This window comes from Mastacembelus armatus, chromosome 10 (assembly GCF_900324485.2).
Source record: "Mastacembelus armatus chromosome 10, fMasArm1.2, whole genome shotgun sequence".
Lineage (NCBI taxonomy): Eukaryota > Metazoa > Chordata > Actinopteri > Synbranchiformes > Mastacembelidae > Mastacembelus > Mastacembelus armatus.
Genome location: NC_046642.1, coordinates 11,079,318 through 11,151,406, shown reverse-complemented (window position 1 = coordinate 11,151,406; position 72,089 = coordinate 11,079,318). Strand labels below are relative to the sequence as shown.

Genomic DNA, 72,089 nt, shown 5'->3' with positions numbered 1-72,089 from the left:
AACATTAATAATACCAGTAAATAAAATATACATGTATATTGTGAAAATGGAATGCTTTAGTTTTAAAATGCTCTACATAATCATGTGTCCAGGGGGAGAGTTTATGGTGAATCTTAAAAGCTCTATTATAAAGCTTGGCTCTAACACACAGTGGAGTGAAAGTTTATTAAAGAGTTTAGAGTTGATATTATAATAGTAAATTACAGGTAATCTGAGTATGATCCTATGCTATTACTTAATCCTCTAGTGAAATGAATCTACCAATCATGAAAATGATACTAAATACACATTAACTTTTCCATTAGTAAGCAAGAATAATATGACTGCAATAACTTGTGAGGCTTCTTGCATAGATAATAATAGACTCAGTAGAGAAGAAGTCTCCTCAGCTCCACCTCTTCCATTATATTTTCCTACCAGCTCACCTTATTACGCAATCATTGTTTTGTTTTTTCTTTTATTCTAAACCTAACCTTCATCCCATCATCCTGACTGAGCAGATCACAGAGATGTGAGAAAATGTTGGTTAGTTTCCATGTTTCCATAGCCATTAAACTGCTTGCCAGTAAACCTCTGGTGGGTGTAGCCATTCTGCCCGGGGTATCCGATGACCCATCCCTCAGGACAGGAAGTCAGACGTCATCTTTGCCAGTATGCCAGCATAAGCAGGAAAAGGCTTGGGCATGGATTTGGATACAACTCCTTCCTGAGTCATGGGCATATTGTGTGCACAGCAGCAAGCACTAACACAAACTGAGGACTCACACAAACATATACAGTATACACACACAATTACACATACGTGCATGCAGCAGTATGGTGCTACATCTCTGTTCAATGGAAATATGACTCACTGTACCTGCTCATATCACCAAGGCCTAGCTGGAAGAAACTGTGCATTACTAAATTAGAAGTCATTTTAGTTTCTGCAAATCTGCACTAATCTAAGACTAAAGTCTTCATTTTACACTGGCAAATACTTTGATTCATCAGCTGTGTGTTATCGATGCTAAATAAACATGATAAAGTATGTGCTCATTCTACTGCCTGGATTTTGTCTTTCATAGCTTTGGTTTGTGTACTGTGATAAATTAATTATGCACTGTCAGTTGGGACCAAAGTAATAAGCGTGTGTGAACAGTAGCTGCCTGATGTTTGTAATGCAATCAATTAATCTGGACTATTCTGGGAAGTGAGAGGGCAGGGCTCATTTATTGTTTCCTGTCCAAAAGAACTAGATGTTCTATATCGTGTATGGTACTACATTCTCTGCTTTATGCATAGACAATACTCTTGGGTTTTATTAGTAATTATCACAATCTAAAATCTGTATGTAGAATGTATTAATATTTATATCATGAATGTTGCACGGAAGCAGCATAGTTTTATCTGTTCAGCATTTTCCTAGAAATGTTTTGTGGTTCTCTGACCCATTCTATTGGTGCTTTATGTGAGAGATCTATATTTACAGAGTGAAGTCCAGAGACAGACTGAAAGAGAATGACAGCAAGAGATAAATCAGTTAGTGCTTAGGTGTTGCAACCATAACCATTAGTTAGTTTTACCTTCTCAAGCTACACTTTTGAAAGAGTTATATAACAGATGATCTCATAGCCAATTGAAGAAAACATTTGGCATTATCTCACAAGGTGTTGCTGCCCTGGGGCTGTAATATTTCCAGAAAATTAGATTTTGATGAATTCTCATTGACAATAATAACTGTGCTTTTCACAGTCATTACACATGTCACATTGCTTAATGTCTTTAAATGCTCCTCAGTTACTGCATATTACCTGCTTATTTAGTTTGCTGGAGTATTATTTTAGGGATTTACCTGAAGTTCAAAGCAAATATTCCGCTTTATAAGCTCAGATCAGTCATGTAACAGGGTCAGATGCAATGAGGCGGAAAGATTAAAAGTCTACACATCTTCATTTTTGAGTAAACAAGAGTTAACCAAAGCAATTTGTTGTTGTTTTGTACTTCCTGATATTTATGACTAGCAACAATATGGACCACAACACCAAACATGAACAAATAAAACAACATTTTAAAGAAAGTGTAACTAAATGAATCAACATTTATTTTTTTTAGATTGTGAGGAATATGTCAATAATGAAGAGATATTTCATAAATTCTTATAAATCAACTCCTAATTTTATGTATTGTATATACTGTATATGTACATTCTTTGTAAGCCTTTATTCCCTTCTGCTTGAAAGCTAAATAAAAGAACCAGACAGAGGGAGAACCTATTTTGATTGGATGCAATTAACAGGCCCAGTCTTGCTTCCAGCTATTAATCTTGGCAGAAATTGTTGCTGCAGGAAACAGACCTCACCCTCTTGGTAAATATCTTTTTTTTTTTTTTTTTTGTTGAATGTTCTCTAATAACATCTCAGGTTCCATACCTCAACCTTAGCCATAGCCAAACCTTAGCCATATTGCCAAAGAGGAGCGAAACAGAACACTGTATCAGCAGCGACGTGTCAGATGAGTTCAAACAATAGCTGTAGCAACACCAGCACAGTCACACTCACATTCCAGAAGCAAGTCAGTCCTTACGAGGAAAATCAATCATCTGGTGTGTGCATGTGCACGTGTGTGTTTGCGTGTGTAATTGTGTGTTGATATGCTTGTACTCACAGTCTAACCTGTCAGTGTAACGTTCCAGATGGCTGATAGACATGACTTTCTGCTCACCTGCAGACTGCAGTGCTTGTGTAGGAACACGTGCATGGGGAAAACACACACACACACACACACACACACACACACACACACACACACACACACACACACACACAATTGTACTTCAAACTTTGGGTTGACAGAATGCATCCCCTACATCTACAACCAAATGTCTAGTCACAACCTTAATTTTAACCTGTAGATGGTAAATTAGTAAGAATCCTCTGAGTTTTGATAAAAGAGCTACTTTTTAAATACATTGAAGCTGTTGGTGTTTTTATTTATAGTTTTATTTGTTATTTATGAGTTTTTATAGTTGAAGAAGATGGTGTTTTTGCAACCTTGCTAAATAAAATAAGGGGCATTGACATGAATCTACTGACTTTCTGAGCCTGTGCACTAAAATGCCATAGAGGATAATTTGCTTTAATTTTGACCCTCATCTACCCTTAACCCTAAAACCAAATGTTATCCTTCAGACAGATCTGAAAAATGAGGGCTGGCCAAAATGTCGTTATGTCCTTCTAAAATTACTTTACAGTATGTGCACAAGCCCAAAAGATGCATACCCAAATTAAACTAGCTGTTGCACTTAGATTTTAAGCATTATATTGATGTCCTTGGTATCACTGAAAAAGACACACCTAGTTTATTGTGAAAAGGTCAAAATCTGGCTAAGTCATAGTGTGCTAAACTTACACAAACTTGGTGAACAATTTTGGACTTGTCCTTGCCTAATTTGTTTGTGTTTTTGACTGGAAAGCTCTAAATGTAGGTTGTTCTGGTGAGTCTAGTGACAAAATGGATTGAGTGTGACACTCGTGGACCAATACAGGACCAAACTGTGTGACAAAGGAGGTAAAAATGAACTTTCTGCATTGTTTTTTGTAATACTATGTCTAAGATATTATTGTGCCATTTGGAGGCATTAGCATTAGCGTTAGCAGTTCCTGCGTTAGCTGTGTAGCAATCACAGTTTTAAATAAAGGTTATTGTCAAAAAACACCACCATGCGGACATAAATAAAGATGTCGAGAGTCAGGTATTCGTCGATCTAATTCAGCTAAGATTTATTTTCAAATCCCAATGTGGACAGTACGATTTTACTGTCATTAGAAGTTCTTCTACCCCCTGGGTGCGTCAGTCGTGACCTCTATTGGTTTTCGTATTGATTGACTGTCTAAAACGTGACAGACATGGAAATGGAATTAAAACTTTTTAATAAGGACTGAAAAGTTAAGGACGATGGTTTTACGGCTTTTTCTCAAAGATAATACGTCTTTTGTACTAAAGACTTGGAAGCAGTTTGTTTCCTGGACTTTACGAAAACACTGAGACGCATCACTTGTTGGATCTGTACACTTCAGCTAAGGTAAGAATTACTGTTTTGCTGTGTTTGTACTCTTGTTAAACATTAAGGACCTGTTGTCGCTGTGATAATTCAACCCTTAATGGGTTTATACCCCTTGAATAGTGAGGTTTGCTGCTTTCAATTGATAAGTAGTTTGCCAGACTTTATTAAAATTAGGCCGATGATCTTTGAAAATACGTTTGGAAATACAGTTTCCAGGCGAGAGATGGGCCATGGGAGGTTCATCCAGTACCCTGGCTAGAGTTCTCTTTGTCTGACTAATTAAACATTAAACTTGGCAAACCCCCAAATGAAGACTTTTCATTTGGATATTATGGTACAGTACTTCACCAAAGATATTGGGTTTGAGTCTGAGTTTTCATTTGCTTCAAAGTCATTCTGTTTTTTGTTTTTTGTTTTTTTCTTTTTCCTTATGTGATGTGGCTGTGTGGGTGTTTTTCGCAGCTCTGTGCCTGGTTCTCTGCCAGTGACCGTACTTTGAACCAGCAGCAGCTGGGGTGTGAGCACAGCCAAAGATAGATGGCTAGCAGAAGCAGACAAGGAAACACCAGCCTCTTTCTCTCTCTCTCTCTCTCTCTCTCTCTCTCTCTCTCTCTCTCTCTCTCTCTCTCTCTCTCTGTTTTTGTCTCCCACCCATCTGCCTTCATTGGATTCTCTTACCACGTCACTCTGGGGAAACTCTTCTACAAAATAATAACGATGGCAATAATGATAATAATAAGAAGAAGAAGTAAACACCCTCCTCCTTTCAGTAGGTTTTTCATGCCCAGACATACAAACCTGTGATGCCACTCTGCCAAACATACTTGGCCACACACTCATGACCTAATTTTTTTAGTTTTTAACCACCAGCCATTAACTTCCCTCTAAAACATCCATTTTGTGGTTGTAGTTTTCTGGAGGCACTCCGCTTAAATTTCCAAAGAGCTGTTCTTTTCAGCTGAGAGGGTGGCCTCTGTGTATACTGTTGATGTTGGAAATGTTTGGTTATTGTCTGTCCCACTTCTTTCTTCTTCCAAGCCTCCTCTCTCTGTTGCTTTGCTTTTCGCATTCAATATTTTAATTATTGCACTGCTTCTTCTTGTCAGTTCCACAGCTCACATGCGCTATAATTACATTCATCTAATCAGTAATTTTGGGGTATAAATAGAAATGGTAGTGATAATAATCCTTTACAATACAAAGAGATAAATATAATGTGGTAAGATGACCGATGCATTCACACAATATTTAAACCTACTTTTGTTGTGTAGAATGTGGTTGTTGTTGTTTCTACCAGGTTCTTGTTCTAATAATAGCTTTTACTTCTACCCAAAAATAAAATGGTTGCTAATGGATTACAGATTTCCTCTTTTCTCACTCCCTCACTGCCTGTTTGGGCTTTAGACTTTACTGAGTCAGGCAGGGGGAGGGGTTGTAGATATATACAGCTGCATTTGCCATTTATTTAAAGAGAAGTAGAAGTACTACAGACATTATTTACCAAAGAACGTTAATCTGAGATATTAGAGGCTTTCTGTTGAACTAAGTATAGACAGGCTGTGTTAAAAGAACAGAGGCCTTGCCAGTGGATCAAAGTCCTATTGATCCAAGTGATAAAGGATGGAAAGGGTGTACTGCTTTGATATTCACAGGGCTTTTTTTTCACTTCTTGTTATGAATCTTTATGGCTCACTTTCAGAGAGCCCACTTATTGTTAATTCTACTCTTGAAATCTTTGACTAGCATGATTCAACATACCTAACATACCATCAACTCATTTGAAATTTGATTTATAGTTATGCATGTGGAGATCTATGGCAACATTTCATGTCTGTGTCAATACCCTTTCCCCCAGAGTTAGAAAATGAACACACAAACTGCTACAAATTTGAATATTCAGTCTCTGCTCTATTCGTGCCCTGCCAAACACTGTATGCTCCTTACTGTATATCAAGAAATAATGAAAATTCCAGCTGAATCTGCTAAATCTGGTTTCTAAAAACATGGAGTTTTGTATTTTGTGTTTGCATTAAGGGGGATCTGTAAATGGTAGTGTTTAAACACCCAATTTCCTGTTACATGCTAAAGCCAGAAAGCTTAGCAGAAGGATTTTCATCTTTAAGAGTACAAATTGGGGTTACAGTGTGATAGCTCAAAGGCCTCTTTAATTGAATTGTGTGTATGTGTGTGTGTATATACCTAACTAACTTAAAAAGATAAAAGTACAAGTTTTAGTTTGACCAAAAGCTATGGGAGTAAGGACATTTTGGAAAAGTGAAGACAAGTTGACTGGCCCCCACTTTCTCACAGGGTCTTGTGTTTTAGGATTAGGGTTAAACATAAAGTACAAATATATATATATATATATGTGTGTGTGTGTGTCTGTGTGTACAGCAGTGTGAGGGCCAGTTTGAGTATTATACAATGGGAAGGGGAAGAGTGAAGACATTTTTACTAGTCCACATTCTCACATCCCTGTTTGAGGGTTATCCCTTTATTTTAGGGTTATAGTTAGGGTTAGGCATTTAATTGTGAGGCTTAAATGTTAGATTAAGGGTCCAGGTAATACATTATGTCAATGATCTGTCACAAAAATGGAAGTACAAGTTTGTGTTTGTGTGTGTTGTTTATGAGAATGTACTATATGCCTGAACATACAATGTGACAGTGTGTAGATAATGATAGCAGATAATCTAAATGGGGCATTTAATAATAATAATAATAATAATACATTTTATTTCATGGCGCCTTTCAAACTCTCAAGGTCACCTTACAGATAGAAAAAGGAAGCATACAGCATGAAATACATAGAGTGCATTAAAACAACAATAAAATCAACAATGCATTAACAGAGGGCCAGAAAGTAAAGGCAAAAGTGCGGAGCATCCAGGAAGTGGTCGATGTACAGCAAAAGCAAATTGAAACACAGAAACCCAGATGACAGAACAACAAATATGAAACAATATGAGACAATATGAAATAGGGGGAGGGTGGTAGAACATCACGGGCTGCTTTGAGAAGTTAAGACAGTTAGGTGGAAAACGCTATACGGAACAGATACGTTTTGAGTGATGATTTAAAAGTTGATAAGTCCGGAGACGACCGGATGCGATGAGGGAGAATGTTCCAAAGGCGGGGCGCAGTGTGGCTGAAGAATCTAGCGCCCATGGTGGCCAGGCGCACTGTAGGGGTGCAGAGGAGAGTGGAACTGGAGGAACGGAGAGTACGAGGCGGAGAATAGATGTGAAGTAGATCAGTGATGTATGGTGGGGCAATAGAGTGGAGGGCTTTGTAGGTGAGAAGGAGGATTTTATAGTTTATACGGAAGGACACAGGGAGCCAGTGAAGTTGTTTAAGGACAGGGGTAATATGATGTGAGAATGGAGTTCTGGTGATGATTCGGGCAGCAGAGTTCTGGACAAGTTGAAGTTTATGAAGTGATTTGAGAGGTAGACCAGTGAGGAGTGAGTTACAGTAATCCAAACGAGAGGTGACAAAGGCATTAACGAGTATGGCCGTGCTATCAATGGTGAGTGAAGAACGGATGCGGTTTATGTTACGGAGATGGGAGTAGGCCGACCGGGTAGTGGTATTGATATGCTGAGTGAAGGAGAGAGTACCGTCTAGGATGATTTAATACACTAACACTTACTCAAATTTGACAATAAATTCAAAGCTATGACGAGACTTTAGACTGATAACTTCATTTACCACAGAAACAAAGAAATGCATTTAACTGTGGCCTACATGTGAGTGAAACAAAAACAGTGCAGATTTGTAAGGGTAATCAGGACCACAGGCTGTGGTGAGAGGTTAAAAATATTGCAACCATATGACCTCCAAATACTACACAGTGCTCTTCCTGTATGAGTTGACTTTAGACACTAATGTCACATACGACTTAATTTTCAGTAGAATTTTTTTTTTATTAGAAAAATACCTGTTGACCTGTGTATTTAAGGTGTGTGTGTGTACTGTCATGAACATAATGTACCCCCTCCTGTAAAATGAGGGAGGCACTCCTGGCAGAGGATATGAGTTAATGTGTTTTTTTTTTTCATGCCTTGGAACATCCACACCAATGCTGGAAAAAAAGCAACCCTATTTATATAGTGAAGCATTCATTCATGACTTTGTTAATGGGATTGGGACTGATCCAGGTCTTGTTTTGGCTGCTAGCAACCATCTGTCAAGAGCCTGACATTTTACCTGCCAGGTTGTCATGTCAAACAGGGACTCTGGAACCATGGACTTGCTTCATAGAGAGAGACACTGGTCATCCTGTTAAATGAAGCCAGAAGGGAGAAATATCATTTGGAAAATAAAGCACTTGGTCATATTTCACTGCCTGACTGGACAGGAACCAATAAGTCAGCCAGCCACAAGGGGAAAATAAATAGCACTGTTATTTTTCTTTTTGTCAGTGACATAAAAACTGAATGAAAATGTTTGTGTTGAATTAAATGTGGAGTTACAATGCACCTGATATTCTACTAATTATACTTTAAACTAGTCACAAACTTATGTAATGCGTTGCTGCCCTTCTATATTTGCTCACAGTGGTTTTAATGAATCCTTTCAGTCCAATTTCAAGCGGGTGGATTTACAGGGTGTTGAGTTTGACCCACATTTTTTGCCATGGTTTGTCTATTAAACGCCCTTGCAGGTATAGTAGGTGACTTGAGTCCAACCTGTTGATCTGGTGCTACTTCTAACATCTTTGTCCAATTAATTCTGGGTGCTACAGTTATCAGACCTCTTTAGGTTGACTATGCTTTTGTGCAACTAGAGCACCAGAAGGCTCATGCTAAGAATACAGTCATTTCCCATATTAAAAAGCAGAGTTATATAGGTCTGCCTACAAACTGAATGATGGAAATTAGAGCCCTAAAATAGAAGCAATTGAATCTGAGAAGTGGCTGACTAAGATAGTGGGAAGAAGTTGATGTTGAGGCCAGGAAGGAGCAATATTGTCTCAATGAGGTCATTGCTGGAAAAAGAAATTATGGGGCCCCCAACCCTCTTGGTATACTAATAATAGGTGTTTCATCCCCGCCCTGAAAGAAAACAAACATTTTAGTGATTTGGTTGTCTTGCTGGGAGAGCACTAGTTTGGTTAGGCTTTAAAACCAAATATGGAGATAAATTTCTCTTATGGGCAGAGTAAGAAAGTTAAAAGCTTAAAAACAAAAACAGTTTAGCATTTAACATGCACACAGCATGTTTAGGCTAACAGCCTCTCATGCCTTCATCTCCAGTGATGATGAAAAGGGTCATTTTAGTCGTGCAGGGTGGAGCTGTGAGCAGATGAATGAAACTCTTGTACCACCAAGTCTGCATGAACAGCATCATTGACAACAACTTGTGTTGATTTTAACACCAAATATAGTAGTAGTCCACAACGTAATGTGTCCGCTTTAGAAACTGCAGTTTGAGGTTACCACTATGACGTCAGCGTGGCATGACATCTTTACCAGCCAATCATCTTGTACAGACATTTTTTTTCTACCCAGTATGGCCAATGGTGAAAGCAAGGAAGGGCTGTGAAAATGATGATGTCACTGTGCTACTGTGTACTGTTTCAGCAGCATCAACGGTTAAAGGAGGAACTTTATCTCCTTAGCAACCAGGCACATTTCCTGCAAAATACAATACAACAAAAAATACAATAAAACAAACCTATTCAATGTCAATATGCATTAAAGATACAAATATTAAAATACTGATACACAGTACAGCATTCATTTGTAACAGAAATTTGCACACATATAATTGAAAATCAAATTATGAGATTATTGTTTGGACCTTCTCTCTCTCTCGCTCGCTCTCTCTCTCGCTCACTCTCTCTCTCTGTTTTAAATTTTTTATTTTTTTTAAGAGGGGCCATCTGGTTTCCTTGCAGTTGTACTCCAGAAAGTCACACAGTGTTCCTAAGTACCGCTTCGCTTCACTTCCTCTTTTCACATCATTGTTTCTAATCACTGACTGTTGTCATAGCAACCATGTTACAACAATGCCAAATACAAAAAAAAAACACTAATAATGGTGCACTAGTGAGGAAATATCCAAACTTTCTAAATGCTGTTGACGCAGACAAGTGAAATAACCCCAGTCAAATGGAACAGATGAATTTGTTTTTCAAAGTAGCTTCTTTTCGTTTGTGTCTCTTAAAGAAACAAAGGGCAGTTTGCACTTTTTATAGGTCAGACAGCCCTCGTAGTTTTAAGGGTGAAGAGGAAGGGAGGGGCAAGGAGGATCTTAGGTGGAAAGGCTGTCTGGGTCTAAGTCTCTTCCTGATGGTGACTCAGACTTGGTGGAGTGAGAGGGAGGCGCGGGGGGTTGTCCCCAGTTTAGCATCTATGTTGTTCTTTTTCCTCTAATATGTTAATGCTGATCTCTCCTGCCATTCTTTGACCATGTCATCATTATTCTTTCTATTTCTATTTTCTGTTCCTACCCTTTGTCTCTTCCTCCTGGTTTTACTCAGAGGTGGGAGCCAAGAGGGCTCTGTCCTTATATGGCGTTGTGAGGGGTCTAGTGGGACTAGACCTGCTGTTGACATTCACCACTGTGCCCTGGCTCTTCTAGGGATGCAGACATGGGAGAAGGTAAACAGGAAGCAGATAAAAAAGGTGCTGAGCTTCCAGGGTTGACATCATCTTCTGTTTTCCCACTCTTTCCTAAGGTTAAAGAGTTTGGAAATGTTTTGTCTGTTTCAGCAGTCTGGAGGAAGAGGCTAGTTAAACATAAGGTCGTCCTGCTCAGCAGAATTTTCAGTGATCTTATCTTTGTTTTTCTCTCTCTCTGTTACTTTTTGCAGCACATGAAATGGGCATCAATCTTTTGTGGCAGTTTTCTCTTACCATCACTAGAGTGTGTTCAACATGATATACCAGATGAGACAATGCTTTAATTATATAAGTCATTACTTGTTGTTTCACAAATGTAGTTCTTCAGAAGATTTGTCTAAATTTCACATTAGTTTAATAATCCGTTTACAGTCTTTGTAAATCCAAAGTCTCTAAAATCTCCCAAATTTCCAGGACCTTGTAGGCTTTTTACTCTGAATTGAATGTTACCATTTTTGTCCAGTTTAGTTTTGCAAAGTTGCGTTCTTTTTCATTAGTGGTTAAGGGGGAAAATGGCCTGAATCATTTCAGGATACCATTCCCAGAGCTTGAAGCTGCATGTGTAAAATGAGTTTTTCTCATTTTGTTGTTGTTTCTGTTTGAGAAGCCCTCAAAGACTCCAAGCACTGAAAATAAAAAGATGGAATGTAATGTTTTATCATATAATCTTTAAATACAGTCAACCACCCGTACATTGCAAGTTTCTGTTTAGATGATTGGCTTTACTTCCACACTGGTGATTTTTTTTAATTAATTGTAAGAAGAAAATGACTTGTATTTTACTGTACAATAACAAAGATTAATCAAACATTCAGGCAAGTGTTCATGACCAAACCTTTGTCCGTAGAACCTGACACAAGTGCTTCTCATGTAATGAAGATTGCCAGGCATCCCAGATGTAAAGACTCCCTGGAAAATCTGTTAATTCCCCATAATTATCTTTTATCTGTTCCCCAAGGTAGCATGGTGTGCTAAGTAGGCAGGATAAAAGGAAGTCCTAATCTATTGCAATAAATAGAAAAGGATATGGAAGGCACTGACAGTTGTGATGACAACATGTCAGACAGCTGAAAAGGGTAACCTTCGGTTTAAGATATCCCACAACAGGATGGCATAAATTCCTGGTAGATTACTTTGTAATTTGAACTGAATATTTCTTATGGTTACCCAGCAATTGTACCTCTGTGAGTGTTGTAGCATCTGATAAGCCCTCAAAAATCATGGATCTATTTAGAGGTTGCTGCTCTTCACTGTTTGATTTAAGTCTGTATAAACATTAGTAACTGAGTAGGTAATGTTACATGTATGTTACGTTACATGTATGTTATGTTCAGGATGTGCCATTTTGGATCAACTTTGCTATGGCATGTGGCAGATTGTAGATATATAGATTATATATTAAAGTGCATCATATATGTATATGTATGTATATGTAAAAGCAATCCAGATGTACCATAGGTAAAACATAAGGGAAACCTATAAGTTAACTACATTTACAGAAATGTATTAGTGTGAGTATTTTAGAAACACCACACTAGAAACCCTGGGAGTGAAAAGAAGGAATCATCCAGGAACATACTGGAAAAGCAACCAGGATAAGAGGGAAGATGGGTGGGGTAGCTGAAGTTGTGGGAGAGAGATAAGTGGAAGAATGAAAGCTCAGAGAATTTAGTCTCAGGATGTAGAACAGATATGATAAGAAGATGCTCCAGTCTTGTTTCACAGTAACAGAGGATTTCTTGGAGGGTGTGTGTTTATATTAGTTCTTAGAAACAATGACACCTCCTTACATTTGCATTGTAAACTCATACCACCCTGGGCACACACAGTTGCCATGGAGCAGCATGGTGTTGTTGTTGGTACTAGTAACCAAGAATGGCGGGAGAATACAATATGACTCATACAGAGAGTGGCTCGCCTATCCTTCCCTGCCTACATAGTATCGACAGACAATAAAGATAAAGAAATGATGCATCATTATTTACATTATTTTCACAATTTCTATAGTTACCACAGTAACATATGCGTAAGTACATTTTGGGGTTTCTTCTTATGATGCAAGCGTGCTGTAGGATTTCATTAAGCTAAGGATATTACCTAATCCCACATAATTTATACTGTATTTTACATGTGCAAATACTGAACAAATAAACAGTCTTACACAATATTCTGAACCTCAGTGTTTTAAAAACTCAGTGATTTGTGAAAATAAAACTTTAATAATAATATAAGAAAATATATTTATCATAGACCAACAAGACATAATACCCCTGTAAATGTCAGCCACCAGCGCCAACAGAGCAAACAATGCCAGATGGCACTGACAACACAGTACCAGTGTGGGCAGCAACCTGCACCGAGGACACTTAAAGCGAAACGAGACGTGACCAGAAAACAGGCTCTTAAACACATAGGTCAACTTGTCACAGTGTGTTACTGCTGCTGCAAAGCTGTATCCACAAGACTTCAACACACATTGCTTAGTTGTCTCAGGATGAGTCCACTTTTCTTTTTGGAGTCTGTCCTCATTGTGATTACTAAGATCTAGTCTGGGTGTCACCATGTACCACATAGAGGTGAAGGCCATATGGTGTATGGTCACACCTATGACACTGATGCAATCGCAGCCTTCTGTTGTACTACAGTATGGCCACATTATCTGTCACTAACATTGCTCCACGTCAAGAAAGCTCATTAAGGTATTTGTAGGTTGTGGCTTGCTGAGCCAATGTAGGGCAATGTGCTATCTTACATAACCTCCTGTCAAGTGAAAAAATAATACAGTGTTCATGTTGTCAGGGCTCGTGTTGTCTAGTAAACCGCGACTGGAAAGAAATGTTTCATTTTGTCTTGCAGACCGCAAAAGCAGACAGTTTGTATGATGTTCAATTTTCCTCGAGTATTTACCCGCCAAGACAGTTACACAACATTATAATTGCTGCGTGAATGTTTCACATTGGATTTCATTTAAATTTTGGAACTGTCTATTTACTAGATTATATTTTAGATCACCTAACATTGGCTTAAATGTGTAAATGCGTGCAGTCCTCCTCCCTATTACAAATACTGTGGATATGAATGTTAATAATGAAGAAGCAGAAAAAAACCCAATAGGTTTTATCTTGGATGACAGGCCAAGCAGACATGCATATGATCTGTCTTAGTGACTCCCTGCGATGAAGCAAGTTGCCATTCCGCTTGTCTGATTACCTAATTATCCATTCATTCCTTTTGAACTAAAAGGACTGAAACTGCAACAGAGCTTTTACAAACCCTGTATTTTTCTCAAGGCGACCACAGTAATCCTGTATTTAGTGCTAGACGTTACCCTTGTGTGTTTACATTCCCATCTGTTTGCAGTCAGACATGCCACACACAGGGAAAGACTTGCTCAAGGCCATGCACTTTGACAAGTCTGTTGGAGATCTAATGGTATGCCAAGCAGCAGTCATGCATTTTCATGCTCATCTTATTGAGCAGGTGCATTTTGTTTAGTTATAAAAACCTTGTCTGCAACCTAATCAGGTGGCCTGATCCCATACTGCTAACTTATACATGGTTACACAAGAAGGAAGAAGATAGTTTACAGTTGTTTACGCTGATAACTTCTTATCAAAGGCTAGAAACTGGCAACATAAAGGTCAACAGATAAAAGGAAAGTTCCTGACACAATTAACCTTTGGTCTAAAAGGGAAATGTTACATAAAATGTTATTTTATTTTTAAAAACAAAGCATGAATAAGTGAGAGATCTGAACAGTGATTCTTAATATTTACATGGTCACTTATACAGCAATTTGATTAAAATCATTAAACTAAATACTTGCTTTGCAACCAAAGGCTAGGACAGGTGCTGCTGTGTGTGACTGGCCTACATGAGTATGTGCAAGCAAATATGCATACCTATGTGTTTTTATCAGTGTGTATGTTTGTCCTTATGTTTGCATACGTATGTCTTTGTGTGTGTATTTGTATGTGTGAGCTTTATGTAAGATCCCATGTGAACCTGTGAGTTATATTAGGAACAACATGTAAATAGTTTCCAGTCATGCAGTGAATTGCCATTCGGTGCTCCTCTATATGTCTGAGTGTACAGTAATTATGTGTTTCTGCTATCTGTATTTTGAGAGGGTGCACGGTATAGTATTTGAGTAGATGGACTGCATTACACCCGGTTCATGTTTCACATTAACCCAACTCTTCATATTGCTCAAGCTCCTGCTTTACGTGTAGAAATGAGCTCATTGCTTTTTCTGTTTGTCACCAGCCTCTTATCTGTCAAGCAAAACATCCCCAGAGAGAACTTGAAGTAGACCTGTGGTTTATTCCACTCTGCATGCCTGTTAGCACTTGCTAAGGATGACAGAAAATAGGCCCCAGTTGTTGATGAAAAGACACTCCGGGAAAACAAATATCACCCTGGGATGACCAGCACTAACAAATATATCCCAGTGCTTAGATCCTTTTTTTTCGTCTGTATTTAGCATCATTGCATAGCAATAAAATATAATGCATACTGGGAATGGGCTAGTTTAAGAGGTTGAGCCCTCATTTCCTTTCAATTCTCATGTCTCCCTGTGACCAACTGTGTTTGTGTGCCTCACATCTCCATGGTAACGGTGGTAGAGGGAAACCCATAATCACCAGAAGAAAAAAAAAATCTGAGTAAGAAATTCCTGTACTGCTCATGACAGCAAACCATAAATGTCCAGGAATAGGAGTTGTTAAACCCCAAGGCTTGACTTGTTTTCTCATAATACTGAATCACAGAGTGAGGAGAGAGCAAGTCAAAGTGTTGAGCCACTGTGTTTACTAGTGACAGTTGGACATGATTCGATCAAACACTTTTTTTCCCCAGGCTTTGAATAGACAGAAATAAAAAAGAGAGGGAAGTGGGTCACACCCTGGTCAGCTGTGGAAATCCAACTCAGCACAGATGTGTGTCACCAGGAGTCCTGGCACAGCTTCTTTCAAAAGAAAAGCTGGACAAACTTGATACACACTCAGTGCCTGGTGGCTGTTGTCCAAAGTGTGTCAGCAGGGCCTGCACCGGTGGCCAGAAACAAAGTGATTGCATTATGTAGCAAACAGGCTCAAAACAGCAGGGAGGTGAGCTCAACTGTGCTATACGTCTTAATAATTGTAGGCAGAAAAGAAGCAAAAATACTGACAAAAAGTTATGACAGCTATGCACTGTAGATTTTACTGTACAAGCTGGTTTTATGGCACCATACTGTGTTTTCTTCAGAGTTTAAAGAATAGTCTGTTCCAGGACAATTACAATCAATAAGATTTTGCTGAATTTAATATACAACTCATTTATCCTGCACAACTACACATCTAGTAAACAATATGATATAAATCCAGTCTACTGTAGGTACACACAGAGTGTAGAGAAAAATCGTTATGTAAGTCCCTCAGTGCTTCAGTGTCTAGTGTCCAATAAAACATAAAGAAGCCGATCTGTGGTTAAATATCCTTTAACCACAGATCGGCTTCTTGGGCCATTTTGTTACACACTGTATATTGAAATTCTGCAACATTTTATTTATTGTAATTTTCATGCTGTTCTGTCTGGTATTTTGCTGCTGCATACATAAAAATTCAACTTGAGCTCACTGATACAAGATAATGGATTATCTCTATTACTGCAGTAAACATATGAAAAATAAAACCTGGCTCAAATTGTGTTTATGACAAGGTGTCCGTTATGCAATAACTACAGATGCAGTGGATTTATTTAATCTACTATAATGCTAAAGTGTAGTTGTATATAGACAAGGATAACATTTGCAGCTGTTTAAATAGCCAGTGTGGCCTAGATGAATTTATGGAGACATCTCCCTCAGAGTACCATAGCCACAGAGTACACATACCAAGCTGCAAAGTCTGCAGGGGAAAACAGATGCAACAGTTCATGATGCAAAAATGTAGCATCATTTTACTTGTGTAAGCTTACATGAACTATCTAGAGCAAAAACAATCCAATCCACAAATAATAATACACTGAGAATGTGAGTATATTTATTACACTGTTGATAATCTATCACTTGATGTACATGAAGCAAAAACCACTGAGTTTGACATTTGTTTTACACAAATGTTTTCTTTTTTAGACTTATTATGGGAAACTGCGGCAGGCAACAGTAGCAAAAATGCCAATTTGTCATATTTGCCACTCCATAAATGCGATTAAAAATTAATAAATTCACACAAAGCAGTGAGAGCTATAACCAGAGAAAACCAGGTCATGCAACATTATATCATCATTGTGCCAGTGAATATAATGATCAAAGATTGGGATGTTGGTAAATATGCAGTGTGCAATTTATTGTACCTGTGTTACAGTACATGCTTTGGGTGAATCTAAAGGCCTTAAATTTCAAAAAATTAACTTGTCACTCTTGTGTTGGGCCACCAACATCCAAAACACTAGTGAGGTTTAAACGTAACCTAAAGCATTTTCTAAATTACAGATCATTACCTTTCTGAAAAGAACATTAAACCTTGTGAGATCGACACACCAAAGCCGCGGAGTAAGTTTTGGGTATTCATTTCTGCAGAGAATTATGGGATTTCCCTCAGCACCAGGTCACCCGATGTTACATAAGAATGGTAGCCATGTGAACTCATTGTGGTCTGGAACGATGGCACGCAGCTCAATCCAAGTGCTTTGAAAAGATTTTCTTTTGAAAAAATATGAACCAAAGATAACAAGCTGTCCTGCTGCTGCATACGTATGAAAAGATCAGCAGAGCCACCAAGGCAAGGTGTCTTCTTTCTTTCTTTATAGCTGTTGATTTTCTCTTCCCATTCTGACCCCTGAAACCCCCTGATGGGAAAATAAGAGACAGCACAGCAAGACCTCTGAATTTTATATTGTGTTTATTTCTGTTTCAATTGTATTAATTTAAGAAAATCTCTAAAGTGCTACATGAGGTCATTAAAAACTTACTTTGCTTACTTTGAGTTAAATTAAATTCTGATTACAATTTTCACACAAACCTAGATCTATCTGGATCTGGCAGCCATCTTTGTGCTAAGCAGGTTAATCTTATCCACAGCTAGTAGTGATGCAAGGTGTTCCTTCACTGGTTGAACACAAACCCAAACACCACCAGCCTCTGACAAGCACCCAGTGTGGACCCCAGTCCACAAGACTTGTTCATTTGACTAATCCTCACAGCTTCACGGCTAGAAATAGAAACTTTTATACAACTGAATGAGGTTGTATCTGTACTAAGCCACATTCTAACATAAATTATACTTACCTGAAGTGTGAAAATAGGAAAGACTAATTTTGTCACTTGAGATGAAATTTTAAAATCTACCTCGGTTTTATATGCTTAAGCTGCTATAATCACATGATTTTAAAAATGTACACAGAGGAAATGTTTTCTGCTTGCTACTGTAAGCTCACTGCAAACATCCGTAATCGTTTCCATTAAATATCAGTGTAAGCACAAATATCAGTATAAGCTACAATGTTTCAATCTAGCATCAGCAGCTTCAGCAACAGGCCATAGATGCTGCTGAATATTATTCATTTTCCCACACTTTCTCTGACTTATTGGGATTCCTACAGCATCCCTACAACTAAATCTTATTTGTTGGTATTGGGACCAAAGCAGATGCTTTTCTTCATCAGTTTGTTGCCATTTTGTTTGTTTGTTTGCTAAGACAAAGCTACATTTCAGGCATATTCAGGCAGTGACTCAGCTTACGCAATGGGATCCTTTAGTCAGCATCTGACATTATGAGACAACTAGCAGTACCTCCCAATGATGCAGTTGAAGCCAGTATGAACAAGAGCCTCCACTGTTGTATTATAAAGGCACTCCTACATGAGCAGAGTCAAATAACACACAGTGCCATTTCCAACAAGGGTGACATTATCTGTCCATGCACGCTATGAACACATTTGGTCTGTTGTGTGACAACTTTGCATCAGTTCCCATCAGCATCTTTGCTGTGGGTCACGGAAAAGCCAGTTTCTTGAGAATTTTTTTTTTTTTTAGAGTGTGTAGGATGTTGTGTCTTGGGTCGGATTTGGCAATTAATCATATGGTGGAGGGCAATGCGGACACTTGGTGGTTAGCATTGTTGCCTCACAGCAAGAAGGTTCCTAGTTCGAAACAGGGGGTCTTTCTGTGTGGAGTTTGTATGTTCTTCCAAAGAAAGCTGGGATAGACCCTGTGACCACAAATAGGAATAAGCAGGTATAGACAATTGTATAGTAAAATGGCTGTAACGTTGATGAGAAAATACACGTTCTCTACTGCTGTAAGTTGAGTTTTACACGGATTCTTTATTGCGCACGTGTTGCATACACGACCCATTAAAACGTTTTCTGCCAACTCAGCAGTTGTTTTCATTGACTAGCTTTATAGGTATATAAATGGGATGTATGTCAGTATGTTTAAAACTTTGAAACTTTGAGGTTATCTGAATTAAATCCAAAAAAAGCATTGTGCCATCCTTTAACATCTGTTGTGTTACTCTCCACAACCAACAAACCAACAAAATCATTTAAATGGGGATATAAAATTCTCCATGCATTCTGTGCCAAACTAAACTGTAATGTTTCTCCCTTTCATATGACATTTATTATGCATATAACCACATTCAATTAACTACAGTGGTCCTCAGGACATGCTTTAACATTTTAAATCATTTACAACAGTGCTACAACCATTTCAAAACTTAACAATATAACTACATGCAGGGTGAAGTAACCAGCAGGATTCCTCTATGTATATATAGTATTCATGCTACTTAAGCACACATGTGCTAGTGTTAGTGAAGGTTTGGGTACCTGAGTGTTTGAAATGCGCTGGGAAGTATAGTCACAGTAGTGTTGCATAGGTCCGGTCCTTTAGCACCATGGGAAAGTACCACAGTTATTTACAAATAGACTTATGTCCAGTAATAAGCACATTTGAGCGCCTTACATAGGTCTTAGAAAGAGATCAACTTTGCTCTGATCCGCTTTCAAGTTTTGAATAAGATTATGCGCAAAAGTATTACTAGGAATGAACTCATATGCCAGCATGTGCTACTGGTTCCCAGCAGCACTGATGCTCAAATCTGTATCAGCTGCTTTACATTGTATAAAGCAGTTAAAATGTTTGCTTGACTTGTGATTCTAGTTCAAAAGCCTGATCGTGATCACTGAAAGCCATCGGACCATGTGATTAGTATATAACTTGTATTAGCAATAAACAATGTGTATGTATTGTATTGACAGAAATGCTGGCTGCAAGTTTGCTTGTTCAAAGTTTGTTCAACTTTCAAGTATCAGTTATTAGTCAAGAATGAGAAAACTGTCCAGACATGCTTCTGTTTTCACACATGAAGTGAGGTGAGACAATAAACTAACTTGTGCTTTGTAATGATTATTAAAGTCTGGGGAATAATATTGGGCAAACACCAACTCCTAGTCCACATACTGATAAAGTCTGATCAAAGCAACACAGTGAGGAACTAATGCAGGAACACTGGAGGAAGACAAAAAAAGAGCATGTTATGAAACCATGACCTTAATCTGCCTATTGTATTTGTGCTGTACGGAAGAAATACACTCACCCAGTCCACCTAATGATGGTTAGCAGGAATGTACTCTCAAATGTGAGCCTCCAACCTTAAAACAAACCAAGCGAGTCAGAGATTAGTGTAAGGTTGCAGTTGAATGAATGTAGGTCAGTTGACGCAACACTACAAAACGTTTCATTTCACAACTTTAGGTAGAAGAGTGTGCATTTAATTTGGCCTGCTTTTTGGATTTATGAATGCATTCACAATCACAGTATGTGCCACACATTTTTCAAACGTCCATGTCTGATGTCAGGCAGCTGAAAGACAACAAGACATCAACATGAATAGGACACATAAAAATCAGACAGACAGAAAACTGCTTACTGAACATTAATGCAATTATTTTTTAATGTTAAGTTAATTATCTCATGTATGAGGCACTGAGGTGACCGTTGCTGTATGTCATACCCACCTTCTGTCCACACATTTCCTGTCTCTGTAGACCAATATCACATTAAGGCAAACGTAATGGTAGATTATTGCATTCGTTTTATTTACCTCAATTAATATGGAGAATACTAATAAATATATTTAAATATAGAACCAACAAAAAAAAAACTACTCGTCAGCTCTAATCTACTTGAAATATAGTAATCATTTAATGATCCACTAGTGATATGTTTGAATACGTTAACATAGACATTCAAGGAATAGTTTACACTTTTCTTTTACACTGCTGACAATATAATACAGCAGCTTTATTTAAGTTAAACTTTACGTGTTTGTTTAAATTTTAGCACTGTCACTAAGGTTTCCTGTATCATCTGAAGAGATGGTACTGCAGTCAGAGTCAAAGGCTCTTCAGCTTCAGGAAACAGCTGGGCCTTACGCCTGCACAGCTCTACTACTATTTCTAAAAGGGAGTAAACCAGTGACCAAACAGTGCTTTGACAGCTAAGAGGAAGTCATTCTGAAGTAGGCTGGTGATCCTTCCTGTCCAACTTAGAGCTGCACAAGTCCCTGCAGTGGCAGAAGAGACAGAGCATGTTTATCTTGTCAGTAAGCCAGAATAGCGTTCCCTCAGGAAACTCCTTGAAAATGCAAAGTCAGACATGAACTGCTTTGTGAGTCCCACACCACAGCTGAGGCAGCTCCAGGAAAAGCCAGGAGGAATATCAGATCTTCAATTTATTTTCATCTCTGTGACACTGTGAGAATCAATTTTTAATAGATAGCAGAGAACGCAGAAAATAATAGAAACATGGAACAAATGAAACTTAAAGTTTCAAAGTAAAGTCTACAAGCATAAAAATCTCTTACATGTACACAGCGTAAGATATTTGATTTAGAGACAAAGCAGGGGGGGCCATTAATATTTTCCTAACCTTGTTTGACTCCGGCTGGACAACTCCTGCTCCTTGGGGTAAATGAACAGCTATTGTATTTTACCATATGTTGTTTTTACCGCTTAGCCAAATACTTCCTTTGTTTTTATGACTTTCCTTGGCTCGGTGTGTTTACGTGAACCTCTCAGCTCACACCCACAGTTAGCAAAACAACCTGGAGTATGGTTTTATTATTTTCACGCTGTAGCCTGGATTCCAGTTGGCAGCAGTCTGGTGTTCTTATTTACTATGACACCTCCAGCGAATTATAAAGGTCCTACACCCTGACTTCTGCAATCAAAATGTCACCATTGGTCACTGATGTAGTGTGAATATTCATTTGCTTATTCAAAGTGTGTTGAGTAAATATTCTTTAAATAGCTTCCTAAAAAATAAAGGATTGACTGTCAGTGTTAGCTTGGAGGCCCTTGAATTAGGTTGGCAATCTAGTATCAGATGGTAAATTTTGTTGTTCCATATATTTTTCTATTGTCTTTGATTGCCCATTCCTTTTTATCATAGGGACCTGAATCTTGTCTCTGCATGCACAGAGACATTATTGCATACTCAGTATATGCTCTGTCACAGTTCAGTCAAAGAGTCAAAGCAAACAAAGCAAAGTAAGTGAGACTTACACAAACATATTGTATGTACACACAAAACCTCTGGTTGGGGTTGCGTGTGAAGGCAGTTGAGTCTGCAGAGCAAGACAGCCTCTGCTTTGGGCTCTTTCTGCCTCAGAGATTATGCAACATGGGCTTAGCCTTATGATTGGTTTCTTGGAACACCGATTTGAATACTCTTCCCTTGAAACAGTTTCTCTTTGGTGTTCCACTGACGAATTGTAGGGCTGTTTTGAATGAATGACTGTACTTCAATTTAGAACATCTGTGAACCTGAAAAAAAACATTTGTGTAAGGGTCACCTGGACACAAAAGAGACCTTAAGCAAAAGTGTACTGGGAGGGAATAAACCGAATGAACTGAAAGAAGGGGGAAATTGATGCTAAATCAACAAATCTAAGCTCCTGTGGGCTCTGGTTTCAGTAATCAAATATGGGTGGGACTGTATGTGTGGTACGTCAAAATAAAAAAGTTGCCTTACATAACATTCCAGTTATGCGTGCTATGAGATGCACAAAAAAGATATTTTTTTTCTGTCTGACCTCTACATCCAAAACCAAATGTGGAGGCTAAATCCAGTGGCTCAGCATAGTCCGTAACTATGAAATCTCATTCCAGTCACAGCTTATAAGCGACATGGGCCACCAGACCAACTGGCTATTTTCATGCTGCATTTCCTTCGACAGGGCCACGTTTAAGACTTAACACCCTTGGAAAATGTTATTTTGTGATGCAGACATGATGTCTCTTGGAAACTGTGCAATGAATCCTGGAATGCATTTGATTGTTTTGAGAACTGCACAGACTGAAGTTGCACACAACTACTGCGTTTCATCTTCACTTTGTAATTCTCTTTTACATGGTAAGACATTGTTCAAGTACAGCTTTTAAACAAATAGAAGAAAGAACACACACACACACACACAGGGCAAGTGCTGTCTGTTAGGGGGAATAGGTCACACCTTGATATTCTTGAAAAATAATATGGTTTCCATCCAAAAGGCTTGGACTCACACATAATACTTGTTGACACTTAACATAATGTTGACCTCTTTTGGTAATGTAGTGAGAAAAGTCTTTCGATCTATCTTGTAGCACCTGCACATATACATACCTACATGCAGATTTTTGTCAGGGTCAGTTTTCTCACTGCTGAATTACTTAAAACTGTGGGTGTTATATAAGAAAACAGCAACTGAGCCCGCAGATCACTTTACTATAAACTTCCACATAGTGTTATCAGTGTATTGTTTGTTTAATATTGCCACAAAAAGACATGCATCTCTTCTGCTGATAGGTTGAAGGCACACCAAGAGATGTGACTTAGCACGTACGCTAAAATCCTTGCAGCCTGCCTGGCCTTCTGTCTTTGGCCTTAGCCTGCACAGGAGATTGAGCACAATGAATCAGACAAAACCTCTGTCACTTTCCCTGCATGGGTGGTTCAGAGGTGAATCACCATCTAAAACAAATGCAACACCACCAGTCAACAGGCCATCTACTTAATGCCAAACACAGCTGTACATGATAAACTTTGAGGACAGCGACCTGCCTGGCATCACTCCCTGTACAGGTTGTCTGCGCTTTGTTCTAAGAAATATTGAAAAATTGCATCATGTATTGATTTTCTGCCCTTAGTAGCTATAAGGTCATCTAGTGGATTCTGCTCTATCTGACTGCTGTTTATTTGCTTTGGACTTTTTTCTGATAACTTGGAAAGTCTTTACCAACATATCGTGACAGAAAGCTGTATCATGAATGAAGAATAAGTCAAACAGTTGTGTTGTGCATACACTTTACATTTGACTATTCTAATCTTTCGAGCTGTTCAGCCTACAGAGGTGGCACTTTGACAGACTTAAAGTAGTTAAACAAGTTCTGGGTTAAAAGACTGAGTGATTAAGTAGAAAGGCAAACACATGGTTCAGCTGCCCGCCTCACACTAAGCAGCATCAACTTGTTCATTATGTACAGAGAGCGCTGGAACACTCACAGACTCTCAGGCATAATACTGTACATCACATATCACATTCTCAAAAGGGCCAGAAGGGTGTGTACTGTATGCATGTACATACCTGTGTATACCTTTTGTCTTTTTTTTTTTTTTTTTTTTTGCTTCAGTGTCGTCATGCATCATTATCTGCTCTGACTGACCTGTTCCCCTCCAAACATACAATTTAAATATAGAGAGCTTTGCTCTGTACATCAGGACTGACACAGCAACAGTCACAACAAGAATTAGTCAGCTGCAACTCAAACTGTACCACAGTTGCAGCAACTGTTTATGCAAGAAGCTCACTATTCAGTATTCATTATAATTTCTTATTTTTTAATCCATTTTAATCTTTAGAAATTCTATGGTTCAGCTAGTGTCTAACATTGTATAGATTAAATATGAACTAAATTGGATGAATAAAATATATTTTTACATTTTTTCTTCAATTCCCAACATGAACAAATAATTGTGTGTTTTGAAACAAGATGAAGCAGTGTGAAACTTGAAATACTGGTAGTCTATAAATCTAAACAGGTATTAACTGGATTCAAAAAATTCCAAATATATATATAGACAAAGGCAAAAACAACATATTATCATAAACCTAATAATAATAACATAGTGGTATTTGAAATCCAACCGGTTGCAGCTTTTAGGTGTCTATCACTGTAAACAGTGGCAGGCAGTGATATGATGGTTGAAGGTAAAAGCATCTGAAACAGGTTGCTCTGAATGAAGACTTGTTATAACAGACAGACACCACTTTACTCTGCAACTTTGCGGAGTCATTCAGCGTGTGAAATTAATTAGCACCTACGCATTCTCCAAAGCTGTGAAAAATTTTCTGAAGAGCATATTATGTAACCTTTGCCTAAAGCATCTATATGTGTGCATGTATTTGAACAAAGAGACTGTCATTTCAGTTTCATAAGTGGAGTCTTTCTCTCAGTTTATCTGATGCAGCCATTTTTCCAATACAGTTTTAAGGTTATCACAGGTACATCCAACTCATTTTTGGGCCTTTTGATCAACACTTTTTCAGATTGTATTTGTGGTTGCGCAAGTTCAGATCTTCAATCAGAAGTAGTGGTTAGAGGTGAAACTGCATGTTTGCGACATTTCTGCTTAAGTAACCATTGCATAAGCCTCAGCATGAGAACACGAAACAATGTGCATCAGCAGAGTTTTGTTTGTTTGTGTGTTCAGCTGTGATTGCTTGGTTGTGTGTGTGCTAAATGAGAAACACTTAGGTTATTTTTAATGTGCGTGTATAAGTGTTTACATTTTTACATGCCATAGCAATGATGCCCCATTTATCTGCAGAGCAACACTCCTGAATCCAGACCAAGTTATGTTTATATTCTTAACCTTATCATAAAGATGACTACACTGATGCCAAGAATTAGATCACAATGTTCAGGACCTCTACACATGTAGCCTGGGAGGTTAAGGAATGACCACAGCACTGCCTAAATAGGCAATATTTTTCTCTTTAAGTCTACAGGTTTAACTTATCTTTGACCGGTCACATTTTAATTTTGCAAGGCAGCAGTGTTTATTCTAATATTTAGAGTATGTACAATATGTGCTTCTTGCGTGAGGATGTCTACCCCCTAAAAACCCATCAAATCTCACGCTGCACTGTGCTAACACTTTATCTGTCTGTCCTTGTTTCTGTCAGACTGTCAGTTAACCGAACCCAAGCAGCTGGGAATGTTTTTTGCTGGTGTGCCTCTACTGTAAATTGACATCTCGTAACCTCAAAGCTTGCTGACAGCAAATGACAACTGACTTGCAGATCAAGCAGGTTGTACATACACATTTATGACTAATAAATTATACAGCTAGCCTTAGCACAGTCTAAATTCCTATTAAAGCACTGATGAAATTTTATATTTAAATGTAATTGTTTTTGTTCTCACTTTGAAATAGTTGGTTTTAAAGGCACTGACTAATTTCTGCTATACTTGCTATGAAGTTTTATATTTCTGTTCATGCACTTCAGTAGACAACAGCTTTAACTGACTCCATTCGCACTCAGCAGGTTTTGTGTTTGGCAGTAAAATATAAGTGCAATTGCTCTGAGGTATCATGTGGAGTTGAATATGTCAAGAAGTTAAATATGTGTTTACATGTTCTTTTACACTTAGGGTCGAGGTTTATAATTTGTGTGAGTGTGTTAATTTGAGTGGCTGGCAATAAAACGTGTTATGCAATAAAAACAAAGTGTGAATTACTCTGCTGAAACACATTAGTTTCACCTGCATAGACTCCAATTACGACAAGTTCACTGCATAGAACACACATCATTTTTAAGACATTGTGCTTTGTTTTAATCGGCTGCACGTTATTATAAAAACCAAAAAGGAATACTAGAAAAATGTGAACGTAGCTATAGGTAAGGGTAATTGTCACAATGTTTCACAACTGACGAATGAAAATTTCTAAATCCATATAGTCAAGGAATTCAGGAAGGATTTATTCTCTTTGTGCGTTAACACTTCTACTAATGTCATTTTTTTTGCAGGCTAATGTACTAAAGTATAGGTGCCGCTCATTCATCTATGGATATATCACACTACGTGTTAAGTTCTGTTGTATTTGTCACTTTTTCTACCTGCATCAAGAAACTGCACTCATGGGACCTGAAAAGCGCGATACATGCTTTATCATCTAATGGCCAGTATCAGTTGTTATCAGGACCATACATGTGGGTTAGTAGGGACCTAGATGACTCATGTACCAGATGTTTGTTGTCATGGTCAGGGTAATAAATGAGGAGCATATATAAAAATATATGGTGAGTTTGCCCGTACTGTAACATAATTATGGGCATGATTACAACTAGTAACACTCATTTCACAAGGTGATAACTTATTAAAGGCCTAGCTTAAAGGCACTATGATACTTACAGCACTGGTCAGTCATCCTGAAGGGAAGACAACTTTCAGTTATGACATTTGAAACAAGAAGCTTACATATCCAGCTGCAAGTTGTGTTCATATATAAATTAGATAAATTAGCATGTTCATTGTAATGTATTTTTCTCATATACTGCAACATGTAAAATAAGTATAAGAAGCATGACTGGCCTGGTTCTGGAGATCAAGAAAACCTTTAATTTGCCTGTTCAAATTATATAAAAGTAAAGTGTGAAAGGTTGTTAGTTGTTGTTTTGTGTATACATACAAAATGTTTGTGTACTTAAGTCTGACTTACTTTGCTTTGTTTGCTTTGACTCTTTGACTGAGTTGTCACAGAGCATATACTGAGTATGCAATAATGTCTCTGTGCATGCAGACACAAGATTCAGGTCCCTATGATCAAAACAAATGGGCAATCAAAGACAATGGAAAAATATATGGAGCAACAAGAGGCTGCATCCATACTGAATCACGGTTAGAATGCAAAAGCAGCATAAAGCAAGCCAAAGAAAAAAACATAATCATGTAGCTATTGGTAGGATCATAAAGATTTTGCCCACTGGCAAACAATTCTTTCTTATCCACAATAGCTTCACACAGCTGGGCACAGGTTAAATGGCTATAACACAACCTTCATGAAGTTCACAACCCCAGAAAACCACAGGAAGGCAATAAACCATCAGAGAACATGCTGTTCTTCCATCCAAAAGTAGCTCAAAGGAGGCAACCTCCAACATGGAAGGCCAGACAGGTGTGAACTCTGAGGATGCCTTAAACTCACAGCGTTCTCTGTTACTCAGTGTGTAATTATATTTTATGTGTTCAGTTATGGGGCGGCACACAGGCAGGCACACAGGTTAGCGTTGACACCTGACAGCAAGAATGTTCCGTACTCAGATCCTGTTTGATCCTGGGGCCTTTCTGTGTGGAGATTGAAATATGATCCCTAAGGTTGTCCCAGTGTCTACATGGGTTCTCCCTGAGTACTCTGGCTTCCTCCCACAGCCCAAAGATTGAGGTTAGGTTAATTATAAAAGTGCCTGTCGATGTGAATGTGGGTGTGGGTGGTTTGCTGGCCCTTTGATGGACTGGTGACCTGTTCTCTCACCCAGTGTGAGCTGGGATTGGCTCCAGATGCCCCTAAGACCCTGAAGGATAAGTGGCAGATGATGGATGGATGCATGTTCAGTTATGGGATTCAGTACCAGACTTCATGATCCATAGGAAAAACTGACATAAACAGTGACTTTTTAAGCAATAAATGAAATATGATCCCTTAAGCTGAGGGTAAATCAAATCACAGTTTGAATATTTAAATGGGTGGCCCAGTGGAGCAGTGGTTGGTAGTGATTGACTCACAGTAAGAAGGTTCTGGGTACAAACCAAGCATTTCTCTTTGGAGTCTGTATTTTCTTTCCATGTCTGCGTAGGTACACTGTCTTCATCCCACAGTACAAAGACTGGGGAACTTAAGCGGTGACTCTAAATTGCTCTCTAAATGATTAAATTGAGTTGAATTCAGAAAACAGAAATGTTCTGGTAACAAACAAAACTGCATGGGATCAGCCTGGTTCGGTTTGCACAGGGTGTGGAACCAGATTTAAATGGGTCATTATGTAAGGTCTTTTCATTTCAGTGTTGTTTGGGATGAGGCATCATATTCAGTGTTGCATAAGGTTTTGGCACCTGGTTCATGTATAAGTCACCTCTGGAAGTGGAACTTTGACATTGTCTTTCCTCAGCCTGTTGGGCCACTTTGTTTGTCAATCGCGATTCTGCTCACACAACAACAAGGCACAATTTTAAAGATAGGTAGGTAGTTTTGAAATTTATTTGAGCAAGACGCATTGAGAAACTGGAAATCACTGGGCAACTGCACTTCTGCTGAGTCAGTTTGTACTTTTTCTTTTCCCTTCAGAATTTCTCAGAAGTTAATGTGTCAACTGTAAACCCTAATCCTAACCCTGACACACCGAGTACACATGGTTATTACACATATGAATAAATCACTGAAAAATCAAGCGCTATACATATTGTACATGCTTCTTGTGCCAGATATTTTTCATAACCAACAAGGAAAATATGTGACTGTGACAAAATGTAAGGACAATAATACTCTCCTACTGCAACCTGCTTCAAACTGCACAATGGTTTACTGTGCTTCTTAAAAACACACAGCCAGAGACAAGCTATGTTTCCAGACATTAAGTAAACATTCACAAGACAGAATGCAAATATGCCTGTAACAAATTGTGTTTAGCCACACTACATTCAGCTGGACGTCAGGAATCTCGTAGCAAACAAAGAGTTTAATTGAGTATTATTTCTTAGCTTGCACATTTTTGGCATTATATTTAATGAATGGCTGCCATTTTGACATTTCGAACATCTTTGTTACCAAACGACTTCATTAGCATTGATCATCCAGTTCCAAGCATGCTTTTGTGCATGACTCACAAACACGTAATGGCGCAGAACCATCATTAGTGTTAATAGTTACACCCTTGATTTTCCTACTCTGACAAGCCATAATGCAGAAAGTTAATGTTGACTACTTTAGATTTCCACCAGGAAAAACAGCTCACTGAGCTATTAGTAGTTAAACCCTTCAGTGCTTTAGAAATACCTGTTGCATCTATTTCTCATCTTGCTGTGGAGTTACTCTTAATTTAAACAAACTTTATGGTAATATTGTAACAGTGGAGCTGTTAAAATAGTTTGTCCTACAATATGTGTCCCTTGTTGTTTTAAAATGCAATAGGCTTTTATAATGGGGGACTTGTTGACTCATCACAGTACAAAAACACAGCTGTACATATTAAATCACATACTTGAATAGAACGAAGTCATTATTTTTTATCAGAAAAATCTGTGCTTTTTCTGTTGTCAGTAAAAAATGTTGTCTAAGACAAAGGTTAGTCTAAGACTTTTATTTAACTTTTATTTGCTTTTTCGACAATTTTAAACTTGGCCAACCAAAATGAAAAGATGTCCTACAGAAGTAATATAATGATTATACAAGAGAAGTACACTCCATAAAATATATGAAAACAGCTCAACTTCATCACTAAAATATGTTTGGGCAAATTACATGAGAGCAGTATTTTAAATAGTAGCTATAACTGCATATCAGCTGTACCTGGTATCATGATAATTTTACACTGAACTGTCTAAACTCCCTCCACTTGTTAGTGTTTTTCCCTGCGTAGTATTTCACAACCAAGGGAATTTTTACCTTTCTGTATGATTATAAAAAGTACAGTCTGATGGCTATTGTCATCAGTTTGTCTGCTCTGACATTCATGCCTTGTTTCTGTCATGGCTTGCCATTGTGGCCATTTAGCCAACTCCAGCCAACTGGCACATAATAAAGGAGATTAAACCTGGATTTGGGAACATTGTGTGAATGTCAAGAAAATATACTGGGTGTTCCCCAATTGCAAGAAATATTTCCCTTGCATTTTAGTCATGCCTATATAAAGATGTGTAGAAGAGTTTCAAAAAGAAACTGCAGAGAAAGAGGACCCAGTAAAATGCCTTTTAGGTGACATGAGACATTCTTTCATTGAAATCATTGAAGTGAGGCTTACAATCACAAATTGATTTCCAATAAAGACTTCCACTAAGACTTTTGTGTATCCTCAGCTATAGCTCCTCCAGACAGCCTCCTCATTTTTCAGTCCTCAGGTGGCCCGGAACAACTTGCAGGTCGACTGAGGACCAATATCATAAGGGGATAGGGAACCACCCCATGGCTTTTACATGAAGGAAGCAATCCTATTAACGCCTGTGCATTAAAATGTATCTCAATTGGTGCGGTTGCATTTTGCACTATAAAAATCTGTCTGCCTCAGTGATCAGGATCTATGATCAGTATTATGTCATAAAAGGGATAATGTTCAAAGTTGTACTGGTTACCCAAACTATTATTGTTTATTATTTGCGTGCAACTGGACAGAAAGGAAACTCCCTGCCAGCTTTTTATAACACAGATCTATTCCCAAGGTTGTCTGGAGTTCATTTCCTTTTCTGTTTACATCTTAAACTTCCTGCATCCCACTGACCGGTCTCTTCACAAGGGCCAAAACTAGTACAGAGGATAAGGGATGTTTACCCAACAAAGGGTCCACACAAAAACTGCAGTGGAGAAGGAAAGTTGCATAATCCTTCCCACTCTACCAAATAACTGACAAATCTGCATTTGTGGTAACTGATAATATGACCATAAAAGTGCTCCAGTAAATTCTTCCATAAACTCAAAACTATAAATGGCTTTGCTGTCTTTGTACATTTATAGAGATTTACTGAAATGTTAGTAATCACTTTCATCTTTGTGTTTTGCCACAAAAATCTCAACTTCTTTTATTAGTTTCATTGCATTTTTATAACTTTTGTCAACAATGTGAGAGTTTAAATATAGATCAAAGACTGCCTTTTTCAGAATAACAGCTGCACCGCTTTGCATTACACTGTTTTAAACAATGTTTTGCTGTGTGTTTTGAATGACCTTCAGTTTCATATAACTGAAAAAATCTGTGTACTAGAGCTACTCATGCAGAATAAATAAAAGAATAACTATTCGCACCAAAGCCTGTTGATTTCCAAACTGTCCTTATATCAGGAAGACAACCTTTAGCTTTGTGACTGCTGTTATCGAGGAACATTGCTTAGGAAATTGTACAGTTCTCTATTGTGCAGGTTATTTGACCCTGTGTGTGCCAGATGTTAGGGTTGGGTGTGATTACATTGATGATTGATGATTTGTAAGCCCTTGATGTGCAGAGGTGTCAGGGTATCATTGTAAATCTAAAACCAGTGGCTCCTGACCTTTTGTCTGACCTTTTGTCTTTATGAATATGATGTCCTGAGCTGGCAGCTTTTCAGTGCTACTACTTATTAAATCACTATTTATGTCCAGTACTACAATAAAAATTGTAATCGGCCAGTAAAACATTCAATCAAAAATAAAATAAAATAAAAAATATTATCATATGGTCATGTAAAAAGACTCCACAAAATACATTTTGATGAAGTGAGAATATCTCACTCTGGGGTTTTCATAATTCAACATTTTTCATAGCTTAGCTGAAAGCACAAGTGTAAACAGTTTCAGATATCTGACCCACATACTCCCTTGTGGATACTTCAAGATTCACATGGGTTCATCAGGTTTGTATTTCAAAATAATATTAGCCATGCTCCTGATTTAACATTAAGGATGTCTCAACATATTCATCTATTGCAACATCTCAAATCCAAATGTATTTCTCTAGCTAATTCCCCACCCTTTGAGCATACAAATTCAATTATTTTGCAAGCGAAGTATTGCAGCAAGGCTGTTGTATGACCCAAAATTGTCAAACGTGAACAAAAATAGAATACACCATGTACAAGGAAAAAACATATAGCTACATCAGATATACAAAACCTGAGGATTCATTTGATTTTATATGATTCAAGCCAGACCCAGTGTTGATCTGTGGTGCAATGGCTTTGTCTTTGGTGCCAGACTTCAGAGATTCCAGATGCAAGAGTTTTGTCCACTCAACATCATACAAACACACAAACCAATGACCAGATGGCAGATAAATAAATAAATATGGCTGGGTGAGACACTAGCTGACATCAAACATAAAAGTATATAAAAAATGTTAATAGGGTATGAAGAGAGTAATACACCACTCAAACTCTGATGAGTTGTCCATGTGTATTATTTCATGGTCTTTACCCTTCTGTCTTTCAGAGGTTAACATTAACACCCATTTCAAAATGGTCAGCTTGCCCTGCAACAGATAAAATAAGTGGCGTGAAGAACAATATCAATGGCGTCATGTTAAATTAAATAGTTTTATGCCCCTGAAGCAAGTAAACAATTTTCTCATTTGAGAAAACAATATTGGCACATTTTTCATATTACATAACTATCTGTCATCAACAATTTGTAATTCTTTTGAACAACTTAAAAGACACTTCTTGTTCAAATTACAGGAAATGTGCAGTGCATGACACTATAAACACGATATACAGCAAAAGTGTAGCTTTTTTTTTTTAAATTCAGCTCTCAATTTAATGTTGACATTATGAATTTCCTGATATTTAAAGGACACGAGTTGTATATGTCTGCATGCAACACATGCGAACTCAACCACAGTGAGGCGGAGTTCACTTATCCCAACACAACCCTTGAATTTCCATCTGAAACAGATGTCTTTTTTTTCATTGCATAACACTAGAAATCCAACCCAAACTTCTCTGCATCTTGCTTTCAAACAGGCTTCAATCAAAAGTTTAATTGACCTCTAAGATTTTGCAGTCTTTGCAACGGGGTAAATTGGCCAAATCCTGGTGTGCAAAACGTTTGCACACACATTGTAGCCAAGAAGACCTGAAGCCATAATTACTAGCTAAAAGTTTTCTACAAAGTACCAAATTAAGAGAGCGCAAAAAGTGAATAGGTCTGAATATGAAACATGAAAATGGGTTATGTAATTTGGAACATTTTGGTTTTAAGTTTAAATAAATAATGATAATGATAAACAAAAGGCCCACAGCATACAGTACATAACACTGGCAAGGAGACAAATATATCCTCAAAAATATTTTTTTAATATTGGCTTCAGCTGAGCTGGAGATTTATGGTTAATCAGTTTCAAATAAAAAGATACATTCACTATAGTGATTTCAGAACATACTGTTGCTAAACCAGTCCCAAAATAGAATGACAAAGAGTGCTAAATCAAAACAATAAATTAATCCAAAATCCTAATTGTCTTCAGACTTTCTGCAAGCTGGCTGCACTGCCAGATGAGTTCTTCCATTTTGTTTGAGGCTGCATTAGCCATTAGCACAAGTATGAATAAACTGCAGTACCACTTCCTGATGTAGTCGACTTTACAACCTCTTTTCATTGACAGGCAAAAGGTGTTCATGTATCTGGACAGGAAGCACAAAGCCTGGCTCTAATTATTTTCTGCAAAAGAGCCAATAAGCACCCATCCCTGTTCTCTTTGCAACATAGAACAAATGCTGTTCCCAGTCAACACACTGCACATGTCTCCCACCCCTAATTAAATGGAGAATGCATTTCAAAGCAGCTGCATTGATCAGGACCACTGGTTTCACATAGAATCTGTTGTTTTGACACAAAGTGCCATGAGAAACCATATTTAAAAGCCAGCAATGGGGAAGACACTGTGTTTATTTTAGTGCTATGAGATCTGTGGTGGTGGTTCTGGGCCTGGGCTGAGTCTCTCTGTTCTCAACGGTGGATGGATGTGAGCCTACGCACCAGGGAAGCCACAGCATATCTAGTTACACACAGGCTGTACTGACTGGCTGCCAATCTGTCTGAAGGGAAATGCTACTAGGACAAACTGTTTTTCTCTGGCAGATTCCAATCCAATGGCAGCTGAATGTTATTACTTCACTATCATTAGTGGTCACATAGTTTTTGACTTCGGGGGAAAAGTTTTTGTAGCTTCTAATACTGAGCATTTTCCCTAAAAGTCTAAATAAGTAAGACAATGAGGTTTGACTGAGGAGCCTTGTGGCTCACTGCAATATTGTGTTGGGTTTTACAAATCACATGCTCATCATACTGACCTTGTAAACATAAACAAGTCTAACACAGCTGAATAGACATCAGCACACATTGAAAGATGTGACAACGTGACTCCAGGAATGTCCAGGAATTCAAGGTTATGTTTGTGAAATTAAACTGTGAAGTTTTCCAAGGTGATTCTCTTATTTTCTCCTTCCTTGGTATCAGTACCATTTTCCTTTAGCTACAGTATAGTTGATTTTATCATACTAGAACAATAAGACTTCGTGGTTTAGTTCATGCATTGGCATGCCCCAGTACTGACTATTTATATTAAGTCAAATTTGATTTATTCAAGTGATTGTTATTTTGTTATGTGCATCAGCAAACAAACTGAAATCCAATGTGTGTCAATTCAGCATAGTTAGAGTTTAAACTTGTTTGAAATGCTGTACCTGTAGAAAACTGGCTAGAGGAGTTTTGGGCTTGAAAAATGTTAAGTCCAGTCCAGTACATCCATTAAAATCTCATTTTGAAGCTAAGACCGAACACATGTTGAAACATGTTTTTACCATCCTGACTTAAATGAAAATATTGTAAAAAAAATAACCATGACTGATCTGAAAGTGTTTTTCTGTATAACTGTGCTGAGCATGGATTGAAAAAACAAAACAGCATATTGACGCATTTGTATTATGTAAACAGGTTTATTGCAAATGTGCAGTCGTATCCACCGTGGTGAGGATACCGTACAGCAACAACACCGTTATCTTTACAAAATACACAGAAACTTTAGCAGTAGCTACTAACAAGACTTCTCCCTGTGAAATTTTACACAAGGTCCTGGTTTGCTTGGCTTCTGTTGTCAGAAAAAGAAGGCAAAGTCTTTGGTAGCTACAAAACAACAGAGCTCAGCGTGGAAATGTGTTCCTCTCTTACTACGGACAGGCACTGTTGTCATGCCATCGTTTTCAAGTTGGCATCTGAACATTCAACAAAGCAGATACTGAGCGACGCTGCTAAAATCAGGAGTGCATCTCCAGTGAGACATGCAGTCGTCTGCTTGCTCAACATCTCCAATCTGTTTACCTCAGGACATTTCAACCTTATGTACAATGTAGTTAACCTTTACTGACAGAGCAGGCAAACAAGGTGGGCAGATATGCCTGTCCCTCTGGTACACGAAAAATACTCCACTGTACAATGCTCCTATTTTACAACAACTGATTTTTGTTCAGAATCAAACAAAAACAGATGATATAGCAGGATTAATTTCCCCCATAAGCAGCAAGCCCCAACTGCAGACAATACAAGATTATATTTTCTGAAACATTACAGTATACTTATCAGTCTACTGCAGCAGTTCACCAGCTCTAACAGGTTATTGATGCATTAACTTCCACCTCTTTTGCCTTAGCTTATCCTGTTGATTATTACTGTTATGCATGAACAAATGTACATGAACATGTGTGACACACTGTAGCTACAGGAAAAGTCCGCACTGTGTGGCTGAAATGTGTCGGTGGAAATTTTTGAAACTTGTATTTTGAGATTGGAGAAATCCACACGATGGGGCTCTTCTCAGCAAGACCTGGAGGACTGTCTCGGATGGGTCTCCTCTGGGTGAGCAGAGAGCAAACCTCCCCACGTTTTAGTTAGCACCTGCAGGGCCAGCCCGACCAACACCTCCTCACCCCCCCCCCCATCTTTCCAGAGCAAGGGGTGTTTGTTGGATAAGTTCAGCAGGGAAAGCCTGCCTCTGGCTGAAAGCAAGCGCTCAGTGGTGTCTAGTTAGTCCTCTCTCTATTCTTAGCGCTTTTGTCTACAAAGAAACACTACGACAAAAACTTGGACGGTATCAGAGGATGTGCCCAACACCGCATCAGAGCGTCTTAAGTTCTGTTTTGTGCTTTTCAGTGTCAGCAGTTCTTTTGTGTGCCATCAATCATTTACAGCCCCGATACTTCACCTTCACTATTTTGAAGGGTTCTCGGCAGCGGCGATTTTGAAACACCTTTTCATTCAAATGGAGGTCCATTACTGTAAGGAGACAGTGGCTCTGCCCGCCCCAAGGCAGAGCCACTTATACAGCAGAGCCAGGGCTGTGGTTGTAGCTCTGCTGCTGCTGTTGCTGATGCTGGTCATGGGTCACCTGGGTGCTCTGATTGTCGAGGGGTAGCAGCACATCTGTCGGGATGCGAGACTGGAACTTCTCTAGCTGCTCTGGACTGGCTAGGTTCTTTAACAGGTAGTTCTCCCTCTCCAGCTGGTTGTTCTTCTCCGCCAGCTCTTTAATCTGCTCTTTGAGGATCTCCACCTCCTCACGCACTGCATACATCAGATGGTTCTTGACAAGATCCTGTCATGGCAACAAAGAAGAGACAGATCAGTTTAGATGTAATATCAGAGCAGTTTTAAGATTTGTAATTCTGATCTGTTTTGTTGCACAGCTACAGTATGTACTGCAAGAGAAAAAGATGGGGCTTGCCAGGCAGGTTTACATGCACAGATCTCTAGTGATCTGCTATATACACTCCCAGTCAAAAGTTTGGACCCACTCTCCCATTGAATTCAATAGGAGAGTGGGTCCAAACATTTGACTGGTAGTGTATAATTTAGTGGGCTATACATTACATAATCTTCACTCAGCAATTCTGCTCTGCAAAAATGTCATCAGTCTCTGTTTTTGGACTTCCTGCCGTCACCTCCTGTACTTGTTTTCTACTTTGTCACATGAACAAAGGCTACAGTAGCATGTGCCACTTTTACATAACAGGGACTTCCCATTGCATTCAGAGAGAGCAGGTTTTCTGCATGGTGCGTGGGGGAAATGGCATTTTGAGAAGATCAGAGTGGCACAGCTGTTCCATACATACAAATGTACATAATGTGGACCTAGAAGCCATTTTAAATTACTAGCAATTAAACCTTTGACAGCATCAGCCCATTAAATGCTTTACTGCCTGCACTGCAGAACTCAGTCATTCGGAATTTGAACTCACATAACTCTGAATGGCTTGCATGTTTTGTTTCATGCAACCTGTATTTATGTCGTTGTCTGGTGTTTGTGTGTGTGTGTTATCTCTGCTTACCATGGCCTGTTCAATCTTGTTGTCGATGGCCACAACGCTAGCACCAGAGGCACTGCAGAAGAGAAGAAAAAGAGGCCATACATTTAGAACTCATCACTAAAACTGCTGTTAGATCACACAGAGCTGTTTTTCAAACTGTTGACAAATGATGTGTGTGGTTCCTGGTCTATTACAGAGAAACAGAAAGCTCACAGAACAGAAGGGAAAATGTTTACCCAGCTGTTATCTAGTTTAGGTTTTGTAAAGTATAAACTGCATGCTAATTGCTTTGGGAATTAGATTAGGTTTTTTATTTAGTTTACAGTGTAATGGACACAGAGTGCAGTGCAGGAGGCAGAGTAATAGCTACAGCAAACAGTGCAGAGCAGATATCAGTTCAAAGTCCAAACAGCCGCGCAGAGGGAAAATAGCTGGACAAACTACTTTTCAAAGCAAAATCCAACAAAAACAGACAATACACACGCCGCGTGTATTTAGATTTTCTACTTTAAAATGCATCATATAGAGATTTGCAGAAGAATAAAAACTGACATTGTCTTGGCCTGATTTATGACAAAGAAAAAAAAAACATGAATAACGAAATCATATATTCAAGCGTATGGAGACCGTGTCGCATAATTACCTGTTGTCAAGTTTGACCGAAACAACGTCTCCCCCGAGTAGTGAGGAGAAGAAAGAGATGGAGAAGTTATGTAACTGGTAGACCGCCACCTCCATTGGTGTTTTAGCGAACATTTCCGTGCTCATGTCGAGTACCAGACTCGTTTGGATTATACTTCTCGCCACGTTTGCGACTGAGTTAAACAACCTAACTAAATATCCTGATTTGTTTCGTCTTTGGTAGCGATGCACTGAAGTCGCTGCCGCTGGCTGAGCGCAGTGCTGTGTCGGTATATGTATCTGTGTGTGTGTGTGTGTGCGCGTGTGTGTGTGAGCTTCGCCGGTTTTTACGAGCGACTGTCTGCAGCTATTTCTGCCACAGGCCGCTATTTGAACGACTGGCTGTTGACGTCAGATGACGCGAGCATATATTATTCAAATGAGGTGGCGGGTCAGCTCTTCATGGTGCCTTCCCGTGCCGTATGAAAATCTGTAATTAGGGACAAGAACATGTAGGACGGTTATGATGAATGCCACCCACCACCACCTCAGCTTTTTTTTTTTTTTCTTTACATAATAAACCCACAGGAAGAAACAACAAAGCACTCTGGGTCACATACTAATAATCAAGAATGCACAAGACCCAGTGCTGCTTTTTGAAACGCGGATTTTTAGTCTGATGCTGTGTTTAAGTTAGAATATATCACATGCATCTACAGATTAAGATGCAAAGGCGTATAATGTATAAAATGCACTGATGTCACAGAAACTACTTTATGCTGCAGAATAAATTATACTATTATTTGATAGGGGCCTTTATGCGACTTTAATTGAAAAAAAGATTTTACCAATACTACAAAATATAAAAGAATGTAAGCCACTGTAAAAACACAATCTATTGTCAGTCGCCTAAAATTCATTTCTTATTTATTCTGCAAACCCTTACAAAGTACGCCTCTCAACTCAAAGGTTATTGAAACCATTGACTTTTAGGCTGCATATTATCAAAAACAAGTCCTACTTTTTGTAACGAGGTTAAGAGGAGCGTTTGAATGCAGCATTACATGTGCCCTGTTTATGAACTTCTCTTCTGTCGCTGCGTATAAGCCACAAACTGAAATCCACACTGATCGCAAACAAACATCATCACAGCAACCAAAAGAACAAGAGCTCTGGACAAATGAGTCACTCTTGTTGTCGATAAATAAGAACTAGATTTTGGCGCAAACCACGAGACCTTGTCTCATGAAGCAAACTTTTTTAACAGTGAGCTTTATTTATATAAGTAGGCCTAGATTTAAAGTGCTGATTGTCTCGGTTTTTTAATTTGCTAAGTGAAAACCTTTACAAGTTTACCCTTATTTACTTTGGCTCTACTGTAAAAACGTTAAGATTTACAGTAGTAGATTTGTTACAGTAGTTTGTAGATAATACACACGAATCTACATAAACACACTGCTTGTAAATTTCCCCTCAGTGTACTCTATCGGTCTCTAGTGGTGAAACGGTATAATACACCAAACCACTGGGAACAGAAATCACAACAGGGGACTCTGTTCCTGGACACTGTTTATTATGGAATTTCCCATACACCCTTTCTTGGCTCCATAACATTTCCAGCAATTCCAAGTGTTTTTTCCCTTTTCAAAGGACATGCTGTATATATTTAGACCATTTATCACCCTGTTCATATTCCATACATCTTCTTTTCCTTTTATTTCACAGCAGTTCACCCTAATGTGTGGCCTAAACAGTAACACAGGGATATAACCCCACACTTATATTTAGCAGCAGTATCCATTCAGTAGGCGGACATACAGGAATCGGTCTGGAGTAATGTTCATTAGTGAATGACTTCTTTCACTGCAGATACACTTTTGAACTTGTTACTTGTTACAACATGTGACACAAATGCACTGAGTATCTTGCAAAACGTAATAAAGGATTAGCGGTATAAGTTGACCACAGAAGACACAGAAAAACATACCTGCTGTCATCTTTCTTTCTTTTTTCCTCTGCGTTCTGACAGTGCCTGTTGTTGAGCAATAGAGTCTGTTTTCACTGAGGCGTCCAAGCAGGTTTTAATAACTTGTCATGTAACTGCCCAGCTGTTACATTATGTTCTTTTTTGTTGTTGTCAATACTGATAATAAGCCAAATACATTTCTGTTACATAATAAATTTGATTTCCAAACACCGGTGACCCACAGAACATTATCAGCTAGTGAAAATATACTTTTATGGAAATTCTCTGCTGAATGTGTCTCACATCCAACACTAGCAGCCATTTTTTTTTACCTATATTCAGGTTTATTCCAGGACATATTGTAGCTCTATTTTTATAACACTATAAATTAAAATAACACCATGGTCTATAAGGTCACAATGGATTTTTAACTCACAATATGGTGGGAAATTGGTTTTCCATGCAAATTTTCTGTGAGGTCACACTGTGCAGCAAATAGTGACCTGCATTCAAAATAACAAATGACCCATCTCAACCTTCTGCTCTCCGTGTAGTAAACCAAATTCCTTGGTGCATCGACAATGCCTGCCATGTTTTTTTCAAGAAAAGAGAGTTCTGTTATGTAACAAATCAATTAGAGTGGAAAGGCTGATTTTTGGTTGGCCTAACAAGGCTAAGTAGAAAGCACATTGACTGGGTATTATGGTCCATAGTGCCTGTCGCCTCAGATTTCATGCTGTGACAGTACAGCTGCCAGGTTTAATATCAGGCCCTGTTCTGGTGATGAAGCGCTGGTGAATTACCTTGCCACACTGTGATAGTCCCATTTAGGAGAGGGAGTCACTCTGACTGCCTGTGGCTCAGCAGAGATGCACAGATAGAAACTACAGACAGTGGGGAGTCTTTCCGCACTGTTCAAGTAAAATAGAGTCACATGTACTAAACTGGGTTCCTCATAGCGTTCTTGTTTTTCTTGTTATTCACATGTTTAATCACTGCTACAACACAAAACGTAAGAAGACAAGGACATTTACACACAAACTTGTATTTTTCTAAAATTTCCACAAACACACTTATCCATCATTTCCTCGTTATAAAGTCTCACATATTTCTGTGGACAACTTATTGCCTGACCATTTTTGACATGGGCCAAATTTATTGAGTCATTCTAAAGCTAGGCGATGGGCCACAGTTTCCATCAGATGTCCTTTATGCAACAGCCAACCGCATTATATAATACTGTGATTCATCTGTACCAAAGGAAGAATGAGGTTGAGACATTTTGCCAGTTTTTGTTATGGGCAGCATTTTGTATTTCGATACTCCAAATTTCAAAACAATGAGAAACAGGGATGAAAAAAATCTAGACAGAAAAAATGTTGATAGTCCAAGCTCACATCTTGGCCAATAGCATACTTGTTCTCTTCTTTTTACTGTGTATGACCCCTCTGAACTCTCACAATTAGGAATGTACAGTGTATGAGTGTGTGGCCTGGGAACACAGGCCTGCTATAGGCTGCAGCCACAGGCTGTCTCAGAGGAAGCTGCAATTGTGAGCAAGAGGACTGGTTACAACCAATGAATACTGAATACCCCACACACACTAGGACATCCAGAGGCAGCTCTTATTATCACATCACCTGTAAGTCTCCTGAGCAATGAATATTAACAAGGCTTTAGTCTTGCAATAAATTTAACAGGCTGTCAATTTCTGCTCATGGACTGATAGCTTGCATTAAACATGCAGTAGGAAGAAAATGATCACACTGCTGTTGTTGTTACAAGTAGCAATATCAGTCTCTATTTGCATTCAACACTGCAAGAACAAGGCTCACCAATGTGCATATGAATTTATATTGAATTCACCAACGGGACTTCAAACAATGACTTTCAGTTATGTGATTATCAAGGATTATGAAGAGAAATAAAGATGCCTTACTATGGCAAGATTGAACATTAGCAAAACTGCAAGTTTGCTGCTTCAAATGACTTCTGATATGACCATACATTAGGAATTGTAATCCAAGCCATTTCATGACAAATACTGCATCCACATCTCTACTTCATTTAGAGACTGATATACTCCCGTTATCATCCATCTTCTCCTGAACTGTCTTTAATGTGCACATCTGTCACAGGTACATGCTACTGTCATGCCAAACACCCTCTCAAAGACAATTTCTCTATCTACCATCAGCTGCCCCCGACTCACCGCCGATCTGGCCTCTTGAACAGACTCGGAGAGTAAGGGGGCGAGTAGCTCATAGCTCTTTCAGGATAGCTGAAGTGCTGGTAGTGACAGCAGAATCTCTGGGATGGTTCAGCCAGGCGGAGGGCATGTATGGTCCCAGGAGAAAGAGGCTTAGCCCCAACTGGGGCAAATTCAGAGGAACGCATCTGTGACTGACCCATCTTGGCTTCCAAATGATGGGGCTGTTCAAGAGGCAGGAGCCCTTTGACTGTTTGGTCACTGTTGTGCTGTTGTTTGTCCTCAACAAATGTGTTCTCATAGCACAAAGAGACAATTGAGCACTGGTAATACCTCTGTATATGCAGCCATGAGTGTGAGTGCCATGCTCAGACTGGCACTTGTATGATGTGCTTTCAATCGAGTGGAAAACAGTGGAACACAGTGGTCCCAGAGTCACAGTGAAAAGGAAAAAGTTTCCTGAAACAGTTGCAAATGTCTCTACACTGATGGGGAGCCTTTTTCAGGTCCCTGAAGGAAACAAACTTCATGCCTCTCAGCATACCTCATTCAATCAGTGGTACTATGTGTAATAAAACAGAGTTGAGCCATGATGTGAAACCTTGTTCTCCCTGTAATGACATTATCCAGCATCAGACAGCAAGAAACAAGTCATAGCCCTGGCTCTGCAGTCAAACAAGTGCAAATTTCACATTGTTTGTTTACGACAATGGTCATTTTTATGGTTTTAAAGCTTCTCACCATCAGAGAAATTGTTACACAATTCCTTACACAATAACACATGAAAGGCAGATGAATTAGCTCAGTGGTATCTTCTTTCAGATTACATGTGTAGTGTTCACATTCATCTAACACTTTTAAATTCGGACTAAGTGGATTTATCATTTTTAGTAAGCCTCCTTTTGTTATCAGGAGTGTGATTAATCTACTAATGTTTGAAGCGTTATTGCTGCTCTTCAAGGTGTTAACAGCTAAATTAAGCCACCCTCATCACAAATAACTGCAAGACGCTTTCTTCTTTGACAGTCTGCGTAACTGCCTGCTCGCAAGTCCAGACGGAATAGATGTTTTGTATTGGGCATGTTTACACCCATCATGTGAGAAGCAATTCATTTCAAACTGCGAATGTTTAATCCTTTTATATTCAGGTTAGTTATTCAATCTAAAGTGGTAGGTTTTTTGTTCCTTATGTTCCACTATTTAAAACCCCCAAGGTATCATGTTCCCAAAAATGTGAGAACAGCTCAATCCATTTTCTTTGTAGCTTACTGATTATTTATCTTCTTGATGTAGTATTTGTATTTAGATATTCTAATGTATACATGCTCCAGGATGTTCCAGGATAAGCAGTAGTTGATAGGAGGATGAATATATACCTTTTATTTTCACGGTTTCATGAGAGTATGTTCATATTTTTTATAGTTGTTCAAACCACTGGGAGCTACTTGCTTTTTGTTTTTCTGCCCTGCAAAAGTGCTGCCATGTAATTTCATGTCCTTCAGCAATTATGCTCTCACACACATGGCCAACAATGTCTGTATCATCATGAACACATGCTCATCCAGGAGAACAGCAAGACTGACTGACAAGGCAAAGCATCATTCTACTGTGTATAGTTTAGAAACAGCTATTCATTTCCCTGAAACTCTGATGAGAGGAAGCAAATGAATAATGAATACAGAGAAAAATATCTGTAATATTTATATTTAACTACAGAAAAGTTTCAATTATGATTTGCAAAACAGCTGTTACAAAATCAGACACCATAAGCAAGGTGTGTGTGTTCGTTCACATCTGTACTTTTCAGCATCTGCGAAGAACTGTATTTAACTGATTAGTCTCCTGATATAGAATATCCTCTGCTGTGTAACATCTGCCTGCATGACACACTAAACTTTTTGTTGATTACCACTAAGAAGAGCTTAATTCAATGTTTCATGGGGCCACTTTAATGCTTTGTGTACCAGAAATAACTACAGTTAATTTCAGGTAATACAAAATGATGTACAGATCATTTATAGCAGCCTTCACTGGAACTAATAGCGGTTTACAGCCGTGCTGCAGCAAATAGTGTTGCGCAGTATATTGCCGTTAACAAGCTCGGGGGGCTTCACAGCAGCTGGCACCAGGCTGTGATTCAGCAGAAGTCAGACAGCTTCAGGCCATAATGTAAAGATTTACCTTGTCTTCTAACCAGGAGAATATTCTGGCTAAATTTATTGTGAAAATACTGAAACAGAGCTGAGTCCCAAAGGAATTTGTTAAGGGAGTATCACAGTATGGCAAACCCTTATCAAGTCACATTCATTCCCAAGCTCCACTTCCCTCTAAAAAGAAAGAACATTACGTTCTTCTCCATGGCGTGTAAGATTCCCATCTGTGTTTTAATGCAAACATGTGTACACATTAACACACATTCATGCACACACACACATACACAACTGTGCACTCTGAAATATAAGGCATTAAACCCTTAAGTGATCTCACTAATGGCTCTGCAGATGCTCTACAAAAGGTCAGAGGGTGTGGATTCAATTGACCATGCAGTGTTAAGTAGCAGTGAACTTTGTTATTAGCTATGACAAGCCTTCCCACTCGTTAAGGGTCACCTAGCTTGCCATAAACTTTAGGAGAGAGCCTTTGGGCTGTTCATTAATTTTTTCTCATCTGGTGTAATTTGAAATCAATTTGAGTTTTTAATGTAAAATATTTTGTGTATTTCTGAAATGAATTCAAATGTAGGATAAAGCTTTTGCGTAGATAACATGTAGATAACACATTTCCCTCATACCTAGTTTGACTGGTTACACTGAAAGACACTGCTGAGTGGAAATGGATGCCACTTTGCATGGCACCTGTGATGAATGCACTGTTGGTTGGATCATGTCCCAGAACAAAAGGTTACAGAGTTCAGTGCCATCTGTCTTATTCATCTGTCTCTGTCTCGTTCATGATCTGTATACCTCAGCTGTCTGAATTGGTTTGGTTGTGGTACCTGGGTCTAATCCAGGTCGTCTTCAGTCACACAGTGCTAACATCAGTTTAAGTGAAAAGGAAATCGAAATCTACTGTGAATCCAATACACAATGCATTGCTCTGCTGTACTATCAGCTCTTTGTTGGCAGGTTTTCTATTTTATACAAACTTGGCCATCAATAAGTCATTACAAAATAGTTCTGTCAATATGTTCATCATAGGCAAATATTTATCACTAACAAAAAAAGGAGATTTAAACTTTTCTCCTATACTTTCTCTTATCCCCTACACATCCTTCACTATAATGTTATTACTACTTTCAATCCATTTTCCTCCATCATCTCTCCCTCTTTCCCTCTTTCCCTCTCCCCACTTTCCTCATCTTTTCCAGTCATGTATCTGGCTGAGCTTGCAGCTGTATGACCCTTGTCATCAGCAACTGGGACAACACTGGAGGGAGCTGGATCCTCCATGAGCCATCCCCCGGCGTGTGTTTATGTGCTCGCTCGTGTTTTTGTTTGCCCCGTGTGTACGTTGATGCATGAGGCTGGCCACACGCTTGCATATGTGCATGCTCAGGCACGTCTGGCCTCGTCAGCACGATCTGGATTTAACTGGATGATAGGCGCCCTGCTAACTCTCGCTGTCAGTGTCATCCAAACACTGAATCGTTCCCACAGACTCCAGCAGGCTTCTCCGCTGAGCATTAAAGCTAATCCGTGGTCACCTGCACCATTACGATGGAGCAATGACTAAGTTCCCATGGATCATTTGAGACAAGTCACTGGCGGTCATTTGCTGAAGAAAACTGCTGGAACTGCTTCACAGATGAGCATTATTTTGGCCTTTAGGAGAAACCACATATACATATTCCTACAATGAAATCCACACTATAAAACTACTGTTGTATGAAACTTAAGAACTGACTTCCTCTTGATTATGTTCCATCTGTCCCTTACTTCCCTGGTGATTCAGAGTGCTGTCTGATGAATCACACTGACGAAATGTTTTCAACTACACAACTTAGTCTATTTGTAGTAATTCTAAAAAAGCTTCATATATGTGGCTTTCTTTGTAAAATCACTTGCAAATTCCCAGTATTTTAGCAGAGACCGAGGCTTTGTTTCTTCTGAATTTCGTATACCACCCTGAGGAAGTTTCATCAGTCTTCCTTCCACTGATCTCTGCAAGCCAAACAAATCATATTATTCTCCTTCAGCAAGACCACAGGAATAGCTCAGATCACAATTCAATCAGCTTTCCTCTTTCTGCACAGCATGATCTGACTCAAATCAGAGATCTAAGCTGTGACTGATCATTTGGCAGTATATGTGCATAATACTGTATATAAAAGCAGCCTAAATTGTATAGCGATAGTGGGGAGGTGAGGCCATATAACACTATTCAATGTTTTAGGGTAAAAGTTATAAGCTATTTTGCTATTATTAAATTAGGAACTCTACCATTTATATACAGTGGTAAAGTAAAACACATACAAGCTGCTTAACACTTGTCTAAATGTTCAAAGTAGTAAAGAAATATAATTAGAAACTGGACATGGAACATTTCTCACTGGTGGTGATGGTGCTTTCCATATCTATAATGTTCACTCTAGGCAATTTACCCTTGTTTGTGTTTTCACATGGAGCAGTACTGTTGGAAGCTTGAATTGATATGTGCATACACAAATTTTGCTATTAAATACAGTTGTATTAAAACCATTGACAGGACAATTTGACTTTATCTCAAAGGGGAATCTAATATAACTCATGTATATTCAACACCTCATATGCACCTCTACCAAACAGCATCACAAATTACAACCTCTGTGCAGTCTCACAGAGGTAGAGAGTGGATCACATGCAAACAGAAAGGATCTGAGAGAACATGGTGTACACAATGTTTCCTCAGCCTGTCTTCGTGGTGAGTATCCCCTACTGACAGAGGAGGCCAAGACAAATGAGGACAGGGCCAGATGTACAAGTCCCATTCTACTGAGTCTTTAAAAGGAACATGTTGCAGTTTATTAGAATAAAGTGCAATTAAGGCAGCCACATCTTTTTCGGGAGAAAAACTGAAATATAACCAGATGTTGGCCAACCAAAAGAAAACAAACAACTCAATGTACATATTGCATCGATGTCTGGCTATGTACTTTATATATATATATATATATATATATATATGTTCTGTGAAGATTTGGTGTTTACAAAGCATTTAACAAAAGTAAGAGCAGTAATTGCAGCTTTGAATATGCTTTGTTAAATCTGTAGTATTTAAGGTATTAAATGGCAGAACAATGTAACTACATTACATCATCACATGGCTAATATTTTAACTGACAGAACAATCAAAGTGTTTTCAATAGTGTTATTAAATTTCTTACATTCTTTCTTTTATATCTCATATCATATCATATTTATTTTTCTCTTCTTAACATGGCACAAGTCTGAACTGCATGGATAGGTACAAGCAAAATTATGCCTTGCATCTATGGCAAATATCACAAATATAATGAGCGCACTTTGGTTCACTCCATCACAATTGTGGGTATGTGTGAATGAAAGTGTCGGGGGGGGGGGTCCTTTCATGAATCTGTTCACATTGTTTATCCTCAGTCTTTGTGTACCTTGAATCAGGTCCAGCCCTTCCTCTTTTCATGCCACTGTGCTGGCTCCTGCACCTTTTCTTGCTGCCCATGCCCCTCTGCCTGTATATACTTACCTAGATGAAGTTTTCATTTGACCTTAAACGACCTCAACAAACTGCTATGTAAATATTGAGCATGGTGGACCTTTCATTAACCTTGGAAGAAGAATTGTGTTTCTTTACTAAACTTTAACTTATGAAGTTGAACATCACTGCACTTTATCTTCACCGGTATATTGCTATGCACAACAGCCCGGTCCTCATTTGGTGCATTTACTGTTTTTATGCTTTATTCCCACATCTGGCCATTTTTCTCTTCTTAACATGGCACAAGTCTGAACTGCATGGATAGGCACAATATACATTACATTGCCTTGTTTGTGCAAACTGCAGAGCTACAGTAGCATGTTTGCTACAGTGGTTTGTAGCAATATTTGTCACTGCACGAAGGTTTACTGTATATAATGATTCATTTAGCTGTAGTGATACATAGCTATTCATTAACTAGGACTCAAATACTTGCCTCCTTTCTTTTGTACTGCTGAACTGTGTATAGTGCATTATGTGGCTATAGCACCTATGTCTGGTATAAGCCATTTGAAATGCAGGAAAACAAACAGGGCTCAGCCAGTAAGACTAGTGTTAAATATTAATAATATAATATAATATGCAACGCTTGTTTTTTCTTTCCTTATAACTGATATCAATCCGTTCAGCAGGACTTAGTGTAACACAAATGCTCTATTTCAGGATGTGACCCAGCCAGAGGAAGGATCAGCATCAAAAGCTGCTGTATGATCTGAATAAACTGGGAACATACTGTAGTGATATCCAGCGCAGAGCAGTGCTGAGCTGAGAGGTTGTTTGGGAGTTCACAGGAACCCCAGCCTATCCTGCCTTCAAAAAGCCAATAAGCCTGCCCCTCAGATAAAGACGCAAGTGTAGTCAGCTTCAGTGATTGGTCAGTTAAGGGGGTTTTTTTTCTTTAAGTTGAGAGAGTGTGTGTGTGTGTGTGTGTGTGTGTTGGGGTGGGTTACTGAACTGCATTCAGCGAGTTCTCTTTTTCTAGTGGGATTCTTCTTGAAAGTATCTTTGGGCTTGGAGCAAAGAACTAATCTGGTATGCTGCCATTGCTGAAAATGACATTACATTTACATTGACATTTATTAAAAACCAAAAGGGTTTTTAATAACTGCTAAATTATTGTGAGGATGGGACACATTTTATTTGCTGCTTTGGAATACGCATATTGTAATTGTGACCGTGATTGCCATTGAATATACTGCAGGTTTAAAGCCAACGCTAGTTTCATCTAAGTTTGATTTTCAAAAATAAAACATTCTCTTTACTTTAAAGTATTTTACAGCACATGATGGTCTCATAGCAAAGTTCAGGTTCAAGCTTTCTTCTAAGACACAAACAGGAAATGCTTCCACTTCAAATCACTCTTGAACTTGGAGTCAGTCAAAGTACACAAGACAAATTATCTTTTTGAGATGTAATTTTCCCAGTCTGTAGGTTGCACACGAGAGTGAGTAAACACAATCTTCCATACTAGTCATTTTATAAAAACTCAAGGTAAACAATAGAGGTTGAATTGGCCTGCTTCCAGCATGTAACCAAAAGGTCCAAAGTTCACTTATGAAACCACTGAAGACTCGTGCACACACTCACCACACAGGTTAGCCTAGACAGTCACACTCTCGTGCATTTAAAGGTGTGCATTCATGGATGGATGCAAACAAACCTGAGAAATTCTTAGTATGCATGCAAAAAGGAGAGCCACACCAAAACACTGACACACATATGCAGAAATGGAGATGGATATTGACACAAATTTTAAGTTACTGACATTTGCAGGCAAAGCTCAGACATCCGCACACAAATGCAAGCACAAACTCCACACACTCCTTTTGTGTCTGGACGTGTAGGTTTACAGTTTTTGGCAGGCGACGCTCACATTCTTAAGACACTGAAATGGAGAGACTCTGTACCACCTTGACACCTTTCATAGGTCTTGGCTCTTTTTACATTTTAGAAAGAAAGCTGAAAAACTGTAAAGCTTTTTAAAAGCTGGTATTTAGGAAAAAGCGCAAAAATGTAATTTTCCTATATCAAACATATTGGAAAGTGCATGATAAAAGTAGAAAATGATGTTGATGGCCAGATTTGAGATGTGCTGAAATGAAAGCAGACGCTGACGTAAAATCTCTAATCAGATCTGGCCTCACGGCAAGGAGAAGTGCGTAAGAGCCTTTTATTGTTTTAGAGATGAACAGATTTTCTAACATAAGCACAATAAGCCGTCACCTTATCTTCATTCCCAAATCACAGAGTTCGGGTATTGACGGATTAGATTCCCACCAAAAACTGCATTCAGCTTTATGCACAAAGGTGAGAGTTAAACCTGAGTGAATGTTTTGAATGAAGTTACTCATTATTAAAGCTTGCTTATGTACTGTACAGCATAAAACATTTAAAAATGTTCCCTGGGAAAAAAAAAATATCCAAAGAAGACATAAAAGACAGGAAGAGACTGGGACATGTCAAGGAGGTTAAGTAGTCAGGAACTGCACTTTAGAACAGCGTACTAATGCAGGGTTGGCTTTGGCTTCAACCCTGAAATAACACAAGAACAGGCTACAACGCATCATGAAATAAGAGCAAATATGCCTTTCTGGCTTAGCTTTGTTATTATAATAGCAGGTATGTGCCCGAATGTTTTTTAAGGCAGCTAGATCTATATTGTGAATATTTTCTGCCTTAAATTAAGATCTATATTAATAGTTACCTCTCAATTCTTGTATGTGTATTAAGTATGTGCTCAATTCAGTTTCTTCTTGTTGTTCTTTTCTTCTCTGTCCACTCCCCCCAACCTGTCGAGGCAGATGGCTGCCCAAACTCAGCCTGATTCTGCTGGTGGTTTCTTCCGTTAAAGGGAGTTTTTCACCAAATGCCTGCTCATAAAGGGTTTGTTGCATTTCTATATAAAATGCCTAGAGATGATTTTATTGTGATTTGAAACTAAATCAAATTCAATTTACAAATTTCTTCAGTACCCAACAATCCATGACATGTAAATAAGACAGTTCTTGAGGCCTTACAGTGATTTGTTTCAAAGATTTGTATTATTTTAAAAGCAGACTTTATTTCTTTATGATAATCAGTGCAAATAAAGTGAATCGTAAATGAAACTGATGTTACTTAAATTATGTGAAATATTTTGAGGAACTATGTCAGGATTTACAGAACTGAAACAACATTTAGTCTTTCACAGATTCCCACACCCACTGTATAATTCCTGACATGATACACACCCATGAACCAAGAGCATGCATGAAGTCAAAAACAGCAAGTCATTATCATTGTTTTCCATCCTTATGTGACTGATTGTCTTCTTCACACCAGTTTAATGACTGTGCTGTTCTTGGGAAAACTGTAATTACAGTCACACCGCAAATAAAGGTGCACAGTGTGGCGCCTACAAGGCAACTGCCAACTTTTATATAACAGACACCCCACATAAAAATAGTAATAGTATGTCTTATATATATTTTTTAATACTATTGGCATAGTGGCATATATTTGAAAGTATGTTGCAGTTGGGCTTGATTGTGTAACTTTGAGTCTTGCCTGCCACCTTGTGCACAGTCATTTGTTCTGGTGTCTGTGCATCTGGCTTTTTCTTTTTTTTTTTTTTTTGCTCCCTCACACTTCTCTCTCTCTCTTCATGCCTCTTAATCTAGCAGCTATTGTCATTCCTGTCCTTTTAAACTTTCTTTGAGCAGTAAAGACTGTCTGACCTGCACACTTCAGGACAACCCTACACTGACTCCGCCCTCAGGGTAATTATCCTGTCTCTGACCTGTCTCGTCATATTCCTAGTTCTTGTCTGTTATACTGTTCTCACCTTTCTTTGGCACAGGTGTTGCTGTTGCGCCATGCGTGTTCATCTGATAGTGCCAGACTGCACTCGGTATATGTAACTGTGAGCTGCGTATGGATGCAAGGTGGAAGAGGTCAATGTGAAATAACATCAGCCTGGCACGCAATGAACTTAGATACTTGTGTTTACTCTGCAAGTGTACCGTGTCTAAGCCATATTCCTGAACCAAGGTGAAAAAAGTGATGCTGTCTGGCCCTGCCTTCGCTCCCTTTTGTCATAAAACAAAATGTTCAAGAACATGTGCTATGCGTTTCTGAGTTGCAAGCAAAGTGCAATCCAGGCAGTTACACACACACACAATGCAACAACTTTGAGGCAATATTCCCTCTCTTTGGCTGTGTAATTGTGTGCGCACAAAATGTAACTCATTATGTTTGTAGTTATTTTCATTTCTGTTTTCTCTCAGCTCTTCTGTCAAAACAAAAGAAAACTAATACTCAGGACACATATGCAGAACCACAGACCAGACAGACATGGAAATTGCAATAACAAGAATCCATGATATCACATTTCATTAGAGCACAGTTCACCAGATACCGTGTGTCTGCGCTCTACAGGCTGAGGACAGCCCCTTGTATCGAAGACAAAGTATGGAGCTACAAAACAAGAAAACAGGAAAATGCAAAAATGAGGAAGAGAAAAGGAGAAAGAGGGAGGGAGGAGAGGGGTTTTACAGCTGTTGTTAGCCAGTTTCCTCTGATATGAGACTTTGGCTGTACTCCCAGTTCTTTAGGTAAACTCAAAAAAACATGGTTACCTTGAGATATGAGGGGGGCATGCTGGTGGGTTTGTGAAAGAGAAAGAGAAATGGTGTTTTAATATAGCCTGAGCTTTATTCAATCACCAAAAACAGTTAATCCTACATTTTATTTGACTTGCTCCTTGGGAAAGGGAGAAAAATGCTGCTACTTATGAATTTATGAAATCCAATACAAAACCATCATAGCCACCCTGTTGTCCAGTTCAAACACCAATTTTAAAATTAAAAAAATTACTTACTAACAGCAACAATATACATGGTAGGAAGGACATTATCGTTGAGCATGGTATTAAAACTATTGAAAAGCTGAATAATAGCGAGATCAAATCCCCACCTGTGCTGATAAATGAACATGTCCTAAAGCTTGTTCAGCAGGATGTCGTGCAGGAGTAACAGTGCAGACATCTGCAAAACGTGTTAGCCACTTATCATGGGATCAAGATGATAAGCAAAATCTAAGTCTTTAATCTGTCCTACTGCACGTCTCATTGTGTTTGTGACAGCAGGTGCCACAGACTGTTTAGTCTATCACCGCAGGCCAACAGTGTTTAGAATTCAGGTTCTCTATTTACTCTTTTTACCATTATAGCCCAGGACAATGAAGAAATATTTTGGTCCTATCCTCAACAAAAATATGATAATCACAGCAGTAACAAGTTCAAGATTTCTGCAATAGCCCTTTGAAGTTGCTCCTTTTGTAATCTTAAAATGGGGCTTCCCAAAAGATTTTGTGTTGACCATGCAAATTGAACCACTGCATTTGCTGCCATCTGTTTCAATAAAATGCAAATGCCACTTAAGATGCCATCATGAAAAGGAAAATGCGAGGATCCTAAAAAGACAGGCCCCCGGGAGAAGTGCTTAGAGATGGTGTTTTCAGTGCGATAGCTTAGATATTACTGCCACTTAATATTGCAAGAAAAAGAAAACACTCACGGGCACTGCCTTGTTTGAATTTGATATCTCCTTCTAGCAAGCTTATTTGAATATGAATGGGAGGAAGTATCCTACTTGGTTTTTCAGGTTGTGTTTTTTTTTCTTTTACATCAACCCCTCGGTGGCTGTCGTAGAATAACAGAGGGACTTTGTTTTTTATCTGGATGTTTCTCTGAATTTCCCAGTGATATGAGCTACAATAGCATCTTTTTCCTCCAGAGGACTAAGATGTGGGCCCATGAACAAAAAGAGCACTAGAAACTCAAATCACCAAATGGATCACATAAGGACACATTCTTCCCAGTTCCAGCAGATAATTGTAAAAAATTCTGGACCGAATTGCCAGTGTTTTGCCAACATTTCCACACTGTTGTATCTGTCTGACTGTTATGTAACCATGAGTGAGAACAGGACACTCTCTAGAAGCATTTAGCCATCGTAGATTCACAGATTATTCACAATTGCATAATTGCTATGTTATATGTCAAATCTAAAATATTACATGAGAATGACAATTGAATTTTATTTATTTTTTATTTGTCAAAATGCTAAATCATGGGCATTCTGTATGATGTGGCATGAACTTTAATAACATTGTCTTAGTTATTAAACTGGCTTGGACTGATGTGTGTTTGTAACCTTTTTTGTGTGTGTGTGTTTTTTTTTTTTTCAGATGCTTTGCACTTCATAGTATTCTATATAAGCTACCAGAGTTGTTTCAACATTACATTCTTACCAAAGAGATCTAACAGCTCATTCATTTTCAAAGGACAAGTCTTGGTCCTCCTGTATGTGTGCTGTTTCTTTCCCACACACAGCGTGACTTGTCGCATGATGTGAGCAGCCACGAGGGTGATGGATCAGTAAAAACTTTAGGGGTTGGGCAGAGACAATGTCTGGAAATGTGTAGGAGACAGAGAAAATAAGTCAACTGCCACACAGATGTCTATGATTTCCTGTTGAATTCCTGTAGATGGGAGCCACTATTTAGCACCACAGAAATGAAAATGTTCCTTAAATAGCACTCAAAGTTAAAAAGTTCACATAAATGGCACCGATATATATCTCACTTATTCACTTTTTTTTCCTTCTTCTTTGGAATCAACTTAGTCTGTACAGCTAGTCGTTCTATGCTCTTGACTGGTTTAGGATGATTGCTGACACAATCCTGTCACTTTACAGAAGAGGTCAGCCGTCTGTTTGAGCTGTTTCGTAATCAAAGATGCCATCCTGACACGGAAAAATATCCTGCTCCCAACTAGTGGCAGTTAAATGTTGTGCCCTTAAGTGTTACATAAAGTTTCCTCCTCTCTCTGTCATAGCAACACAGGCTTCACTTCCCTTTAAATGACACCTAGTAATTAATGTCTTTGTATGCACTGCAAGCCACTAAAAGACTGGATGGAGTCTGTGCGTGTGTGTGTGCGTCAACACTCCCAGAGACTCCCAGAGTCCCCCGCTTTCTTGGCAGTTGCCTTGCTGGGTCTTTAGCCCAGCATCAGGCCTGTGTTACTTTGCTCCAGAAACATCTACATTTTTCAGACAGCATTTTCAGACGGCTGTTGTTTAGCTTTATCCCAGACTGTGTCAACAGCACGCAAACATAACGATGCATCTGTGCCTCCCTTGTCTCTATGATACCATACTGGAAGGAATGCAGAAAGAGGTCATGTAGTGCCACTGGCTCTAATTTCTTCTTATGATGGCACAGTACCCATCTGATATGACCAGCTCAGGCCACTCCATGGTACGACTGCCTGTTTTAAACACAGTGACACAAAAGACAGAAATTTGCTCTTGGACAGGATACGTCTTGTTATTTTTACTCATCTGAGTCTGTAGAGCCTCCCTTTCTATCTCTCCCTCTTTCTCTCTACTGGGGAACAGCCAGAATCCATCACAGACTCGCTGAAACTTGGCACATATGTTCGTTCTCTCTTGCAGGCTCATGTCTGCCAGGAAGGTATCCAGAGGGAGAAAACGGGGCTTGGCAGAACAGGTCTACCTTTTCATTCCACTGCTGCACTCCGCCAGCGGAACCAAACTGGTCCTCGGTCTGGCATGCCCTTTTTTTCTTCTGACGAGCAGTGAGAAGTGACTTGATTTTCAGAGCCACAGTAGTATGCAGCAGCTTTGTAGTTTCACAATTGTCTTGTTGCCTTTTGTTCTCTTTGTCCTTGTTTGTTTGTGTCTTTTTCTTTCTTTTTTCTTTTTCCACTTGTTTTTTCTTTTCTCATAGAGTCCCTCTCGAGTAGTGCAGAAACCCTTGATGCCAGTGAGAGGTTGGAAATTTGGAAACCCCAGCAACAAACAGGAAACCATATTCATTACATTAGAGTCAGAGTTTGATTATAGTTCATGGGGATCTGCCAGTCATTTGGCCTTTTTAGAGTATGTAAAAGTGACAGTTATATTACATCGAATTTCTACCAAACTCTGATGTTTATGGTCTAATTCATCTTATGAAAGAATTGCATTGCACCAACCTGTGAGCAGGTTGCCCAATATGTTTCCCACTGCTTGACAGCACCCACTTGTTTAATTATTCTTGTCCTCTCAATGTTGTGCAAATACACAACTTAATGATGTAATTACAAATAACAGCACAACATAAGAGTTCCCAAACATTACCCTGTCAGGGAGACATATATTGCCAAATAAGGTAAACACCTCAGGAAGCTTTAATTGAACTAAATGTTAAAATAACATGCAGGTACTGTGGATTAATTTAAGGATGTGACCATGTGATAGGAAGCAAATGCCAGCGGCTCCTGTATAGACATGTTTACATTTATTTTCAAACATCAACACTACATAATTCTGTAATAGGTCAAAACAACATAATGATGCTTAAATAAGTTTGACATTAGCGCTCTGACCAAATTTGTGTTCTGTATGTCTCTTAATACCAAACCCATTACCATTTTGCCCAATTCCTGACATGAGGGCTATTTTTGGGAAACGCTGGACTCTTAAGTTATACATCCACCCTGAGAGATCAAAACTGTTTACAAGCAAACGCAGAAGTTCAGTCAGAAAAGAAAAACACAGTGGGTTGCCAAACCGCAGATGTCCAGTAACTTCAAACATAGAACATGTAATTGGTATTGGTGCTGTAACCTTTGCTGTGTTATGGAAAGTATGATTTCATGACCAGCAGAAATTTGGAGAAGTTTTCTTTGCTTTGTTTTGTTTTCTTTCCCAGAGATTCAAGTACTTTTCAGTAAGCTGTTGCAACACCATTGCTAAAGTATGTCTAATACTAGCTCCATGCCCTACAGGGTGTGTGTGTGTGGGTGTGGATGTGTGTGCGTGTGTGTGCGTGTGTGTGCGTGTGTCTGCGTGTGTGTGTGTGTGTGTGTGGAGTGGGGAGAGGTGTTTGCATGTACCCAACCTGTGTCCAGGGAGAATATGATGAGGCTAATGATAGCCCTGGCTCAGGCACGCTCCACGAAAGTACTGTCTGGCAGCATTGTGTAGCAGACTATTGTGGTAAGAAAAACACTGACTCAGTGTGGGATAACAGCACTTGGGATTATGGAACGGGCATCCAGGGAGAAGCCAGTGGAATAAGCATCAGAATGAATTTAAAATTAAGTCTGGGTATGCCTGTCCTTTTAAGGAATGCTTCCTGGCATAAAAGTGAAATGTTTACCAGCATTTCATCTGAAGACACAAGTTCTTTCAATTTGGATGCATAAAAACTCTGTCAAGCTTTTACACACATGTATGCAGACACCATAATAACTTGTTCCCCATGGACCTGATGAAACGCACAGTATGCTCATGAAAAGCTCCACTCCTGATGCACTGCTCTGTACTTCAGCCAAACTTTAACTTGGCCCCCAGTAGCAGGGTGAGTTGCCTCATTTTCACGTCTCCTGCAGAGCTTGAAAAAAAAAGTGGGAATCTCATGGTAATGAAAACAGAACAGAATGAAAATTTTACTGCCTTCTAACTAACAGTGTGTACTGCTCTGCCTGTGTGGTATGGAGAGTGCAAGTGTCCCTCCATTTAAACTAGAAACTCTGCTCTGCACATTGCACATATTTTCCTATTCCTAATCCTATAGTGGAACAGCTTGTCATGCCACAGTCTGATAAATGGAGCAAGTCACAGTGCAATAACCCCTAATGTCAAGCTTTATTCAAGCTGTATTACTGTCTATTTAAAGAGCGTAATTATAATTATGACTTTGTGTTTATGGGAGTGTGTGGTGGCATGTGTTGACAGGGTGGCTTACTATCTAAACAGGCGCCACAGCTGTAGTCGAAACAGATAAGGCAGTGTGCGCGAACCATGGTCCCTCCAAACCCCTCGCCAACCCCACCCCCAGTCCATCCCTCAGACTTATGTAAGTCCAACAGTCGCCAACTACAACAGCTGAGATGGAGATAGAGTGAAGAAAAACTGAAGGAGGAAAAAAACAAGGACAGACAGAGGGGAAGAGATATGGCAAATAAAGAGCATTGCTTAAACAAGAAACATGAAAGGAGTTTAATGGGTGGTACTGCGTCCTTCGTTTGAAGTATTTGTGCAATGCTTTTCAGAGAATCCTTTCTCTTTGTTGCTGCTGAATTTTAGACCAATAACCAATTTCCAAAGGTATCCTACAGGTGTTCTCAGCTGTGCTGTGGTGGAGTGGATATTATTTTGACATCATTATTGTTCATGGATTTGCTTTAGGAGTATTTCAACATTTGGTAAAGTCATGTTTATGGGGTGAAGGCTTTTCAACACAAACCACAACATTATTCTGTACAAATCTTTCTGTATGACAACAACACATACAAACCAGTAACTGACACTTGGATAAACAGAGCAATATAACAATCATGACATAGGCCTTCAACAATGCATTTCACAGAATGTGGATTTTATTTTCACTTTCAGTTAATAATTACTTTTAACAGCCAAATAAAATCCAGTTTTTAGTAATCTATTAAATGTATAATTAGCAGGCTTTATGGAGGCAAATTAATACAAGTAATAATTGTAAAATTAACATGTTATGGTTTTGTCCATGTAGAGTATTTAAACTTGTTTTGGAAAAATAAGTTGGTCAACTATAAAATACGTTTAGAAATGGGTGTGGTCTTTTCCCATAAATTTGAAAGGGTTTTCCAGCACATTCTAATCTTGAGGATTTGACTTGTATGACAAACTTGATGTGTTACTTCTAGATATGTTAATCCTCCTCTAATGCACATACTGTGTCTTCACTCAGGACAAAAGAGCTTAGCTGGGTTGTACCATGGCAAATTATGAACAGCATAATGCTGTGATTCACCTTTGTGTACTGCCTACTGTAAATGCAACTCTGTGTGTGTGTGTGTGTGTTTGTGTGGTGTGTGTGTGTGTGCGCGCGTTTCTGTTGCCAATGAGTGTGTCTTATGTCTTCTAGACAGACAGATGGGTTGATTGAAATAATAATTATTCATTGTATTCATTATTATTAGTTGGATAAAAAAAATGTATACCACCAATCCATTAGTCCGTCTTTCAGTACATTCAGACTTCCCCAACCTGTCTGTGTTCAATCAGCCCCATTTGTCATCAATATATAGTTAAAATATGTAGACAAGATTCATTATTTCTTAAAAATTGGTATAGGCTGTAATGTTTAGTAGTAGTATTTTTTTGAGCAACATTTTCAGCTCTGAAAACGACATAGTATTTACAGCACTAGGACAGTGAATGTGATCATCTGAAAACTGCAGTGCCTATGTTCATCGTAATGGAGGGACATGTCACTCAGCAGAGTGGTGTAGTTTGCTGTGCTTTATCAGGCTGTGGGCTGTAATGGAGCTCTATGGCATTGAGGGCGAGCTATTTCAGGCTTTAGTGACACAGCTAATGCTTGTTAGGAGCTTTCATGGGACTTGGTGACAATAAGAAAAATACTGAATATATTCATTATTGGCACACCTTGAAAGAAATCATCTAGGCACATAGAAATGAAACACTGCTACACTCTTATTAAATGATGTATAAAAAATGTTTATGTAACTTCTATGAGTCAACTTCAATAAGAGGGAAGAATAATGTGAAATTCTAGCTCGAGTCCCAAAATAATGTAAAAGATTTTTTTTTGTCTGTCAAATAGAGAAGCGTTTACATTTGCAGCAAAATAGAGTGTACAGAAAAGTGCAATGCTTATCTCATGCGCATGTTGTGTTCATGTTGCTAGGGGCAACTGAACATGGAACCACAGCGGTGTTGGTAAAGAGAGGGCTGTACACAGGAGGTTGCAGCAACCTTTGGTACAGGGTGTGTCTGTGGAGATCAGAGTTGACTGAGTTGTCTGCTGAGGAGAACAGAAATACATCTGTCTGTGCATGTCTGGGAGGTAAATGTATGCATGATGAACGGCGCATTTTACCAAACAACAACTTGATCACTTAGACAGCAGACCGCCTAGTTTAACAGACCAGCAGTAAAAAAAAAAAAATAGTTTTAATCTGCACAAATACACACACATGAAAATACACTTGCATCCATGCAAAGCATTCGACAGTAGGTCCAGGTATCTTATGGCACAGCACCAAGGGCAGTCCATTCACACCTTCACAACACAACAAGGCAGTAATTCAAGTGGCCCATTAAAAAGCCATTATTGTACATCTGTCTTTAAATGGGTTCCTTATTGATTAAATCAAGTCCAGGGCTAATTCCTGGTGTAGCCAGACCAGATATACTGTATACTAACATGTGTTAGGAAACTCTGGCTTTTCTAATAGTGTGAATAAATCTCTCTTTCTCTGTGTATCTGAAAGTGGGTAAATCCTGTGTTATTGTGGAAAATCATAAAAACAACAATGAAACAAAGACTTTTTACTTCCTCCTGCCACTAGAAAATGACTTTCTTAAACTACAGAAAAAGCCTGTGCCTTTTACCACAGACATCCACAGTGGTCTATCTATAGCTTGGAGCTCCACAGAGTTTCAATGGTACTCTATTTATAGCAAGTCCTGTCTGTTTTGTTATTGCACCAGCCGATACAGTCTGGCTGTTTATCTACCCCTGACCCATTCTCTTGCTATCGTTCACACTAGTTCTCCCTCTCTTTTCTCTGGCATTACTTCATGGCCTCTGTTTTTTTTAGGGATTGGCTCCTTAGACTTGCCTCGCCCTGAATCATTTCTTCCACCCAGACATCCTGCCCTACGCCTTTTCACCGTTAATCCCCCTTTTTTGTTTACATTCATCTTATTTGCCACCTTAAGTTATGTAACTGTCTTCAAACCTGTATAGGACATACTTTTTTTTTTTTTCAGCAGACGCAAAAAAGACAAAAAATGTAACTGGATACAGAATCTGTTGAAAGATGTCTAAGCCTTTTATGTGGGCAACACCTGGAAGACAACAACAGCAATGAGAAGACAAGTTTCAAACTCAGCACATTTCTCCTCCTTCATAATGTATTGAATTGTACCTAGGCAGGAATTTAGATTACACTGCTTTCTCCCAGGGATTTGTTTATGGCAGATGAAGGGATGTGGCATTTGAATTTCAACATTGGTGCGGCATTTAGTTTATCTCTGATTCCAGTCCCTGTCACATCTCATTGCAGCTTACATAAGATAATTGAGAAACGATGGTGCTGTATGTTTGTGTTGAGTCTAAGCTGTTTTGGAGATACATAATGTTGCAGTCGCCTGGCATTTGGGGGGAATTTTGAAACAGTAATACACAGGAAACGGTATTGGTTACCTTATCCCACATCTTTATATTTCTGATTTCAGAAAGTTCAAATGTCATTCAGCTCCTTAGTTTCAATCACTTTTTAGTGTACTTTATAATAGTTAAGCTTAATTATGATCCCTGCATTATGATCGCTGTGTGGATTCTCCAATTCTGTAATACCATTGCAACAAAGTCATCTATGCAAACCATTTGCCCTCAAAGACTAACAGACAGAACCTTCATGTGTTCAGCTCTATTTTGACTGTAGGCATGAGCATGTAAATGAGCTAAAAAGGTCATATTCAAGATAAAGTTTTTACTTCTTATCCTGTTGTACTTTTGAGTGCTCTGATCCACTGTCATTTCCTAGAACTAAAATATGAAACCAGTTTATTATGCAATGAAGCGCCTGAGACGGTGCTGACAAGTAGTTTCATAGAAACATCTTGCTTCAGAGAATCTTGAAGATTGTTTAATGTACATTTGTAAGGATTCCTGAATGGCTTATACAAGGCAAATACACTTTTCGTAATCATCTCCTCACTAAAGGTCTCCGCTCCAAAAACTCTGCCTGTAGCAAAGCTCTGTTGTAGTTTATATTTGTATCACAGAGTGGACCTTTACAACCACGTGGGGACTCTGACACAGCTGGATCCTGTCTCCACTCCATTGTGGGAGGTCTAGGTCACATTCAGTAAAGTGGACCAAAGGCAATGACTATTGGTCATCTCAGACTAAAGTGAACAACTTTTTTCCCTTGTAATCAAGCCTAGGTTGCCACGACAATGAATAGTCAGAAGGACAGAGTTATGTTAGAGGCGGAACAGAGTTTGACAGACAGACAGACATTTCTGTGGTTAACAAAAACTGTCTCTGTCTTTCCCAGCCCTGCTGGAAAGTTCTTTCAACTAACCTGAACCAAGAAACAAAAGTTATTCCATTTTCACACATGCCATGCACCATATTGATCATACTGCACTGGTCTAGTAACTTCTCATTTTAAACACTTCCCAATAAACCTTCTCAATCAGCTTTAATGCTTTTTCTCTTTCAGGGCCACAGGCTACAGACAGGTAAATGAAAGTCAGCATACCTGTACCTCTATATTATTTCCTCTCTTCCAAGATTTTATAAATCATTACTGTCTTGTCTATAAAAATGGAATGTAGCTCTGTAGGCTAAATGGCACAAACTCCTCTTCAGCTCTATCCTGCAGTCACGTTAGTTGCTGCTGCAGAAAAAGGCCTCTCTCTTGAGGTCTTTATCACTTGTGTCACAACGTCTATTATGCTGCCACTAGTTAAGATGCCCTTTTTCCTTTTTGTTTTGACTGCTGACTGACTTGTCACAGACCTGTGCTGTGATAAATGTTTTTGTCATCGCTGCAGGCTCTTCACCCCTCTTCACTCTGGCATGTAATGGTGTTTAGTGGCTGCTAAGTACTGACTGACTGCCTGGGCTGAAGGTGTGCAAGAGTTCATCCAGCCAAGTGTAGCTCTCTAAGCCTCAAAGAAAATCAGCCCACTTCTTCTGGCTTTATCGTGTGGAAACCATAAATTCTGTCCCCCCACCCCTCACATCTCACTGGCTCTACCTCAAACACCAAACAGGACTTATGAATTCAAATGCTTCTCTCAGCACATTTCTATGACCCTTGCATCATTAACATAAAAAGTTTGTTGGCCGCTGACACTGCCTCATACTGACATTCTTCAAGTAAAAAAGATTTCCTGGCATGCTTCTTCAGGCTATGCTCAACATTTTATTCTGTTAACAAGTGTCAAATGAGAATGATGGCTGCTTGGCAGACTGACCACCCATGGTGAGGTCACACTATAAACCTCGCCCTTGTCTTTCATCAGAAGCAGGGCCCTCCCAAAGCGAGAACTTGAAGAATGTATGAACTTCTGCAAACTTCTGCAAGGCCGCTTTCTTGCTTCATCTGACAGGATTACACTGTGCGTACATGTGAGACTGAAAGAGTGTGTTTGCGTTTCTTCACGAAAGACCGCAAGGGTGCACATTTGAAATCAATGTTTTAATCCTGCAAGTAAGCCTATCCATGGAAGCCACGTGATCCGTGTCTGTGATTTCCTCTTGAGTAGGGAAGGATCAGGAACAAAGTGTACTAGTGTGCTGGCTGAAGACTTTGTTTGTCAGGAAAACAGTTGAGCTGGCACAGACAGATGCATGGTCAGCCAGGCCAGCGGCATGGGTGAACACTGTCCCTAAGCCAGAACATTAACAATATTGGCACTTAAAAACTGATTTTTCTGTCCTCCCTCGAGATGCCAGTCCAGCGTGTAATTAAATCATCCACACTGTAGATACTTTTTTCACATAAAACATTTCAAAGCTGAATTACTTTTCAATTATGTCATTTGGCACTATGAATTTTATATTAAATTGTACAACCACATATGTACAGCTCCTTGGTTAGTGAAGGAATATATGAAGTTACAAAGGTATAGCCTCAGACTAAGTCTGAACAGCAGCACAGGAAAACTCTTATGTAACACTTTCAACAAAGCCCAGCTGTCATTATTCGACTTATGATACTGAATGCAGTGAATATTGACTTTTCATATCCAAATATATATATATATCTATATATATATATATAGATATATATATATCTATATATATATATAGATATATATATATCTATATATATATATATAATATATAAAAACACTTCCAAAGGTTTTGTTTGTTCCCTCATTTCTTTAGCTGTCATGCTAAAGAGGAGCCACAGGTCTTACACACCCAGTGTTCTTCATCCTATTGTTTTATCATCACACACCCTCACTTTCAAAAATAAATCAATAACAGTTTGTTCCTGCGTTACATAATGCACCATGCTCCCATGCAAGAACAATATTACCTAAAAAGATTATATCAACCATTGCAGTTTCTTAATCTTAGAATGGGCCTTTTAAATCAAAATAGGGAGCGTGTCTCTTTTCACAGAAGCTGCAATGTTGCTTTTACATTAGCCCAGAACATACAAACCAAACACTGGTTTTAAATAGGGAATCTCATTTTGTTCTAAAGATGACAGCCACCATATCCTCCCTCACGCCTGAAAACACGGGGTGGGGCGTGACGGGTGTTCAGATGGTTGCATTCTGCCATTTCACAACTAGATGCCGCTAAATCCTTCACATTTTACAAACTGCACCTTTAAGGCCTATCCTCCTTGCTATAAGCCCCATCACCTGTACTGTGCCCTGAATGGTTTTATTTCTGATGTTTTATCTGTCATCAACTGTTATCTATCAGTGACACAGGAGATAAGTTTTTAACAGCCACGGTATTTATGAGAGGAGATACAGGTTAAAATGTAACCTACATAGATATTTGTAGAATCTTGGCTTCTGGAGAAGTTTGATAAAATACTGATTACTGGCCATAGAACATTGCTAAGACGATATTACCTTCAAACACTGATAACAGTTATCATTCCCATGTTTGCTCCAGGTAAATTTTTGTCAGGACAGATTATTAACGATATTTTATCTGCCTAAAAATAGGAAATAAAATGGAGAATATATTAATTGTCGTTGAAAATAAAGATTATTTTTAAAATCCCTTACATTACTTAATTGTAAAAGTCTCATATGTGCTACATTCAAAATAAAACTTAAATATAAAGAGTTAGTCAGATATAGTGGTTTTAATATACATGACATAAAGAAAGCAGCATTTAGACAAAAAGAAAAGCAAAAAGCTTGTAAGACTGGTAGCAAATGTCAAACAAATATCAAGATTCCTTCTTTACGCTGCTATAAACTAAAGAGGTAAATACCAGATTAACATTATATTTCTGACATACATATATTTTAACACATATATTTCATTGATGGCAGTCTCAGAATGTATGATGTTCACGGACAACTTTTACAGTGAAAACAGGTTTGTGTTGTTTTAGTGTTATGTTGTTGTATGTCTCCACATTTTACTGCTCAGATAACCAGACAGGCCATATGTAATGCCAGCTTTTCCAAATAGGCACTGCGCAGTAACTGATGGCACTGGTTCAGAAGTTCAGCTACAATCAAAAAACTGAGGCCAAATGGAAAGATGGTAACTCTTAATTTGAAGCTGTAGTCATTCGACAGCTGCCACACAAACTGGCAGCGGCTTTGTAGCAGGACATTCTTTTGCTCACAAACACTCCGAGGTGAGCTGCCAAACACTGCTTTATAAACACTATTTGGCAGCAACGGTGAAGGAGTCAAGGTAGTTTTAATTGACCTCTAGCAATAAAAGCAAATCTTAATTAAATCAAAGTGACAAGACTTTGTTGTTTTAGACCATCCCTGTGTTTTTGTAATGTGTTCTTTTTAGGTTTGATTTTGTTCACCTCTTTCTGCATATAGTGTTTTGTTGTTTTGAAGGAAAGTTCTCTCAACTACAATCAGAACTTTGAGACTAAATCTAGGAACATTTCAGCATTTAGAATATGTCTTACAGAGACAGACTACATTGCGCATGCGCTTGTCATTGTCAGTGTCATGTTATGCAACATTTCATATATAGTGCATAAGGGTGACCACCAAATTAAGTTATTACAACCAAGTTAAACTTCACAATCTGCATTTATATGTTATTGTTATTTTCTTGTGAAGTAAAGACCTTCTTTTACATCATCTCACCTTTCATTTCTGGAACGCAATCAAAATAAAGGCCCTTCTCCTGGCCTATACTTAATCCATAAGTCTAAACACTTATGTAAGCCTTTTTTAATGATATAATATGTTATATTCAGCTGTGACCTTGTCAGATAAGCATGTACAGTACCTTTCCAAAGCAAAAAACACACATACCTGTGAAAGAAGAGCAGTATAGACAGCATGGTCTGGTCAATGTTGCTGTTGCAGATCCCCTCATTCAGAAGGAAGCAGGGGTCCCTCACAACTGACTCCAAGGAGTCCTGCCTCATGATGTTGTTCAGCTTATCCGTGTTCAGGTTCTGGTACATCAGCTGGTTGCGGAGCTGGCGGAAGTGATTCACAGTGGGGCTGCAGGGGCTTCTTGACAGACCCCCTGTTGTACCAAGGCCCTGAGCCTGACCAGTAGACATGGACTCATCACAGCCATTGGCCAAGTCCAGGCAGCAACTGCAACAGTCAAGGCCGATAGGTGAGCGGCAATCATCGTCTGACATTTCGGAGGACAGGTGGATGAAAAGGAAGGGTGTCCAGTTGAAGATGGCCAGGAATCTCAGTAAAGGATGACAGAGATTGAGGTGTGTGAATGAAAAAACAAAGTAAAAGACAAAAAATGTGAGTAACAGGGTGTGTTCCTCAGCTCTGACAGGCAGCTTGGGCTGGGAGAGGCTTGTGTATCATCCTGTCTCCACTCCAAGACCAGGAGGGCTAAATGGCAGGTTAAGTTCCTCCCTGAGAAGTGCAGTCACGCTGGGCCACTCAGCGTCTTTCTATCCCTGAGTTGTCCCTCCTGTGTCTCTGCTGCGTTTATCCTTTTGTTCAGGCCAGACGCTGGTGCTATGTGCTACTGTGTCAGGAGAAAGAGTGAACGCCTCACACACACACACACATACACACTCACTCAAACCGATACAGCAGGAGTGCGCTGGAAAGCAAAACCCAGAAGCTGCTTGCTGCTTATCACTTTTTTCTCCGTGCACTTTTTTTTTTCTTGTTTGGTGTGCCTGGGGATAGTGGGAGGAGACAAAAAGAAAGGAAGGCAGGGAAAGGTGGGGAAACCCTTGTGATTGGTGAAATGCATCGCTTGTTACATGTGCTGGGCCCTCCTCCTGTCTTTTTCAGCTTAGCTGTGTAAGCATTAGGCAAAAGGAAACAGACAGGCAAGGAGTGAAGCTTCAGAGCATGCTTGCAACGTGTAGTTCCGCCAGCTCCGCCCTGCCATGCTGACAGCACAAGGAGTGGCTGAGGGAGGTTGCAGCAGAACATACAAAGCATGTCACCCTTGCAAATTTGTTAAAAGAAGAATAAATAACCTATTTCTAGTAAGCCAACGTGTTTTCAGGCTTTTCACATCATCACACAGGATGTGACAGAATGTTTGTTTGTTCAGAATGTACTTTTCTCCATTTTGACTGATTGTTTAATGGGTTTTCACATATTTAGCAGTAGCACAGGCTTTTTCATTATGCAATTACATATAATTTAAAATTTAAAAGGGCTGGAGAGCAATGGTAAATATTTTCAACATTTTGCATAATGTTGGTGCAAGCACTGCCATATTTCAGCAAGACGGTGGTTTTGAATCCATTGGCTGCCAGGTGCCTCTCTTTACATGTTCTCTCTATATCAGCCTGGGTTCCCTCTGGGTGTTCTTGTTTCTTGGAGGGTGACGCAAAACTATTGTTTTTACAACGTAAAGATAATGTTGCACACAAATGATACCAATTGCACATTGGTATCATTTGTGTCATTATGCATGCATTTGTGCTGTGTGTTTTATGAAAGTGAGAATGAGACAAAGAGAGAAACCATGTGCTGCTGACTTGTAAATGTAAAGATTATCTTATCAGACCTCGCCTGTGTCTGCAGTTTTTTCGGTCTTCGTAACTGTTATCAAACAGTTTTGGATGAAGCAAGAGTGTGTTGTGTTCTTGAGTGTTTCACCAGCTCTGGTAAATACCACGACATGTCATTGCAGCCATACAGATGGCTCTGGGAGGAATGTACTGCTGAGATTCTGACCTCGGCTGCTGACCAACAAGTGTACTGCATGCTGTCTACAGATGGCTGGTCATGCAAGAACACAACAACAAGATAATTACAAATAGCATGTCTTACTCTGAGGCATGCTGCTGTTTCTGCTGCAGTAAAAAATGTCACACCACGCATTGTTGGGTAGCAGTGGGATCAATTAAGCAGAGAAAATGACTGACTATTGCTTTATTGAGTGTGTAATGATATCCTCAGGCAGTGGGGCTGCTACACTTTTGTTGTGAGATCGAGGACTGATTCGGACAGATGCTGCCCTCTAGTGAGCAACTGTTAGTATAGTCACTGAGGTAAATGTTTTCAGTCGCATACAACCTTCTGTGAGCATTATAAGTTATACATTTTCTACTTAAAAACATTAAAATAAAAACTAAACTTTCTGCTACCTGAAACACCACAATTAAAACATTGCTTTAAAACACTGCAACTGGAATGTGAATTTAAAAGTCATTCCTGTCCAATTAGCCGGTGGCTACACTGAACTTGTCACAATAGTTCACAATATCTATGGTTAGAAAACTGTTTAACTTAGCAATGGAATGGAATCAATATGGCTCTTATTTTGTAGTTTTGGTTATCACTCTGATGGATCAGTGTGGTGTTCGAATTATAAAGTTGCATTTAATACAATAAATATGCAACCAGCTAAATGCATTCTGATTAAAGTGGAAAACAGGAAATAATGAATTAGTACAAAAGCAAGGGAACTAAATTTGGCATCACCAGTTAAAGAGCAACATTAAAGCATCAGCTGAACATATGCTTATTCACATTCTTGCCAAAAGTTAAATGGGGAAATCAATGCTACTCTTAAATGCAACAGCCACTGTATCTTGTTTCTGTCTGAAAGTAACAAACTCTGCCTACAGCACCTCTGAAGTTCAGTCACCATGTTATACTTCGTTTGTTTAATCCATACAAATGCTGAATTATAAACATGTCAAACTGCTGTTTAAGGCGGTTTTGTTCCAGACTTTCTTAGCAAAAACCAATTGCCTGCCAACCAGCAGTGACCACAGTTACTGCTTCCTGCCAAAAAATAGTCCAGCACATAACCCCTAGAAAAATGATGAATTGTTGGTTTTACACTGCAGCTTGTGTACTGACTAAACAAACCGAATATAAATTGTTCATCGTGAGCTTTAGAGCTGTTGATAGAGCCAGGCTGTTTCTCCCAGTGCTAAAACAAGCTCACCGGATCTCCTGTCTTTAGCTTCATATGTAACGTCTAAAAGAGTACTATTGATCTTCTCATCCAAGTCTTTGCCATTAACCCCTCACAGGACACTCCTGTCTCGTTGACATCACATTTATATAGTTCAGCAGTGCTTTCTTAATTATGTCCTGATGAAAGCTGTAATCACCTTCTGGAGATTGTTCAGAGGCTGTGTTTTGGGACTGACTGAGGTGCTACATCTATTTAGACAGGAAGGTGATCAGTGAGGATGGTGGACATGCAAAACCTGATCACCATCTGGTTTAATAACAAAATATAATAATACTACAATAATAATAATACAAGTACACATTGTACTATAAAATCTTACATTTTGGCATCAAACATTGCCATCTCTGAGTATTTTTCTGTTAAATACCAACATATTTGCAACTTATTTGCAAAAAGTAAATTAACAATGTTGACAGTTGTGTATGTATATGTTGAAACACCTTAGCCACAGACTTTTAGTATAACAACTAACATGAGCAGTAAAATAAGCACATGAAAAGTAAACGATTACAAAATGGTTATTATAAAAAAAATCTCTACAGGTAATGATCCAATAAAGGCATTTGGGGAGTAGATAAAAGATGTTTATCAAAGGCTGAATGAACAATGTCCACTAAACTACAACTTCTATGGAACTGTTACTAGCAGTAAACAACATCTGGCAGCAGAGCAGAATAGGTCAATATTAGTAAGGCGTAGTACAGTGCAAGGACAGGTTGTAAACAAATGATCAAATTAAACAGATCATGATCTAGACATTCCTGATGTGTGCTGGAATTTTCAATGTATTGTACTATGTTGTGCACAGGATTATGGTTTTTACGTCATATTATTTGGCCCACTTATTTAAAATACAACCAATGTCATGAGAAATGATTGATTACAGACAATCTGTGAGAGTGCAAAGTGTGGCATACCTTAAACATACTTCCATTTTAATCACATCTAGGTGCTTATCTAAGAGAAATAATATATATTATTTATAATATATAATAAATACAAGCATTCTTTTTGACATAAGCATAATTTCAACCATTTTCCAACCATTGATTTTGGTTGTTTCATTGGATTTAATTGTTTCAGTTTGGCTGTTTACCAGTTTTTTAACACATAAGTTATGTATGCAGGCATTACTATTGTTTATCTTCATTGAAAATTAAACTTAATCATTAAGGGGTTCAAAAAGAGATCTAGTACTTGTTCTTCTACCTCTGAGCCTAAACATCTTGCTACACCCAGATTTCATAACTAGGCTACATATTCAGACTAAAATTTACTGTCAGCTGCAAATGTGTAGTACATGTTGGTTCTGATTCTCTGGTAGCCTATTTTGGGTGAAAATGTCTCCAGAAACAGAGACTGAGTTGAGCTAAATGATGTGGAAAGTCTGTATGAAATATTAATTTGAGAAGAACTGCCTTTTACAGGCAAACTCCCACAGCAGTCCAAAAGTAGGTCAGTGAAACTAGGAAACTATCAGAGGCATGCTCCTAAAACCTGTCCAGATAACGCTGATAAATTCAGTCAGGCCACGAGGCACATGACCATGTTGAGTGCAGCTGGCAGACAGACAAATGATAAGGGACATGTTTTGTTGTAAATAAAGATAATCAGGACTTTTATAACTGAATGATCCTTGGAGTATAAATAATAGACTGCAGTCATACAAATTTCTTATTAATGTAATTGCAGTTTCTTTTTGTGCAGTTACCACTATATTCATGCTGAATAAAGACTTTGCTGTAATGTGATCTTTTTTTCAGTCAGATTTTATATATTATACAGCTACTTTTGGTCTTTTATAACCACATAAACACTGAAAAAACCTAAAGTGACACTTAATACTAAGCCTGTAATTACCAAACATATTCTCCACACAAGCAAAAGTACTGTTTGTACAAAATACTATTTGGTGTATGAAACCGATATACTGTAGGTCATATTGGAATGCAATAAATATTACATGTTTGTGTGAACACCTGGAGGCCAGTGAGAAAACCCTAAAATACTATACCCTAGACGTCTGGGTCATTCACTTTCCTCAGCCAAGCCAAGGCAGTACTGCAAAACAGAAACATGATTTTCTTGCTGGAAATTTTCAAGATATTTCCTAACCCCTATTTAAAATTGTTTTTTCAATTGTAGATTCAGGATCTTCCACCTGTCATGTCACAATATAAACATCTCTATACAATACAGCAATACAGCATTTCTGCAAACCAGCCAAACATGTGCTAAGTGCAGATTATAAAATAGTTTGGTCTGCTGGAAATGTGAACTTAATGCTCACGGACAAAGTCCAATATTTTTTCCACTTGAATTACCAAACTGTGTATAAAATGAACTTTGAGTTTGTATTTTTGTTGCCATATCTATGCTCTGAAGCATTGTACACCTGTTTTTCAGCCAGTGTTGCAAGATATCTTGAAACTACATTGGGGTAAATGATAGTGCCGTCCACACATTTAGGTTACTTAGGTCAGAGTGCTACATAAATATTGTTTAACGAAATATAAAGAAGGGTCATCATATTCAGTACAAATACACAGTAGGCTAAACTAAGTAGCTACACAGAATTGCTGTCTTTAAATTAAGGCATAGCACTTTTAGCAGTACATGTTTGCATACTATCAATAAAAATAT

The 72,089-nt window shown here is 38.7% G+C and overlaps 1 protein-coding gene across 2 annotated transcripts; it reads right to left on the bottom strand.

Moving 5' to 3' along the window:
• Nucleotides 1-35,366: 35,366 nt before the first annotated feature.
• Nucleotides 35,367-67,154, bottom strand: tsc22d3 (TSC22 domain family, member 3). 2 transcript variants are annotated; one of them, XM_026331252.2, is made up of 3 exons: nt 66,326-67,154; nt 37,768-37,819; nt 35,367-37,034 (listed from the first exon to the last, which is right to left on the bottom strand). In XM_026331252.2, exons 1-3 carry the CDS (start codon nt 66,664-66,666, stop codon nt 36,759-36,761), a joined length of 669 nt encoding a protein of 222 aa, XP_026187037.1. In that variant the 5' UTR covers nt 66,667-67,154; the 3' UTR covers nt 35,367-36,758. The 2 variants fall into 2 exon arrangements, with proteins under 2 accessions (XP_026187037.1, XP_026187038.1); XM_026331253.2 differs by lacking the exon at nt 66,326-67,154 and adding an exon at nt 38,390-38,749.
• Between the last annotated feature and the right edge of the window lie 4,935 nt (nt 67,155-72,089).

What these genes read in the sequence shown, in the direction of transcription:
- tsc22d3 (XM_026331252.2), bottom strand. Translation starts at nt 66,666, where the DNA reads ATGTCAGACGATGATTGCCGCTCACCTATCGGCCTTGACTGTTGCAGT. An exon ending in ATACTGCTCTTCTTTCACAG is followed by an intron (nt 37,820 to 66,325) that starts GTATGTGTGTTT and finishes TCTCTTCTGCAG; the next exon opens with TGCCTCTGGTGCTAGCGTTG. An exon ending in ACAAGATTGAACAGGCCATG is followed by an intron (nt 37,035 to 37,767) that starts GTAAGCAGAGAT and finishes TTGCCATGACAG; the next exon opens with GATCTTGTCAAGAACCATCT.